The following is a 72,089-nucleotide window of genomic DNA, read 5'->3' on the forward strand; positions in this document are numbered from 1 at the left end:
ATAACTCTTTAATAGAGGATTATGTTATCGAAGTCGTGTTTGATCTATTCATAATCATGTATTACGTGATTCAGTCATGACATGCTACATGCAAAGTAGTAAGATGTAATTGCACGTGATCACATTATAAGTCAAAATAGATGAGGATTGTATTGTTGAATTAATCAATTAGTAGTTAGGTTTCTCTCATATTTTCTCTTCTATAAATACGACAAGGCTCATTGTAAATAAAATATGTTTTGGCAATGTAGTTTATGTGCACTTCAAAAGTTTGATTTTAGATGTAAATCATATTGCAATCAATAAAAGAGACAAGTTGCATTCAAATTTTGTGATGGATCAAGTTATTGTGTGACAACATTATCTGAAATTTGTTGAAGTCTTGTAGGTTAAAAGTCATCGTAGGCCTTGATCTACTTACTTTGATTAGAGACAATGTTATGTTTTCATAGTTGATCTTGTAGTCTTTGTGCTGCTTATTACATACGAAGCTAGTGTCATTTGTTCATGCTAAGAGTTATCTTGTAGTCTTTGTGCCACTTCTACCTTTTATGTTTGTGCTTAGATGTAATATGTGTAGTCTTTGAGCTGCACATATATCCCATCTTTGTTTTTGAATTTGTATAAGAAGTCATCGAAAGTCATTGAGCTTTTATGAGTTTTCTATATACTTTGTTGGATTACACTTGAAGTCTACTATAAGAGATAATCTATCCTAAAAGAAGAGGATACAATGAAGGAAGAACACCTATTTTGGGAAAAGAAACTATGGTAAATGTAATGCCCTATTGATTAGCTTAGTGTACATATTCTTAGATCTTAGTTAAGTGCTAGTTATTTTTAGTAGCAATAAATCGGGGAAGTGGGAAGTCTTTGAGCTTTCATGAGCTTCTTGTTTAGTTACTCTGTTGGATTACACTTGAAAGTCTATTGAAGAGGAACATTTATGCTGAAAGAAGAGGATGCGATGAGGGAATAATACCTATTATGAAGAAAGAGGACATTGTGAATGTAAAACCTTATTGATTATCTTAGTGTATATAGATTTTAGAAGTGTTAGTTGTTTTCAGTAGAAATAAACAAGGGGCCTCCCCTTATAAATAATAATTGAAATTCTTTGAGCTTTTATGAGCTTCTTGATTACTTACATTGTTGGATTGCACATAGAATTCTATCGTAAGAGAAGAAAATATATCCTAAATGGAGAGAATATGTGAAGGAAGAACCCCCATGTTTAAGGAAAAAATAACGGTGAACGTAACACTATCGATTAGTTTAGAGCACATATTCTTAGATCTTAGTCAAGTGTTAGTTGTTTCTTGGAGCAATTAACAATGGGGCTCTTTCCTTATAAATAAGAGAGATTGCATCTCACGTGTTGTGGTTGAGATTATTATTTTGCAATTGATAAAAAATTGTCAGTTGTGAAATATTCACCCAACAATTTTTCATGGCAACAATGAGATATGATTTATATTTAAAAAGCCCCATGCTTTTGTTTCAAGTATACATGTACCCTTGTCATTGCAATTTCCTTTCTTGTAGTTTGATAAGCTTTCACCATGGACATGCAAAATGATTGCCAAAAACCTTGGGGAATGCTTTTGGTTTGTTACATTTTACACCACACACAAACCCTCTTCCTCAAGGCTCACAACATAACTTTTCCAAATTATATAGTGATGGAAAATTACATCTAAATGAACACATCAAGGCTTTCTAAATTTCATGTGGAGTCCTTGGAGTTGAACAAAAAGACGTCTCCACAAGATTATTCATTTAGACCCTACAAGGTATTATTGATGATTGTTTTACAACCTTGCATCACAAAACATCACTAGTTAGAATTCACTCAAATTCAAGTTTGAAGAGTGATTCAAGCTAGCTAAAGATGCATATGCCTAGTTGGCACAAATGACACAAATAAAGGACATGCATGGAATCACCTCTAAGTTCAACAAATTGGAAAACATGATTCCTACTATTGCCAAGCCTATATTGAATAACCTGAAATACCCTACATCAATGCTCAAGTGCCTCGTTTAAGTTTTGCATTGAGAAGAGCAACCCTAGATAATTGTGTAGATGTACAAACTCTAGCAAAAAAGAATGAAGATGATTTGATCTTGCCTAGGACAATAAGAATAGAGTCAATCAGTTTTAAGAAATCATGCTTGGAACCATCCTTAATCAACAAAATAGATCTTATGGTGCAAAGATTGGCTAATGAGTTGCTTGTCCTCAAAAGGAAAATATCTTAAGTTGTACTTTCTTCCTCTTGAAAGGATGTTCCAAGGAAGCCATGTTTAAATGCAACTCATAAGGAATGAAAACAAGCTTCTCTCACCACCTAAGTGTTGTTCTTGAGGTACCATAAACAAATGCAACAATGAAACATAATGAATCTGAATCAAGTGATCTTGCTAACATCTTTTAGGAAAGGAAGTAAACATAATTGTCCGCTCTCATATTTGGTCAGCACATATTATCAAGAATTTTTTGAACAAACAAAAAAGGTCGTGGAAGATTCATGGGGAATCTCTAGGTGATGAGACCACTTTGCCAAGGTGCATGTAAATGAAGATAACCGTGTCTTCATATGTGAAAAGATGGCCATGCAAGAAGCTATCAATCAAGTAGAAAACAATGTATTTGTATTTCAAGGTCATGAACTTGAACATATTATGTATGAAGAAAATACCCAAGAACTTGATGAAGACCTTTTCATGAACAACATAAAGGAGTTTTGTTCAAGTCTCCATGATAATTCTCTCAAATCTAAAGTTTGTGACAACTTGTTGAAGCAAGCAATGCAATCATTTCTTTCTCTTGGATTGCATGAGGTTGTGTTTGAGGTTGCAATTGGTAAGAAGAAAGGTTATGGGTTTGTCCTTTCAAGGTGATATCCAATAAGATATATAGCTTGCTTGGAAGTTAATGGATCATCAAAGGTCATAGTTGTACTTGAGCATAAGAATACAATTGAAAGTATGCATTTGTAGTTAGTAAATGCCAATTTATTTTTCTTGATTTGTTTTGGAGCATTAGTGCATAAAAATCATTTGAGGTAGCAAGTGAATTTCTTCATTTCTTTTAAAAAGTTGTGTATCAAGTCATGGTACAAGTGTTCATGCTTCATTTGTACGTAGTTGTCAATGATCATGTAAGGTATTGCAAGTCGTTGAAAAAAGGCATAAACTTTGGTGAGCCTGTTAATGGATTCATTTGAGAAAGTCTCCATTGTTGTATAGTCTAGGATAGGTTAGTTTTCCCCATCCAATAAGTGAATTTTCACAAAGTCAAGTCTTACCTCAATAGGTTGTTTTAGTCAGTTGCATCATCCTTGTTATCTTTGTGTCTCTTTGATTGCTTGACTTGTAGCCCAATGGATGAATAAAACATTTAGAGATCTAGATTTTACTCCCTTCATTGTTTCAAATAATGGAGATAAGAATTTCCCTAACTAGAACCAATTGTCCTTGATTTTATCTTTGGCAAAGTCATAGAATAATTGCCCTTGATTTTATCTTTGGCAAAATCAAAGAATAACCCTTAACAATTTGCAACCCCCTTTTAAGGTACATTTTTTGAGATACAATTCATGTATTCTCAAGTGTTTTGATTGTCAAGTTTTTTTAGATAAAAGGTCTAAGTCCTTGGTTTTCATTTTTTATAAGTTTTGGAAGTTAAGTTTTTAAGTTTTCTTGCAACTTTGGTATTTTTATGTTGGTTACAAGGCAAGCACATAGTTTTGAATTGCACTTGCAATGTGGGTCCATAGTTTTGAACTGGAAAGTTTGCATCTTATCACGTAGTTAAAACTTTTTCCTTGATTAGATGTTGTTGGAACTCTTTTCCCAATTCCATGCACTCAAAATTTTTTCCTTGATAGTATGTCATCAATTTTTTGCCCCCGATTCCATGCAGTCAAAACTTTTTCTACCACCAACATCTTGTCATGTAGCCAAAAATTTCTATTTTGGCTGTAAGTTTGTACATGCAAGCAAAACTTTTAGTATCAATTGCATCTTGACATGTAGTTAGAAATTTTAGTCCCATTTGTTACTTGATATGTAGTCCTAAATTTTAGTCCCAATTGCATCTTGTCATCATACTTCATTTCAAGAAAAACTCGTATTGATTGCAACATAGTTTTTGCACTATTTACACATAGTTAGAGCTTAAAGTATTGATTGCAAAATAACTTCCTCTTTACCCGTACTTATAATAAGGACTATAAGACCCAATTACAACAATAAATTTATATTTTCTTCTTGTACATTTGCAAATTAGTTCCCAAGACCCAAATTACAACTCGTCCATTTTGAAGCTTTTCCCACCCCTTTGTTGTGTCTTATTGAGATTTTTCTCTGCTATCTCATAGTTTGTGTGTAATTCTTGTCCGGCTATAAAAACCTTTAGAATCTATTACTATAACTCTATTTCAGATGCAATCATTTATGCATCAAGACTTAAAGAATCTAAATAGGCAATTCCATAGCAACATGAATACCTCTTTGACATAGGATGATGTTATTGAAGTCATGTATCTAGACACTTAGTTTATCATAATCACACATGATCTAATATAGTCTTTTCATATTACAAGCAAAGTTGCAAGATATAATTGCATGTGATCACATTACAAGTTGAAATATATTGTGACCATAATTTTGAATAAGTCAATAGTTAGTTAGGGTTCTCTAACCTTTTTCTCATAACCTCTCTTCTATAAATATGAGAGGGTTCATTGTCAATAGACATTCTTTAATTTTGGAAATGCAACACAACTCTTCCAATCTTTGTGCACTCTAAAAAAATAATTTTAGATATAAATCATATTGCAATCAATAAATGATCTCATTTAAAGAAATGAGTTGAAACACAATATCTGGTGAGAATCAAATACTTGTGATATCAATGTTCAATTTCTAGAAAACTTGCAAAAACTCAAAAGAGTTGTATGCAAACCAAAAGCCATCATATTATTCGAAAATGTAAGGATATATACAATGATGGAACATCAAAAGTCACCATACCCAAGAATTCAAAATGTATATGTGGCTATAATAAAAACAACAATATTTAACTAAAACTATTCAAAACTAGGTGTTTAATTACCCCAACTTTTTGGGGTCATAACTTTTGACCTAGAGCTCAGAATTCAGAACCGTTTACACTATTGGAAAGAAGAACTAAAAATTTAATTTCAGTCCCTAAAACAATGAGCCTTTGGCTGCCCAATTTTAGGGGTCGATGAAAGTTTTGACTTGAAATTTTGAGCAGAAGACCTCTGAAAAAGTCAATTAAAAAGACCTAGAAAAACTTTTTAAAAATATGAACAAAATAGTTTCAAACATATGATCTTCAGTATAATCTGGATCATTCCTCCCCCCTTAAGAGGAAATGGGCCCCATTGCATCAATCTTCTGCAATAGATGAGGGAATTGTGCTCCAATCTATTCCTTGGTTAACCACTTGCCTTGATGAGAGAATTGACCAGCTTGAACCACCCTATATAAAGGAATTTTCTGATTTCTCAAAGATTTTAGCATGACTTCAGTGACATGATCACACTGTAATGGAGTAGTAGTGAATGGATTCAATTTGGTAGCACGAATATGTTCAAGAGCTTGAGAGATGTCCAATAATGGAGGAAAATAAGGTCACAACAATTCCACATTAAAAACTGGATGTAATCCCAAAAAAATTGGCAAATCAAGTTCAACAACATTCTCGCCAACTTGTTTCTTAATGGTATATGAGCCATACCGAATAGGACGAAGCTTTCTATTAGGTCCTTAGAGGCACTCCTTCTGAAGGTGCAACCATACCTTTTCACCAATCTAGAAATGATGGGGAGTTTTATGTTGATCATGTCTTTCCTTATACTTCTTATTGCTCTACTCTAAAATATCATGAACTTGTTGCTATAACTGTTTGGTCTTTTCAATAAATTTTTCTGCTTTATTTGCCTCCTTTTTAGTATTTAGTGGTTGACTAGATTGCAAGATGGGTAGCACTACATCTATAGGTGCCAATGGTTGATACCCAAGACAAACCTCAAATGGACTATGTCGTATAGTAGTGTGGAGTGCACAGTTGTAGCTATGTTGCACATAAGGCAAACTCTCATCCCATGTACGTGGGTGTTTGGAGTGGTACATTCAAAGGATTTGGATAATCATTCTATTGACTACCTCTGTTTGGCCATCTATTTGAGGATGGAATGTTGTAGACTTTGTTAACTTTGTGTCCATTCTAGCCCATAGTGAAGACCAAAAATTACTGAGGAACCTGCTATCCCTGTCAAAAATAATACCTTTTGGCAACCCAAAACGAACCTAAACATGTTAGAAAAATAGTTTGGCGGTCTCCTTTACTAGAATCATTTTTTTTTATAGGCCACCATGATAGCCATTTTAGAAAATCTATCTACCACCACATATATACAATCATTTCCCCTTCTGCTACTTGGAAGCCTAGACATAAAATCCATTGAAACAGAATGCCATGGTTTATTAGGGATAGGTAATGGTAGATAAAGGCCCAATTTACGATTTGTGGGCTTTGCAATTGCACATACAACACAAGATTATATATATATATATATATATAATGATATCATGTTTCATTTTTTGCCAATAGAAATACTTTTGGATAATTGCAGTAGTCTCACCAATACCAAAATGTCCTACCACCCAGCTATAGTGTCCTTCCCATATCAATTTCTCTCTTTCTTCACTGGGGACACATATGTGACCAATATGACAAAGTAACCCATCATGTATGTAAAATTCAGGAACGTGCTTCCCTTCTAAGATCACATTGTAAATGTCACAAAAATTAGGATCATTACCATATCGTTGAGCCCAAGTTTCTGTTTGATGGCCACAGAAATCCAACACCATTGTCAAGCCTATGATTGGAGGCCTACTCAAACAATTTGCTACTTTATTACTACTTCCCTTTTTATGATGAATCTTGAGGCGAAATTGCTACAAATAAGTTGACCACTTCTGATGCCTATCATTCTGCAACTTCCCTTATGTTTGTAAGAATTGCAGAGGTTTATGATCTGTATGTATCATAGTTTCCTTTCCCAAAATATAGTGCTTCCACTTTTCATAGGCCTAGAAAATGGCATAGAACTCCTTGTCATAGGTGGGTTACCTTTGAACTATATCAGAAAATGTCTCACTATGATATGCAACGGGTGCCCATGTTGCATGAGTGCAGTGCCAAGAGCATAATCTAATGTGTCTGTTTCTACTTCAAATGATTGTTACAATTCTGGAAGGACCAATACTAGAGCTGAACATAGTCTTAGTTTTAATTCCTCAAATGCTTTCTTTTTTTCCCCTGTCCACCAAAATTTTGCTTGTGCTCCACCCTTGAGTGACTGATTAAGAGGCCATGATAAATGTGAAAAACCAAACACAAATCTGTGATAGAAGTTAGCTAGACCCAAGAAACTACTAAGTTTTATGAAATTTTTAGGAGGTGGCCAATACTTGATTATCTATATCTTTGTAGGATCCACATGAACACCCTCTCTATCAATGATGCACCCTAAGTACTAAATGCTTTGCATACCAAAATATAACTTTTCTATGTTGGCACATAGTTTATGTTTCTGTAAACTCAAAAGCACTTGTTCAACATGTTGCAAATGTTTAGACCAAGTTTTGCTAAAAATGAGGATATCATCCAAATAAAAAACTACAAAAGAATTAATGAATGGTCTAATCACATCATTCATCAACCTCATAAATGTAGTAGGAGCATTCGTGAGGCCAAAAGGCATAACCAACCATTCAAACAAACCTTCCTTAGATTTGAATGAAGTCTTCCATACATCTGCTAGATCAATTGGTACTTGGTGATATCCAGATTTCAAGTCAATTTTTGTAAAGAACATAGCCCTCCTAAGTTGATCCAAAATATCATCAATTCAAGAAATTGGATATCTATTTTTCACGGCAATTTTGTTAAGTGCCTTGTAATCAATACAAAGTCTTCGTGTCCCATCTTTCTTTCTTGCCAAAATAATAGGACTGCCACAAGCTGAAGCACTTGGCCTAGTGTGTCCATTTTCAATGAGTTCTTGAATATGTCTCTTAATTTCATCATTTTCCAAAACTAACCTCCTATATACCGGCTCGTGTGGTAATGGTGTTCCTAGAACTAAATCAATAAAGTGCTTGACTTGACAATGTGTTGGGACCCCTGCTGATGATTTAAACACAGTATGGAATTCTTTCAAAATTTTATCCATCTCTTTTTGTTGGTCTATTGTTGTGGCCACCTTAGTGTGTGTTTTAAGAACAACTGACTTTGTTTTCTTAGAAATAATCATGAGGAGAACTAAAGCTATAGTTTGAACAATTGAATGTTTACATTGTTTAGCACTAATTAAAGAAGCAACTTAAGTTGGGCATACCTTTGGTATTCAATATCTCTTTTCGCCAAGCTTGATTGTGACATTGCATGGTCTAGATTCATACACCACATGCCTTTGATACATGTATGGCTGCCCCAGAAAAACATCACATACATCTAAAGATGCCATATCACAAATTACTTCATCCTTGAATAGTTTGATTGAGTATGACAAGCGACACTGCTGATTTATCTTAATGTCTTTCCTTCATTAACCCATCCCATAGAGTATGGTTGTCAGTGTCTTGTCATTTTAAAAATTAATCTCTTGGTCATCTCCATAGAAATTAAGTTCTTTTGGCTACCATTATCAACAATAAAATGTAGAGGCTTCCCATCAACCCAAATCTATGAATGGAACAATCTCTCTTCATCTTCATGTGAAACTACTTTTGTAGTTGCAACTATGGCAAACGAGTTTGCTTCTATCATCGAGTCATTCTCTTGTTTGCCAGAAGTTCCTATTGGTGTGGATTTAGGCTCAACTTCATTTCCACGTATTTTTGTCATCAAGTTCTTAATGCTCCGACACTCCTTTGTGTTATGGGTTGGGCTCTTATGTATCTCACACCACATGCCTGTATTTGTTTGTCTTTTTAGTAGTCCACTAGGTATTCTAGGGTGGATTTGAGGGAGGGTACTTCCCTACTAGTTTTCCTCAAAATTTATTACTACCTTCACCCCTTGGTTTATTATTTGAAAAGTAATATCTTTTTCCTTTCTGTTTGATATTTTCTTCAATTTTTGTAGTGTATTTGAAAGTAGTTGCCAATGTTTCAATATTTAGGAATTCCATTTTATTTTGAATATATCTATGAAGCCCACTACGATATTTCAAAATTTGATGCTTCTCTGAATCTTTTATACCAAGTTTTGCAGAGAGTGCATGGAATGTATCGGTGTAATCTTGTACAGATTGGTCCCTCTTTTGTCGAAGAAACTGTCATTCTATATATTTCTATTCGTATATATCTTCAAGCAAGTATGCTTCTTTTATGTATTCCACAAATTCTCCCCAATGGGGTTTGTTATTAGAGAGTATTCCCAACCCTTCTCCTGCTTCACTTTCTTTGTTCAACATTTTTGTTTCCCATGCTAGTTTGGCATGAGTTTCAGCTTACAAGAGGGTAAATTTTATTTTTTTCGCATCAAGTATTGATCTAACTTCAATAAACAATTATCAATAACATCAACATCAACTTTTACTTCAAAATTTGGGATACTAAAATTTACCTATACTTAAAAAGCGGTGTTTCCATGGAACGGTGCTACTAAACTGGACAATTGTTGGGTCTTCAAAATTTCTTAAAACTTACTCATCATCTTTTCTCGTTGCCTAGCCAAAGCCTCTTCCACCATTTTCTTCATAGAGTCTGTTGAATTATCTGACATCTTTGGTTTTGTGTGCCACAAAGGAAGGTTTATAAACAAATCTCGCGTGACTAATCCTAATCTTTGATAGGAAGTTCTTGTATTAGTTGGCATACAAGAGCATTCCCGCTCTGATACCACTAATTTGATTTTAAGAAATGGGCTGAAACACAATATCTGGTGAGCTTGCGATATCAATGTTCAATTCCTGGAAAACTTGCAAAAACTCGAAAGAGTTGTATGCAAACCAAAAGCCATCATATTATTAAAAAATGTAAGAATATATGTGGCTATAATAAAAATAACAATATTTAACTAATACTATTCAGAACTAGGTGTTTAATTACCCCAACTTGTTGGGGTTATAACTTTTGACCTAGAGCTCAGAATTCAGCTCTTCTTACACCATTGGAAAGAAGAACTAAAACTAAATTTTAGTCCCTAAAACAATGAGCCTTTGGCTACCCTTTTTAAGGGACAAATGAAAGTTTCAACTTGAAATTTTGAGTAGAAGACCTCCGAAAAAGCCAATTAAAAAGACCTAGATTTTTTTTTTAAAAATATGAACAAAATAGTTTCAAACATATGATCTTCTATATAATATGGATCAATAAAAGAGGGAAGTTTCTTTCAAACTTATGCTAGAACAAGTAATAATGTGACAACATTATCTAGAATTGATTTTTCGCCTCGTGGTGTTATCTTACAAGTGTTTTAAACCCAATTTCATAGTGTTTGAGCTACTTCATATGTTTAGAGTTAGTGTTATGCTTTCAACTTAATCTTACAGTCTTTTTGTTACTTATTATGTTTGAAGCTAGCATCATTTTCTCAAGGTAAGAGTTAACTTGTAGTCTTTGTGTTGCTTTTACCTTTTATGTTTATTCATTTAAGGTTTAATATGTGTTGTATTCTTTGATTAACACATATATTCCTTCTTTATTTATAAATTCATATAATAAGTCATGGAAAGTCTTTGAGCTTTCACAAGCTTCTTAACTTTGCTAAGTTGTACTTGAAAAGCCTAATGTAATAGAAGAAAATCTATCCTGAAAAAGAGGATATGATAATGGGAAACCATCTATTCTGAAGAAAGAGAATGCAACAGACATAGCATCCTATTGGTTAGCTTAGTCTACATGTTCTTTTATCCTAGTCAAGTGTTAGTTATTTTTAGTAGCAATAAACACAAGGATTTTTCCCTTATAAATTAAAAAAGTTTGTGTCTTATGTGTTGTGGTTGAAAATATTTATTTAAAATTGATCCAAAAACTATTAATTATAAAATATTCACCCAAAAAAACCATTTAGTTGCATTCCTCCACAATTATCTCTAAAAAATGTTATTATAAAACACAACCATTACATCCCCAATAAGATAGCACAATACTTTTAGTAATCAAATATCTACATTGTAATACCTCTTCTCAAGTAACAATAGCTAACTTCCATAATTCTTGCATCTCTCAATCATCAAAAGAAAATTAAAAAAAGTGTAGCTCCTAAAATAACTTGAAAAGTAATGACAATTCCTACAACTTATTTCAAAGGTTTACTCTCTTAAAAATGGAACATTTTTTTAGTCCATGAGAGAAAAATATCACTACTATGACATAAATAAGATCTCTATTGGAAACTCATTCAATCCCCAAACATTATACAAAGTGATAGAAAACAATAAATAGAACTTATCAAAATTAAAAGGTTGGTAAGTTATTCATGACTAGATGTAAAGTTGATAAAAGAGATTTACTAAAAAGGGTCATCCAAGACCCAAAAAAGTGGTTTATCATTGATCATCCTAAGTCACATAAAGTAACTAATATCAAAGATCCCACATAATATAAGTAGATTTTTGATTCAATAATGTTTCAAACAATTCATAGTGTTAGCATTATGCATTCAATGTTGTCAATATGCTTTGACCATTAATATAAACATGATGAAAAGGAGCACAAAATAAATATAAGGACATCTAAGATGCAAGTTTGATTTGTATGAAAAATTATTTGAATTCTAATTGGAAAGAAATAATATTTGAAGTCTAATATGTAGGAAAGAATATTTAAGTTTGATATACTAGAACAAGTATTTACAACATAAGTTCTCACAATTGTTCTGACCATTTGTAATGGTACAAGATAATATGTAGTTTATCCAAAAAGATGGAAGAATGGGATACCAAAATATACATAGTTTTTTTTTGAAGGCCTTATAGGATAATGCTCTACATTTATCCACATAATTTTTTGGTCTTATGATGTTAGTATTGTAATGCATGACCTATGAATGTTGCACTATCATTTATTGAATTCCACACTTGTTCAGAGGAAGAAGTTGTGTTGTGCTTTTTTCTAATAGAAAGGATGAAAATCATAAATAGCTTGCATAGGCTCAAAAAATCTCCAAGTGTATGATTTGGTGGACATATTTCCAATGCTTGGGTTGGTTTTTGTTTGAATATTTTATGTTGGTTTGTTCCACAAGTAAATTTGTGTTATTTTGAGTGTGATATTGTTGTCTATGCTGGTCTCTGGCCAACTTAGTCAAATTTGATGAGTTGATTAATAACTTTTTGGTATGGAAATGCATTGAAGGAAGTGATGTGTAAGGCTTTGCATGACATCATATGGATTAGAGAATATTTTTGGGGTGATCTACTAGCATGCTTTAATGCTTTTCTACATGTTTCTCTTAAGACGACCTCTTCAATGGTTGTGATAAAATAATTTATGGATGACATATTATGAAGGTTTTGTGCACACTTTATCTCTTGGGTGACCAAATTAATTATTTGTGCTCATGGTGATTGATTTTGTAAAAATATTGTTTATCTTTCTATGGCTGAACTAGTTAATTATTTGATCATACACATCTACTTCAGTGGCTCATGTGTTCTTCGAGGATATTGTTCAATTTCATAGGATCTCTTCTAGACTCATTTTGAATAGATATCCATTATTTATTTCAACACTTTGGGCATCTCTTTAGCATTCTTTGGGCACACAACTCAATTTTAGTCCATCTTATCACCTAGAGATAGATCGACAGACAAAGTGGGGAACTAGGTTCTTGAGGACATGCTCCACATGTATGTGATGAAATGACTGGTGAAGTGGGAGGACTATTTGTGATGGGTGGGTTTTTCTTATAACAATGGGTACCATAGTTCTCTTAGCATGTCACCTTTTCAGGCATTGTATGTTAGACTATGTCATACCCCTTTAAGTTGGGATCATTTGGAGGACTAAGTAGTTTTGGGTACTAAGATGCTTAAGGATATGGAGTAATAGGTTGTTTGTAGTAGAGAGCATTTAGTTACTACACAAGATTGATAGAAGAAGTACGTAGATGCCCATAGGATAGAGCGCCACTTTTTTGTTGGTAATAGGGTGTTTTTGAGTGTTCATCCATGGAATAACCCCATCCATTGTGGGAAAGGCTTTAAGTTAGCCTACATTTTTTGGGACCTTTTGAGATCCTAGACAAGATTGGTCATGTTTCATATTGCCTAGCTTTTCCACCTAGCCTACTACACATCCATGATGTTTTTCATGTTTCTATTTTGAGATAGCATATTCTAGATGTGGCCCATGTAATTGATTGGGATGCTTTATAGATAGATGATGAGAAAATTCCTTTAGAACCCATCCACATCCTTCAACATCAGAGGTTGATCCTTAGAGGTGGAGATATAGAGCAGGTAAGGGTTTAATAGGACTAGAATGATGCAACTTCAACCACTTGGGAGGATGCCACATGGTTGAGAGAGTTGTACCCTTATCATTTTGTAGGCTTCCAGGAGTAAGCCTATGCCTAGTGGGGAAGGATGTAGTGCCTCCTTTGTTTGTGTTCTCTTCCATATTTGCTTATTTTGATTTGAGAAATAAATTGATGGTTTTATGTATATTTGCATTTGAGATGCTTCAATAAATTTACATTATTTTGGTTTCCCATATCATAAAAAGTTAGATTCTGTACTATTTAGTTTGATCATATTTGCATTTGCTAGTTATGTGACTTGATGCTTAATGATGATGTCTAGTTACTTTGTATTTAGATATGGATTATTGTTCATGATTACCTAATGAATATTATTGGATTCATTTTTGGTGTGATTGTGCTACAAATTTTTATCTTGTTCTTATAGTAGACTTATGCAATGTTGGAAATGAGTTATTTAAATAGATTATTTAAATGAAGTTAATTAGATGCTTTATTACACGATTACATGTACTGGTTGTTTCAATTATTATATATTGTGCATCTACACTTGATTTTTTTGTTTACTACATAGGACTTATATCCCCAACAATGGCACATGGAGTTAGTGATTTGGTTTTTCATACCAAACCAATATCATCCGTGTATGGATGACATAGATGTCTTAATGATATAATTAACCCTCTAGTAATTGATAAATCCAAATTCATAATGCATTTCATACTTAGATCATGTCTTGGCATTTAGGATTTCGCAATTGTCATAGAAAATGTTATTTTAATGCGAGTTTAATTTATTGGAAATTTTTATATTGATTTAATTTATTTTAATTATTGACTAATTTGTAGTAATTGAATTCCAAGCAACTAGAATTTCCTGTTCTATTTGTGAATATGGGCCAATTAGTTATTAAGTCATTTTAATAACCAAATGTATAAGTCACTTTGGAGAAGTCCTTATATTGGCAAATTAAAACTTTATTGTTCACTTTGTACTTGCCATTTCATGTTTCTAGAGCACAATTGTTGAAACACTCTTGTGGCAAATTCTTCTTTTTCTCATTGGGTGAGATTGGCTTGGTGGATCATTGCAAGGTCGATCTAATTGGATTCATAGTGGGGAAATATTGGCTTGCCAAGTGTTTCATCGCATTCAACAAATTTGTTATTTTTTTCATTACATTTCATGTTTTCTTCTTTTGGCTATGAGGCAAGGCCTTCTCATTTTATTGTTTTCACTCCATTTTAGATTTCATTTTTAATTTTTATTTGATTGGAGGATGAGAACTAGTGTTCCCCTTCATTTCCATTGTTTAATTCAACTTGGTTGGATGGGGGAAATTGTTTCTATATTTTGAGGGTTTTAATTGATTCTTTTGAAATGTTATTCTGTTGAAATTTGCATATGAGCTAGTAGCTAAAATTTTATTTGATATTTGGATGTTTTATCCCATTTGTGAACTAGGTTTTCAATTTCATCAAATTTCAAGAACTTTGATTTTCGAGCGATTTTTTATGTTGCCTCATTTTGTATGTCACTCAAAATTTATGAGTGTTTCTTGGCACATGTTTTGGTTTTGAATTTGTGTTGAATCCATAATTATGATAATATGCCCAGTTGAGTGTATTTTGTACTTGATGTGTAACACCCTGCCAGTATAGTTATTCAAGTTGTTCAAGATGTAATAGATAAGTATAGTTGTTCAAGTTTGTTTTAAGTTGACTAGTTGTTATTGAGTGGCATTCCAATATACCTAGGGCTCCCAATGTAGAAACTCAAGCTCTGATACCAGATGCAACACCTCACTAGGGAACCCAAGATAAATTAACCTATAATGTCATTAAGTTTGCTAAAAAAAAATTATATATAAAAAGATTAGAACAAACAAGAGATAACATATCATATGCAATTACTCATATACATACATAAGCAATACAATAACAATTACATCTCTCAAGGGTTCCATATCATTGAATCACACACATAAGTTTTATAAAGATGAAATCTGATAAGTAAACAAAGACCATGTCATAGAATAACCATGGGTATGAAATCACATGAAATAATATACAAGTACATAAGATGTCACATGACATAACTAGAATGTATAATCATCCTATGTACAAGTCAAATGGTATGAAATGCTAAAATAATATACACCATGATAAGATACAACATCTCATAGCAAATCAAATAATTAAAGTACAATATACCATAATATGACCATGAGCACAATCACAAGATCAAAAGAATAAAATAACTGCAAAAGGTACATCCAGTTGTCGGATCTCAATGATATAAGAAACACTACCACCCAACCTTGCAAAACCTAAACAACCCACTTCCACTGTGTTGAGGAGATAATCTCAAGTCCCATATTGATAGCAATCCAAAAATCATAACAAGAATCTAGGTCAAGGAATCCTCATAGCAATCTATCTTAAAGGTACCAAGTATACAAGTAACATCTATCCCCAGAGGCAAAAAAGACACATGGGAAACCTAATATGCATATTGGAAAGTGTCATCACATGAGTAAACTCTAAGGTTACCCTAGTAGTCTCATTGGACTCTAGTCCCCTAGTGATTCTATGCAGCACCAGTATTCTTTCTTACAAAGAAGGCATACTAATGAGGCAAGGTCACAACCAAGCATCCTCTCTACTCCCATCCTAGCCTTTATTAACACTTGAGGCATGGGTGAGGTAACATAATGAATCTGGTTAATTCATTTAAACCCCATTAATGAAATACTGTCACTTTATAATACAACTTACAATGGGTTACCCAGGCAACCTCTTCAGGGCTTTGACCTCCATTGCAAGCCACTTCCCTGACGTAAGTAAGGCAAAATAACTAGGGCCAAAGGCTCACCCAGCTATCCAAACCACCCTGCAAGAGTTAACACAATAGAAACAAACACAAAGAACATCAACCAAAGGAGGAAGAAGAGTGAAATGTTTTTATTGATTCATCAAAATATCTTCATACATGTGTAGTTGTAAGGTCTTCTATGTTACATCCAAATACAAGTACATTCACATTCAAAGATCCAACAATAAATTCACACTTTCCAGTTCTATTATGCGATCCCCTTCCCAAAAAAATTCCTAACTCTAAGTTTAAACACTTTATATATACTTGTCAAAATGGCTTACAGATCTTTCTAGAACATTACATAAGAGGAAGGCTGACCCAACAATGGTCTAGACACATTCCAAGAAAAGATCTTAACATAAATGTTGTGATCAAAATAAATCTCGCAAGTTGGCTTGCAGAAATCACGTCCAAATACTGACACTCGGTATAAGCAAGAAAACTCGGCACATGAAGGAATTGCTACAGTAACTCGACACATGAAGGAATTGCTACAGTAACTCGGCACATGAAGGAATTGTTATAGTAACTTGACACAAGAAGGAATTGCTATAGTAACTCGGCACATGAAGGAATTTCTATAATAACTCAGCACGTGAAGGAATTGCTATAGTAACTTGGCATCAACTTGCAGAATGAACAAAAATGAGCAGGATAACAAGGCAACCCAGGATGCTCCTGCATTAGACAACTGGGGTTTAAAGAAATGATTCTCCTGAATCATTGAGATGTCACAATCTGAGTTGAATCCAACTCAAATTGAGAAATCTATGAAGCATCTTCAATAGGCCTATTTTTGCACTTCACCAAATATTCATAGTAATCTTTTCCTCTTGTGCTCTTGCCAACTCTCTAATCCAATATCTGTTCAACTTCTTCAATCTACTTCTTAGGATAATCTTCTGATACAACAACTTCATCATCTGACTCATGATACTTATACAAATCAAAAATATTAAATATAGGAGATATATCCATGTTAATAGGTAACTCAACTTGATAACCATTACCATGATCAAACTTCTTCAAGATCTTACAAGGTCCAAATTTCTTCATCTTCAGCTTACTATATGTTCCAATAGGAAATCTTCCTTTCTTGAAATGAACCATCACCTCATTACCAACTTCAAAATCATGATGTCTTCTAGACTTATTAGCATTCTCCTTATACTTTTGATTACTTTGTTCCAACCTCAACTTCACTTCTTTATGCAAAGATTCCATAAAATCAGCAAATTCTTCTCTTGCAGCGCTTCTCTTTTCTTCAACAACAACATTTCTCAAATCTGATACTCCTCTAGGCTTCATTCCAGTAACAATCTCAAAAGGTGTCTTCCCTATACTCCTACTCATAGAATTATTATATGCAAATTCAGCTTGTGCCGATACCATCCCCCAATTACTTGGCTTATTCCCAACTAAACATCTCAGCAAATTACCCAAGCTTCTATTCACAAGCTCTATCTATCCATCTATTTGTGGATGGAATGTAGAACTAAACTTCAATTCAGTACCCATCTTCTTCCACAAAGTCTTCCAAAAATAACCAACAAATTTATTGTCTCTGTCAGAAATAATGCTTCTTGGTAATCCATGCAATCTTACAATCTCTTTAAAGAAAAGTTCAAGAACATGCTCAGCATCTGATGTCTTCCTACATGGTATGAAATGAGCCATCTTAGAAAATCTATCCACTACAACAAAACATGGAATCATACCCCTTCACTGTCTTAGGTAATCTAAGAACAAAATCCATACTAATGTCACTCCAAGGTTTCTCAGGAATAGTAATAGGTGTATACAAATTAGTATTTTGACTTACTCCTTTTGCAATTTGAAAAACTCCACAACTCTTTACAAATTTCTGAACATCCTTATACATTTGTGGCCAATAATAGTTCTCTTTCAACAAACTCCATGTCTTATCAATTCCAAAATGTCTAGCCAATCCACCACTATGCTTTTCCTTAATCAGATTTAACCTCATAGAACTTCTAGGACTACACAATTGAATGTCTTTGAAAAATATACCTTCTTGAATGAAATACTCATCATGCTTACTTATGTGATCTGTCAGATTTGGTGCTCTGCACTCTGTCCATGCCTCGGAAAATTCAGGATCATCATCATACAACTGTTTCATTTCATCAAAACCAAGAACTTCAACCTTCATTTTAGTCAACAAAGAATGTCTTCTACTTCATGCATCAACAACTTTTTTAGTAACTCCACTCTTATGCTTAATAACAAATGTGAAACTCTACAAGTACTCAACCCACTTCGTATGTCTCTGATTAAATTTATGTTGACTTCCCAAGTATTGTAAAGTTTTATGATTAGTATACAACACAAACTCCTTAGGAATCAAATAATGTCTCCACTTTTCAATGCTTGAATAATAGCATAAAACTCTTGATCATACACATAATACTTCCTTTTAGCACCATTCAACTTCTCACTAAAGAAAGCAATAGGTTTACCTTCTTGACCTAATATAGCTCCTATTGCATTACCACTTGCATCACATTCAACTTGAAATACTTTGTTGAAATCAAGCAAAGCCAATATAGGTAATTCAAAAACCTTTTGTTTCAAAGTTTCAAAACTCTTATCAACTCCATGTGTCCACTTGAATTCTTTTTTATCTCCCCTCATTGTCTTAGTCATAACATTACAAACATCACTGAAATTCTTTATAAACTTTCTGTAAAAAAATAGCCAAACTATGAAATGATCTTACCTCACCCACATCCTTAGGTGTGGGCCATTCCAAAATAGCTTTAACCTTCTTAGGATCCATCTTCAATCCATCAGCTGGAAGCACAAATCCCAAATACACAATCTCCTCTTGCATAAAAGAACACTTTTTTAGATTAATCAACAACTTTTCCTCTTTCAACCTCTGCAATATTTGTCTAATATGCTCAAGATGTTCTTCCTTAGTCTTACTTAATATCATAATATCATCCAAATAAACAATCACAGACTTACCCAAAAATCTTTTTAGAACTTCATTCATTAACCTCATGAAAGTACTAGGTGCATTAGTCAAACCAAAAGGCATAACCAAACATTCATACAAACCATCTTTTGTCTTGAAAGCAGTCTTCCATTCATCACCTTCTCTAATTTTGATCTGATGATAGCCACTTTTCAAATCAATCTTGGTAAAATACTTTGCTCCACTCAAACAATCCATTATGTCATCCATCCTCTGCAGAGGAAACCTATATTTCAATATGATTTTGTTAATAGCTCTGGAATCAGTACACATTCTCCATTCTCCATTCTTTTTAGGTGCTAATACAACAAGTACAACACATGGGCTCAAGCTTTCTCTGATCAAACCTTTTTGCAACAACTCATGCACTTGTCTATTAAGTTCTTTATTCTCTGTAGGTGTCAATCTATATGGTGCTTTGTTCGACAAACTAGCTCCAGGAATTAGATCCATACAATGAATTATACTTCTCATTGGAGGCAAACCATCAGGAATATCCTCAACAACAATATCCTTATACTCATTCAACAATTTTGTAATTTCTATTGGTACTCAACTATCACTATCTATTGTCACTCAATCATTACCAGCTTTTGCTGCTCGGTCATTACTACCAACACTTGGTCCTCTAGGAACTATGGCAAAACAAACTTGATTCTTCTTCACTTTCTTTTCAAATTATTTCTCATTAACCATGCAAACTTTTATTGTAGTACAACTGACCTCATCTAGACTTTCAATCAAAGGAAACAATATTTGTTTCTTCCCATTCACCCAAAGAGTATATGCATTCAATCTTCCATCATCCATAGTATATCTATTATATTGCCAAGGTCTACCCAACAGAATATAACAACAATCCATAGGCATAATATCACACAAAACTTCATCAAAGTAATGTCCAATTTTGAACTTCACAAGGCATTGTTCACTTATCAATATCTTATGCTCATCTTTGATCCATGAAACATGATAGGGTTTAGAATGATTTAGCCTTTGCAATTGTAACTTTGTAACTAGCTCTTCTAATGCCAAATTTGTAGAACTTCCACTATCAATGATCACTTTGCAACATTTTCTAGCCATCTTACATCTTGTCTTGAAATACTTCTCCTTAAAATAGGTTCCTCATCACTTCCCTTATTACATAAGGTTCTTCTCACCATTAGATTTTCTCCAGCCTCAGGTCCACTTGGTGAACCCTCATCATCTCCTTGAATCACAACATTTCTATTACCTTACCCACTTTTAGAGGATATACATTCAAAAGATCTATGTCCCTCTTTACCACATCTGAAACAATTACCATGAAATCCACCTCTAGAATAATAATTACCTCTTCCTCGATAAGAATTAGTAGCTCCTTGGTAAGAATTACCACTTTTCCATTCGGTCTAACCTTTGTCATCATTCTTCCATTCAGATTTGCCTTTATCTTGCACAAAATTGTTAGATCTGCCACCTTCACCATAAGATGTACCTCTGTCTCTCTATAATCTACCACCTCTACCTCTTTGTCTTTATTCATGCTTCTTTGCTAAGATCTCCTTAGCTTTCAAGTCATATTGATATGCTTCTGCAACACTTTCCAACTTCACAAAACTTATTTCATCTTGAATTCCAAATCTCAATCCATTTATGTACCTTGAAATTTTCTCAACATCATCATCCACATGTCTAGATCTGATATCCAACCTATAAAATTCCTCGATATACTCTTTCACAATCATGTCCTTTTGTTTCAAATTTCGCATCTTTCTGAACAAGCTAACTTGGTAATTAGTAGGAAGGAATTTGTTCTTTACCTTGTTCACCGTCTTTGGCCAAGTTTTGATCTTCTCCTTTCCTCTCCTTTGTCTATCAGTTTTCAAGTGCTCCCACAATAGTGATGCATCACCTTTCAACCTAGTGATTGCAATTTTCACCTTTCTATTATCAGGAGTGTTTTCACACTCAAATAACTTCTCCATATCAGAGATCCAATCCAACACAACATTGGTATCCAATTTTCCATCATAAGGAACAACTTCTATAGCAAACTTTGAATTTTCCCTAGATAACACTCACAACAATCTTTCCTCATCTTGATCTTCTTCAGGTTCTAGATTATGGTTTGGTGCTACTGCTTCATCATCACTTACATCATCAAGATGTGCTCCTCTCCTCTAGGCTATCTCCACAACATCTAATCTAGTTGCAATTTGTCTCAATTAATCTAATATAGCATTATCAACATTATTTCCTCTACCACAAACCATCTTTACAGATCAAGTTCCTACAAGATCATAATCCTCTACAAGTTATAGGTCAAATCTGCAGATCTACCAACCTACAACCAAATCTAAATCAGGGTTCTACACGATCCAATCTCCACAAGGATGGACCTCAAGCTCTGATACCAATTGAGGCAAGTAAGGTAGAATAACTAGGGCCAAAGGCTCACCCAGCTATCCAAACCACCTTGCAAGAGTTAACACAACATAAGCAAACACAAAGAGCAACGACCAAAGGGGGAAGAAGAGTGAAATGCTTTTATTGATTCATCAAAATATCTTCATACATGCCCAGCTGTAAGGCCTTTTGGGTTACAACCAAATACAAATACATTCACATTCAAAGATCCAACATAAAATTCACACTTTCCAATTCTACTCTGCAATCCCCCCTCCCAAAAACTTTCCTAACCTTAAGTCTATACACTTTATATATGCTTTCCAAAATGGCTTACAAATCATTCTAGAGCTTTGCACAAGAGGAAGGCCGACCTAACAATGGTCTGCACACATCCTAAGAAAAGATCTTAACATAAAAGTTATGATTGAAATAAATCCCACAAGTCGGCCTGTAGAATTCACATCCAAATGCTGACACTCAGCATAAGTAGGAAAACTCGACACATGAAGGAATTGCTACAGTAACTCAACACATCAAGGAATTGCTACAGTTTCTCAACACATGAAGGAATTGCTACAGTAACTCGGCACATGAAGGAATTGCTATAGTAACTCGGCACATGAAGGAATTGCTACAATAACTCGGCACATGAAGGAATTGCTACAGTAACTTGACACATGAAAGAATTTCTACAGTAACATGGCACCAACTTGCAGAATGAACAAAAATTAGATGTCCCAACATACACATAGATAACCTACCCTAAGCTCATAAAAAGTATATATCATAAAATTACAATACTCACCTCAGTCCTATACAAGCAACTAGAAAACACCAATAGACAACTAATCAAAACCTCATAGGTTACACCAAGAAAATCATAATACATAAGCTTACAAAAAAGAACTCGATCTCATCACAAAAACATGTGAATGTAGCACATTGGTTGGAAAGGAAATAATCGTGACAAAACATCACATAACAACATCATAAAACCATCACTTCCCAAGCCTTTGGTAAACAATCCTATTTGGCTGAACTACTAGGTTTCCCCAAAACCCCATCACAAGATAAAACACAAAACCTCAATAGGTATATAAAATAGGTGTAGTTAATCAACCATTTTAGTTTTCGTTATGAAATAAAGTTCAAGTTTTCATTTTCAAAGTTTTCCCAATTGATAAAGTTTTCCAAGTTTAGATCGATCAAAAAGCCCTTCCCGATTTCAATAGTTTAAAAGAATCCTATTTCAAAAATAAAAACTACACTTTTATTTAATTCACGATAATAGTCATTATTATTTATTTATTTAAAAATAATGATAGTGATAATAAAAATGACGATTTTAAAAATTGGTATAAAAGAAAGAACCCCTTTTTTTAAAAAAAATATAAAACAAATACATTTTTTTTTTGTAAACAAATCTAATTAATATAAAACTAAATTTAATATTAAAAAAATCAAAATTAAAATTAAATGGCATTTAATATTTTAAATTTAAAAAATTAATTAAAAAAATACACCTTAATATAATATTTTAAAATCCCTTGGGATTTGAGTGTTGTTGCAATAGCTCTGGTGACGCAGCAACAGAGACTATTGTGTGTTACCTTAGAGGCTCACCACCAGGCTCAAAGCTGTTGTGAGTTAGAAGGAAAGGGGGGTGGTGGTCCCTGCCCACCATAAATTATTTTATAATTTAAAAAAATTAAAAATATCTCCATTAAAATATAAAGATTACTAGAGTATTTTTTTTACTATGGTAATTTTTATATAAATATTTTTTTAAAAAACTTTTTCCACCCTAGACTAATAGGGAAATTATTTGTAACCAGTCAAATTTATAAAACAAAAAACTTTTCTCGATTTCCAAACCCTACCCATAAACTAATTTTCATCAATTCTAATATTTTCAATGAGAGTTTCAATTTCATTTCTCTTAGATGATTCAATAACGAAGACTGATTATTTCTTAAAGAAGGGTTTCAATTTAAAAAATAAAAAATATTTTTCATTAACAAAAATCCATTAACAGGTACAAAGAAGACAAAGATATATCAAGAGGTTTACTACAATGAATTCTATATGATAAATTCAGTTTAAAGGTATGGAATTCTTAAAGGAGAATCTAAAATTAGCTATCACAAGGGCCCCCTTAAGGAATGGTTGATTGTTACTCAAGTTTGATTACACTACCACATTCATAGTACATCAAGTCATTCCATCTTATAGGTTGTTACATGCATATTATAAGGTATTCTACATATTATTTGACAATCTGCTCCCAAAATTGCAATCATATATTTTTAGTTATATCCAATTTTGGATTGAGTATTAAGTAATACATAGTTAATTGTTGTGATAGATCATGCCAAAATTTGTTTCAATTATTACTAAGTATTAAATTATTAGACAATATTTACAAATTATCTTCACTACACTATCATCTTTCCACAGCAAGTCAAATTGTAATATTGCTATCAGGATTTAACTGTGTGATTTTTGAGTCAAACTCATTGACCCATATTTGATGAGTAGTGATTCAACATGAATCCATCTCCCATGAGAATTAATGGAACATTTAGCACTCATTAGATCTAGGTGATGTGAATTTGACTCAAAAATCACACAGTTAAATCCTGATAGCAATATCACAATATAATGAATATTTTTTATTTAATTTAAGCCAATATGTTTATATGTGGGAACTTTGTTCTTGGATTTTACAATTTTCTATCAAAAAATTGTCAACCTTAACAATTTTTGTATTTTACGGTGGATTTTCCTATACACAACAATTTTTAGAAATTTATAAAAAATAATCTTTAATCTTGTCATAGAAGCTTTCTAATTCTCAATAGACTTTCAACAAATAAAAAAAAACATAGAAATTGTTAGTTGCATATAAGTTCACATAAATTATTGCTCTTATTTTAAAAATTCATCCACATTTGACCTAAAATCTTTCTTTACATGAATTTGCCTCCATTAAAACCAATGCTTCTAAATTGTTGGTTAATGTGAGCATTGGGCCTCTGCATGTATTCATCTCTATGGAAACAATCAATAATGGATGTGATTAAGGTAGCTCTTACTCTTTATGCTAAAGAAGGCTAAAAGCCCTTTCTAAGCACCAATCCCCTTTCTTTTGGGTTGCATTATTCTTAGTTCACCATCAAATACAAGTTTGAATTTGAAATTATTTCCTTTCTATTTGATTGCAATAAGTTTTCATTTTGAATTGTTGCTTTGTTGTTTGATTACAATTGTGCTCAAATTTACCAAATTCTAAGAGATGTATTTTAATGGTAGTTTTAAACTGTAAGGACAAAATTAAAGATTTGGGTTCTTTCAATTTCTTCATATGTCCACTATCCATAGAAATATATTTATAGAGTATTTTGAGCTCTTAGAAGAGTAATGTTAGCTACAGATCATATATGCTAAATTTTTTCATCGAGAGGGACCCTTGGTGTAGGTTGTTAATGGACTGCTTTCTCTCACTGTCATGATTGTTATTAAGCTTATCAAATAAAATTATATGATTACACCCTTTTAAATTTTGAGTTCAAGGAAAAACAAGTTTGATTTTAATTGAAATAACACAAATGAATACAATTTGCAATGCAAGATAAATTTTAATAGTATTTGTGACAATGATACAAATTTATTTCCATGTTTGTTCATTAGAAAAAATTAAATCCCTCACCTTCCATTCTTTTGTATATACTGTCAAACTTTCTGTATATAGTAGTTGTAATGCATCTATATTTCTCAAGTTAAATACTTTAATTATTTATTTATCTATTTTGTAAACAAGTTGTGTTTCTTCTTATGACATAAACAAATTGAAAAAGAAACTAAGAAAATGTGTTTGTGGAATTTGCATGCCCATGAAATATGATTCAATTTTTTAATTTTTGATCTAATAGGTATTATATTTTAATTCAAATATTTTTTGATTACTTATGACATATTTTAAATAAAGGTTGAATGTGTTCTTAAGATTATGGGAAATATTTGTTCAAAATTAGAAAGCACATGAGTATTAGAAAAAATAAATCTGAGATGAAATGATTTTTTTTCTATCTTAATTTTTTTATATTTCTTTTTCACTTTATGCATGACATATTTTCAATTAAAGTTTTGATTAAGTAAAAATAGGTTTTACGGACTCGAAACCTTTTTACATCAAGTCATTCTAGAAATAGATAGAGCAATTAGAAGTAAACATGAGACAAACCTCCAAAAAGAACACAAAAGAGGTCATTGAAAGAACTGCTGAAAGAAAAAGCAAAGAGACAGCACAAAAACTGCAAAAAGACAGCAGAAAAGATAGTAAAGAACTAGCTAAGTAGCCTTGATTAGGTCCAGTTCTTGATCTGCTAGGATTTGCATGTTTTCCGCCACTGCCTTCACCTCATCCTTCTTGCCCATGTCTTCAATCTTCTTTGAGTGAGTCGTAGTGCATTTGTTGGGACCTTGGCTATAAGTCGCCTTAGGGAAATCCTGGCCTTTGTCCATTTCTAGTTTCTTCAGCAAAGTACACACATTGTCAGCCATTTGCTTTATCTGTTTCTCAAGGTTACTCATCTTGGCTTCCATCATGGTAACCTTGCCTTGGTTCGCATTGAAGTTTTTGTCAATAGCTCTGTTCTTGGCCTCCAATTGCGAGATCTTCTGCATTAAATTTTTGACATCTTCAGCACTCCCAACCACCTCCATTAGCCTGTCAATATGTTGGCTGAGAGTATGCTCACCACATGCAATTCTACTGGCATGTGCAACAACCTTCCTTAAGTTTTGCATGTCCCTACCAAGTGTCTGTATTTGACTTTTCATTATCCCAATTTCTTTCAGAATAGCTCCCAAGTTACCATACAACCCTTTCACAGACCTAGGAGTAGCTTCATACTTGTCAACATAATCATCATGTATCCCCTGCTCCTGAGAATCCTCATCACCTGACTCCCCTTTATCTCCTAAATCCTTCTCAAGGCATCTTGAAGGATATATTTTCTTCTGCAGTCATCAAGCAAGGGTCTCATCATCCGAAGGGGAAGAAGCCCTCACCCTAGATATTCCTTAACCCTCTTACCTTTAATCTCAATTAAAGTTAAATGTGTTCTTCACAAACAATTGTTTCAAATTAGAAAGCATGTGGTTATTATAAACAAAACTAAGATCTTCATATCTTAAATTTTTTATTTCTTTGTTGTTTTAGCCATTACGAATAAATGTTGAATGTGTTTTAAGATTAATTTGGGAAACATTTATTTTAAATTAGAAAGAACATGATTATTAGAAAAATCTAAAAAAAAATATTAAAAAAAAATATATATATATATCAACAAATATATTTAAGAAATATTAAAAAAATGAAAGTGATTTAGAAAAAAAAGAAGTTAATAATTTTTTATAATTTATAATAGAAATAGATCTTCAAAATAAAGCCAACTTTTAGAGAAAATCTAATGACAAAAGTTTCAATGTTTTTAGCATTTGAAAATACCAATAATGTATCATTCATTATTAGTAGACTCCTAACCTTTTATCATATTTTTCTTATACTCTCAAAATGATATCTTTATTAAACTGTAGATATTAATTTGTAAAGTTGATAGTTTTAGTGACCTTTTTTTTTTTTTTTTTTCTTATTTATCATATTTGTGTTTTCTAAATAAAGAATTTAATAATTTATTTATATTTATGAAAATCAGATATCTTGAAATTTCACAATTCTCAACTTATTTTATCAACAAGAAAGTTAAGATAGACATTTGTTTGTTTTCTTCTTACTCGAACTTGAAAAGACTCACTAATAATCAATTTTTTTAAAAGTACAAGATCAAACCCCTTTCTACAAATCCAAATACTATTGGCTGTACAAAATCGTGCAATTAAACGATTGACTATATGATTTCAAAATTTTCTTCAATGAATTTTTTATTCTTCTTACACATACCTTCTATCAAGTTTTACAATTCGATATTGTTTGGATGACTTTAGCTCTAAACCAATCCCCCCATTCTAATTTTTGACCAAAACTATAAAGAGTCAAACAATTCCCCAAAAAATTAAATGATAATCATATATTTTGATTGTATGAATTATTAAATATGTGGTGATACAAATTTATATATTTTCAAAAGGAAACTATTGCTCTATTTTTTATTATGACCCAACCTTCACAATATAACATATAAAATATATAATATATCATAAAAATATTATATTTATAATAGTTATGATTTACTATTATAGATTATCTATATTTATTAAAAAAAAGTCTTTCATTCTAGGTCACGACTGCTATTACCTTATATATGTTCTATATAAATAAAATAAGTAAAGAGATATCCTTCTCGAGGAGCCTAAATTTTTCTTTATCATTCATAATTCCTTATCATGTTTCTTGGAAGGGAAACAAGGGTTAGGGTTTATAAAGATTTTTCCTAACAAATTGTGTTCTTCATTTGTAGCATTTTTTTGTAGAGGAGGGGAGTATAAGGAGAACAAATATGCCAGCTTGAGCTTGTTCCATGGTTAATCATACTTGAGCTAGAGTAGTATAGGGATGGGTGACCTCCTGAGAAGTCCCGATGCTTCACCTCTATGAACACCACCCTAGATCCAATGAGTGCTAAGTGTTCTATTTATTCTTACGAGAGACGAGTTCGTGTGAACCACTACTCATGAAACATGTGTTAATAAGTTTGACTCAAAAGCTACACATTTAAATCATGATAGCAATATCACAATTTGACTTGCTATGGAAAATATCTCCTACTTATTGATTGATGAACTTAAAGGGTTTTTTAATGTATGGTTCATAAGGCATAACACTTGGTGAATGTTTTGCAAATGAGGTTGCAAGTAAAGTGAGTTTAACCATAGTTAAGCACGTTTGAGATAGAGTAATATTGGGATGGATGACCTCCTGGGAAGTCCTTGTACTTCACCTGAGGGGGTATCACCTAGATCTAATGAGTGCTAAGTGTTTCATTCATTCTTATGAGAGATGGGTTCATGTGAACCACTACTCATTAAGCACAGGTCAATAAATTTGAGTCAAAAACTACACAATTGATCGTGATAACAATATCACAATTTATCTTACTCTAAAAAAAAAAAAATCTCCTACTTATCAAATTCCAAATGCTTTGATGGTTTTCCTTGCTCATCCAAACTCCTATATTGAAATAGACAAGGAGGATGATAATAATAATAATTATTGTTAGTCCCTGCCTTATTTATAAGGCAGGGAACTAATGTTTTCGGTTGCCCCTCACATTTAATTTTCAAAATCAAGTTTGGTGAATTTCTAAAGTTCAAAACAAATTTATTTTTAAATCATTTTTTAATCATTAATTCATTTTTCTTGACTGGCTACTTTCTATTTTGCTAGGTTAAATTAAAATTTTGAACTTAGAAAATAGAAAAAATTATCCTAGCTTCATTCTGGAAGCTTCTCAGATGGGTCACATCATGGAAAAGCTTGAGCCTTTATGCTTCTTTAATGGCAGAGTTGATCCTCTGTTTTTGCACTTTAATCCTCTTCCCCATCTTATACCAGAAGACCAAATGGATAGAAGAATACAAATGCTCAAGAACACACTCATCAATAATATCTTCTACATCAAAGGCAATATTCCTCACTCAAGCTAGCCAGTTTTTCACACCCTTAGTGTGCCCAATTACCTAATCTATAACCTCTGTAGGATTACATAATTGGCCGAGTTGCTTTTTCAACCACAGAAAGTCACATTTGAAATTGAAAAGTAGAGATGCCTCATTCAATGCTTTCGCAAGAGTGATCTTTGCAAGCTTTCCCATGACACCATTGACAGATTGTGCCTAGTTTTCAAGACTTACGATAACTATCTGCAAACTAAAGTCTCTTTCCTACCTTTACCTAGGAGGATGTTCAGGACTCACTGAATTTCCTCCTCTTGCCATGGATTATAGCCTCTACAACCACAATTTTTTTCTCTCCATAGACAACCATAGTCATTCAACTGTTAGATTGTGGGGTTTCATGAGTGGAGACCGAGCGAGATTTCTTATCTACTGATAGAGAACTTCCATTGCCGTCCTCATTTGATCTACTTTAATTGTCTCATTTTTCATCAGAACAGGGTGTAGAGCCAGAGGCCTCAGAGTCCTAATCAAGGCTTCTTCCTATTTCAAAAATAATTTATTCTAAAATCTAAAAGATACCATATATAATGCGTATAGTTAGTTCAAAAAAACTCTGCAGTTACGGAAAATAGAAAATTAAACTAACCAATTATAAACTAATACATATATTTGGAAGCTATGCCAGTCCTAAAATAATAAATGAAGGATTTGAATAAAACTAATTTAACTAACCAACTATAAACTAATACATATATCTGGAAGCTATGCCAGTCCAAAAATGATAAGCGAAGGATATGGATAAAACTAATTTGTGAGCCACCGACCTAGAAAAAGCTAAATTCATAGCAGTGTGGGCACTTACGTGGTGTATTTCATGTCACTTTCTAATCATCTGTGGTGGTTGTCCACATGTTATTTTGCCCAATCAAATTATTAAAAACAAAATGCTATCCAAATAATTGGCTTTTGATTTATTTATGGGTTGAATGATAGTAGAAGGATGTTGCCACATGATGACCTTCTGTGTACAAAATTGTGGCTGCTTAGATGTATTTAGTCTATTTGGTTGTAAAATAGCTTGTTAAAATATTTGATTGTCATTTGTGCATGTTATTGGCATTTGTGAAGCAGATCATAATTTGATAAGGAAATGGATTACAACATCACAAGTAATTCCTTATTGAATTAGACACTCTAGAATAAACATGAATATTCAAACAGTTAACAGGTATATATCTAAGTTAAAAGTTTCTTTTGGAGCTATTGATATGTTTTTGGAACGCATAGCCATGTATACTCCTATGGTTGGTGTTGTGGACTATAAAAGCCCTCTTCCCTTCCCTTTCCTTTCATATTTATTTTCTATTAAATTTGAAAATAAATACTAATAAAAAATTAATAATTTTTTAAAATTAAATTAAATTAATTTATTAATTTAATTTTGCATTTGATCAATTTTCAATTATATTAGCTTTTCAAATAATTTTTAAAAATAATTTCATTAGAAAATAGTATTTTATTAGTAATTTGATATGAGTTTAAATATCTAATCATTCTATAATATTATTTTTTTATTCTTTATTCTAATGTTCACACTTTATTTTAAGTTAAAAAAAGATTTTAATTAAAATGAAAATTATAAATGATAAAATCAAATTAAATAGCATTAAAAAAATTTCTTATAAACACTATCAAAATAATCTTAATCTTAATGTCACTTATATAATTGTATAAACTATTTAAAAAATAAAATAAAATTATATATATATTATTTAAATCAAATTTCTAAAAATTATTTTATCTTTTTTTTTTTTCCCATAAATTTTACTTTTACCTCTTTTTCTTTTCACACCTTTTACTCCTCAATGTTATGGAGATATGCTAGTAAAAATATTTTAGTGAAGCGCTTTAGATCTTTTATCATATTAGAGAACATAATGTGATTGGACAACACTCTCTAAAGTTTATGCTTAAAATAATAATATAACAATCTAAGTTTCTCTAGTAAAATATATGAAATTTTTGTCAAGTAAAACAAAATTAAAAGTGGTTTTAAGATGACGTATTGAATTCACTTCTTGCATTCTAAATTTAGATAGTGAAAAATCTTGTCTTTCCTCCTTATGCAACAATGTTAGACACTTACACGTCATACATTTACTTCTTATTCAAGAAGATTTTAATGAGATTTAACAAGACATTCAACCAAAATTTCATCCATCAAGAAATCCATCAAGATAATCATTAATAAAAATCAATTTCTTCTTATTTGTCAATGATGCTAACATGCTTATAACATTATCTATTTCATTCTTCTACCTCCTAATCCTTGCACAAGGCAGCTCTCCCAAGCTCTTGTTTTTATTTTATTAGTTCCTGCCAAGGCAAGAATACTTATGCATTCATGTCAATGCAAATATGACATTAAAACTAACCAATCAAATCAAAGAATTTAAAAGATTATATGAGATTTCAAATGTTTATATCTTTTTCTACTTTTTTATTATTTTATAAATCACATTTTTCATCCATTCTATTGGTCCTTACTATTTTTGGTGGGGGAGAAAATTAATTTTCTTCAACAAAAAATACAAATATTTTTTTAACAACTTTATCTTGCATTAATGAATGTATTAATTACAACTTTATCTTTTCCACATTTGTGACAAGTTGATAAGATTTTATTTTTTCAATCATTTTATCTTCCACCTCACACAACATGTCTAATCAATATTATCACAATCTATTAAATATTTTTAATTTCTTATTTTAAATATATTTATTATTAGTTTTACATTGATGTTTATTTTTGACTATTTGATATAACTTGTTCTTAAAACTTCATGTAATACATAAGTTCAAATTATATATATATATATATATATATATATATATATATATATATATATATATATATATATATATATATATATATATGTCTGTCTTTTTAAATATAATTTCAATATGTTATATCTTTGCATTCGAATTTCTAATTTTTTAAAAAAATTTCTTTTTTAATAAAAGTAGTTAAATTATTACTATTATAAAAATAAATTAAACAATATTATTTTTAATTATATTTTATAATAGTGTCTATAATATATATAATTGATAAGCGTTACAATTTATAAATTATATCATTTATTATTATTAATATTTTTTATTTAAACAATTTATTATTTAGTTTAAATACATTTAAAACTTATATATATATATATTTTAATATTAAATTAATAATTATATTTCATATAAAAAAAACATACTAAAGAAATAACCACAAAAAAGAAATAATTCAATTCTAAAAGATATATAAATTATTATTATGTTTATATAAACTATGTATTAAAATTAAATAGTTATATTTTATTTCTTATTTATTACATCATATTTATTCAACAACATCAAATTTATATGTATTACATCTATTTATTATTTACAAATGTACTTTCATCAATTGCTGGAACAGAAAAAGGCTATCTAGATGGAGGGACCCCTTGGTTGGACATCCTGGGTCAACAAATTTGAAGATGTTTACCCACAGGCCTAATCCTTTTTTTGGCTGCTCTTTCAGTTCTCTTGTACTCTGTTGCTTCTCGGTTGTATATGTATTTCGAGTAGTTGTTCTCTTTAATGGTTCTCTTTCATTGTTGCTCTCGTTCTAGCTAGTTGAGGCTCTGCCTTCCTCCTTTTTGATGTACTCTTTTGAACTCTTGATTTATAATATAAAAAAAAATCTACATATTAAATTATATATATATATATATATATATATATATATATATATATATATATATATATATATATATATATATATATATATATATATATATATATATATATATATATATATATATATATATATATATATATATATATATATATAATTTTATAATAAAAAACTACTTAATTTTATGAAAAATTTAGAAATACAAAACATTAAATAGTAAACCTTTTCTAATTGTGTAAAATTAAACAAATAGTTTTACTTGTAAAATATTTTTATATTTCAATACATTTCATTTTTTCTTATAGAAATGTGAGTTTTAATATAAAAATTAAATTCTTAGTTTCATTAATTAAAATATAATATATTTTAATTTTTTATTATAACCATGATTTTATTTTGACTATTTGTTTTATTAAGAAAAAAAAAAAATTTAATTCTCTCTCTCTCTCACACACACACACAAGTTATGTTGTTATCACTCTATCTTACTATTTTATCTATCTTCCTCTTCCTCCTCTATATTATCTATCTTTTTTTTTTCCCTTCTACATTTATGTTTATGTTGTTATTGTTGTATACTACTATTTATCTTTATCTATATCTCTATCCTAGTTTTTGTCTAGTGCTAATGATTAAAAATAGTGTGAGTTCCATTTGATAATCAAGATGAGAATAATACACGGTTGGGGGAGTTATTCCAACTACTTATGGTTCTCTAGTAGCATATATGGTATGCTTAAACATATAATGTTATACTCCAAATGCTTCATCACTTTTTCAAGTTCTATAATTCAAATATTGGTATGGATATCGTTCTTCATTGCACATAATTTAAGTTGTCAATGTAGAAGGTGCAAATTTGTCTAAAGCATATGTATTGATCGTAGTATGGTATTAAGTACTTAGTGCCATATTGGGGACTTTAGCCTCTTATTCTTGGGCTTAAATGCCCAAAGATATAATAATATAACACGATAACTTAATAACAAAATATGAACCATCATATCAAATCACAAGTGCATTTCTAAGATGAGAATTTAACAACAAAATATGAGCAATCATATCAAAGCACAAGTGCATTTCTAAGCAAAAATTAATGCATTCACAATGTTAATTTAGATTCTCACTCATCTACACTTCTACAACCATTATGCGTTAGACAGGAACTATGACGCATTGCGTCTTTTGTTTTTATATAGAAACTATCCGTATCGAAAATTTACATTGCTTATTCTATTTCAAAATATGCAAACTTCCCATACTCAAAAAAATTATTTGATAGAGAGTAGGGCTTTCATTTCTATTTTATTTAAACATTTTAATTCTCACACATTAAAAAAAAAAATCTGCAAGAAACCCTAGCGAGACCATACCAAAGCAGAGCGGTCGATCTTGGAAGTGAAACGAGGGTTAGGGTTTATAAAAAAATTCTTAACAAAGTGTCTCCTTCATCTGCTGCAATTTCTGCAGAGAAGAGGGGAGTAGGAGGAGAACAAATATGCCTGCTGGACACGGAGTTCGCGCCCGAACCCGCGATCTGTTTGCAAGGCCTTTCAGGAGGCATGGCTATGCGCCTCTGGGCACGTATCTGAGGACATATAAGATAGGGCAGTATGTGGACATCAAAGTAAATGGCAGCATCCACAAGGGCATGCCCCACAAGTTCTACCATGGCCGTACTGGAGTCGTATGGAACATCACCAAAAGAGCTATTGGTGTTGTAATGAACAAACAGGTAGGTGATACATCTTCCTCACGCGTGTTTCTTCTTCTTTTGCATTTTGGTATTTTTTATGTGTTTGTCTGCAATCTATGCTTGTACACTATTGCTTTACTGAAAGAGTGGGGGCAAAATCTGAGGATAGACCTTCCATATTTAGCCGATCACACAAATGCCAAAGAAGCATTCCTGTAATTTTAGCTATTTGATCATGTTTCAACTGATCCACCAAGGGTACGGTCTTTCCTCAAGTGTCTGCAAATGATATTCACGTATTTCAGGAAAAGGGTGATAAAATTATACAAATCTGAAACAAAACAGTAATGACATCCAAACTGTTTACGCATAATATGAAATCGTAGAGAGCAAGGTTTTGTGAAAATAGAGGATCCCGATCCTTACTGTCCTCTGTTGCTCAGGACTTGCATTTGTAAGAGACCAAGCCAAAGTACCAATGGATATGGGTTGTGCCATAGCTGAATCGGTACAACTTAAAGGAATACCACACATGTCTAGTTGATGATGAAGCATCCCTCCAACTACTCCAGGAAAATGCATGTCATTAATATTCCTCACTGGTGGACTATGATTAATGCGATATTTCTGAGGTAGCATCTGTTCAAACAAGCACAGGTTAGGAGAACTTATGATACATGTATACTAGATGAAGTAAGATAGTTAAGAACCAAGATTGATGTACCATTATTCCAAAATACAGATAAAGTATTTTTGCCCGTTGAGGTATAAGTGGTATTTTCTGCTGCTTCTGTTTCTGCTTTTGTATGGGTGTAGCTACAGCCTGCATAACGATAGATCGTTGTCCTTGTTGTGGCTGAATCAGAAGAACATAAAAATTTAGAATAGGTGCATTTCCTGGCCTCGTACCAGAGACAAGCTGCTGTTGATAACCAAATCCAGCAGGCTGCAACAAAATTGGTCTCACACCGTGAATTTCTAGCCATCACAATTGTGGATGAGGAACTTGCGAAAATTTGGAACGGTTTCTAGGCATAACATGCTAAAAATGACATTTTGTTAAAATATAAGAAAATAAAGATACTAATAAAAGCTGATGAATGTTGAGCTTTTATTTCAGGTCGCTGAGCAAAGGCTGATGCACATCCTTTCCTTTAATACAAGCACATTCAGAGAATGGTATTATTTACAAAGAATCAGAATGAACTTTGAAGTAATTGGCATAGATTATAAGCATCAGCACCCAATCTATCATTAAATATATATAAAAATGTTTTATTTACTTGAGTTGGGATGATGCACAGGTGGTCCCTGTCCATAAGAATGTTGCTTGGCTTAGGCAAGGACGTCCAGTAGGGTAAATAGGAAGACAGATTGGCATAGCTTGTGCCACACCAACTGGATTTTGCATTTGAGAACTGAGCCTGCATTAACAATCAAGAGAGGCCAAATTAATATGGCATGCCCACTAACAGACCGCTAATAATTTCAACAAACCAAATAGACATTCTGAATCAATAATTGCTAAAGTTATAGTTCATTATTATGCTTCTAAGTTACCGATTAGAGTGGTTTCACGGGAGCTATGGAATCAATACAGATGCTAAAATCTCTTCGAATTGAACAGGGTTTGATTCTTTGACCCTTGATATGTATTTTTCGTTCCTAATGAATCTAGCTGTTTTTATCCTAGATGTGTGCCTATTTTGATTTCAAAAGATCAAAACCTTACACATTTTTTGCATTACATTTTGTTAACTATTTCTGTGCTTTTTTGCATTTTCTTCCTCTGCACAAAAATGATGGGTTGGATGGCAGTGTGGCTTGCAGGGCTTGGACTGATAATGCCAAAACCAGACTGCTAAAAACAATTTCTTCATCCTGGTTAACAGCATTCCTCCATGTTGATTGCTGAAAAATAATAGATGCCTCTAGGCTAGATGGATTTGAGAAGAGTGAAATGGGTAGCAAGAGGCATGAGACACTGGTATAGTTTGCACATTTTAACAAAGCAAATTTTATGAATTAAAGATTAGAATTCTTAAAACTTTAGATTATAAACATTTTTAGAGTTTGGATTCCTTTTTGCGGTTTCAATATATATATTTTTCGCTTAGTTTTAGTTTCAGTGTTTATTAACATAATAATCTAAGTTTCCAGTAATGTGTAATGACCCCTTTTAGGTCATTCCTTATTTACCCTTTTTTTATTTATTCGTATGCTTTTTCAATATATTTTTCCTGATTATCATCACCAACATTTGCATTCAATATATATATATATATATATATATATATATATATATATATATATATATATATATTTTAATTCTAAGAGTCACGTCTTTTCAATAATATAATTATATTATAATAATATAATAATATAAATTATTTATTTATATTAAATTTAATATAAAATATATTATATTAATATTTGTATTATAATATATATTAATTTAATAATATATCAACTATATTATTAGATTATAATACTTTATTAATATAGTACGTTGCTACATATAATTATATCAAATTATTATTATTATAGTATGATATGTATAATATTATTATATGATTATAATGTAATATTACTTTATAAAATATTATTATTTTAATATCATTATTAATATTACTTTATATAAAATATTTATTTATTATTTAAATTATACACGGTTAAAGTTCACATATTATTGAAATCTAAAGTTAAATTATTTAAATGGGGACATCACAGTCCTCCCCTTTCTAATTTTCTTGTCCTTAAGCAATTGATCCGATCCTCATAGTCTAGATTCATCCTCTTTCATGCATATGTATTAAACACATGCAAAGTTCACATATTAGTAACCAATGAAGGAACGAATGGATGAAGACACAAAGTAGACACATTAATGCATGAAGATGCGATGCAAACATGATGTAGACACATGAATGTAGGAAGACACGAAGAAGACACGAAGCAAACACATTGATGCATGAAGACACAATGTAGACACATAGTATACATGTTAGAATCTAGATTACAAATTGAAATAAGAAAATAAAATAAAAAATAAGAAAATGTTTTACCACTTTGATTGTGAATGTTGTGTTGCTTTCACCTATCTTGAAATCAAAAGTTAGATTGGAAATGCATATTTTCTATAGCTAGTACTATAATAGGGGGTATAATTCCATAGTGGATGGCAGATTTACTTCGGCTCTGAGTTTGGACACGCTCAGCTTGGGGCTCCCTGAAACCTTAGTCCATATTGGGATTCATTTTGCCCCAACGCAACCGATTTACTCCTCCCCTTGTGTAAACTCCCTACCCACTAGGAACATGCTTAATTTTGAAGTGGATGGAAGATTTATTGCGGCTTTGAGTGTGGACACGCTCAGCTTGGGGCTCCCTCAGATTTTAAAATCCATATTGGGATTCTATTGCCCCAACACGACCGATTTACTCCTCCCCCTATGCACACTCCATACCCACTATGAATCATGCTTAATTTTGACGTGGATGGAAGATTTACAGCGGCTCTGAGTTTGGACACGCTCAGCTTGGGGCTCCCTCAGATTTTTAATCTATATTGGGATTTTCTTGCCCCAACGCGACCGATTTACTCCTCACCTTGTGCACACTCCCTATCCACTACACACTAATACAAGTGATCTTATGGATTTATTTGCAATTTATTAATTGTATTAATTATTATTATATTATACTCAAGCTATGCTTCTTTTTATCCTAAGATAAAGTGTAGTAATTTATCATAGGCTTCTCAAAATCTAGGTCTGAATAGGAAGTAATTATTCTTCCAATATATCCAATAATATGAAGAATAGCTTTCAAAATATTCTTTATCTTTAGGAAAAAATAATTATTTTATTATGAATTATGTATATATATATATATATATATATATATTTTCCCCATTATCTATCATATCAATTATTTATTTTAATTCATATATCATATTACATTTAATTTACCACCCCTCTACATATGTAATAAAAATCACATTTATAACATAAAAAATATACTTGCGCTTCTTACTTGGCGGGTCCCTCTCACACCCTAGGCATTTGATATTGAACGTGGCTATCCTCCTTGGTCGTATTGCAAGGTGATGCTATTTGTTTGAACCATTGCTGCAGTCAGCATATGGCCATATAATTAAATTTAAATATCTTTGGTAGCAATACCATTTATCCTCAATTCGCTCATTGCATCTGTCCTGTGCATTAGAATTCTGCACTTTTGGCTGAAGGCACAAATCACAATCCTCCAACACCTGCTCACAAGGCCATGCAATTCCCACATGCTCTCATTACTTAGAGCATTCAAATCAAGCTGCAATTCATCATTGTCTTCCATCGCCATAGCACTATGCTTCTTCACAAAGTCAACTACCACTTCAGGAATATCCCCCAGTCAATCCATAAACATATGTGCAACTGAATTTTGCCATTCTGGTAGGTGAATTCAGGGGAATATATCAAAGGCTTTTCTTTCCTTGTAAAAACTTGGAGATTTTTGGGTGCTATTAATGGACATCTTTTCCCTGATTGGTCAGCTGATCACAACCAAAACTAATGGAACAAATTTTGCATAATTTTGCGCCTTCATTGTTCATGATGTTTATAATCTCGGACTTTTTATTTATTGTTGTTCTTCATGCTATCTATTCATCTGTTTTGTTCTTTTCTCTCTGATTGGTTCCCATATCTTACGTGGTAAAAATATCCGAGAAATGGTCCAATGCTAAGGAGACATGTTTGTTAATTTTCCATTATATCGATTACATATTGATTGTCTGATGTTGTTGACTTATTAGGTTTCTACTTTTGTTTTCTTCAGGTTGAGAGGCTTTTACTACGTATGTGAAGAAATTTGCATACCCATACCTATTATAGCATAATCTTCACAAAAGAAGTTACAGTTTTCAAGGCAGAGGAATCAAATTTTGTATTAGAACATTAATACACATTCGATACTGATGCTAACCAATGATTGAAGTGCAAAAAATGGCTTGTGAATTGAGACTGAAATTATATATATCCAGCACTCGATAATGGAAGGGTAGTAGCATAGGCTGCAACATTGCTTTTACGCAATTCGCACACTTCCATATTTAACTGAAATTTCTCTTTGTTTTATTTATTTGTATGCTTTTTCAATATATTCTTCTTGATGATCATCACCAACATTTGCATTATATATATATATATATATATATATATATATATATATATATATATATATATATATATATATATATATATATATATATATATATATATATATATATTTTAATTCTAAGAGTCACGTCTTTTCAATATAATAATTATATTAATTATTTATTTATATTAAATTTAATATTTATATTAATATCACAAAATATATTATATTAATATTTGTATTATAATATATATTAATTTAATAATATATCAACTATATTATTAGATTATAATACGTTATTAATATAGTACATTGCTACATATAATTATATCAAATTAAATAATAATAATATGATATGTATAATATTATTATATGATTATAATGTAATATTACTTTATAAAATATTATTATTTTAATATCATTATTAATATTACTTTATATAAAATATTTATTTATTATTTAAATTATACGCTAAAATGGGGGCATTACATAATGCCAACATTACTAATCACTAATCACAGTAATCAGTAATCACTATCAGTCATGTGATAAAAAATCATTAAAGAATTCCTCATCATTAGGAAGTTGTAGATTAGAAGCACAATTAGTGCCACTAGCATCAGTAGTCTCAGCTGTAGCCTTAGGATCAGCTTCAACATCGTTATGTATCTCATTATAATGTTCACCAATACCGTCATCAATTGCTAGTGAATCAAAGTGGGCTTCCAACTCTGGTTCAACATCCCATTGTTTTGCCTTCCTTTTTCTTGTAGATGTTCTCTTTGTGAGTTGTGAGCCTCAAGTTGGAATGCACAAAGACCAAGTTATCTGCCTTCTTGGAGTTTAGTGGGCTGCGTTTTATTGGGTGGATAAAGGAGTATTTACTCCAATTTCTCTCAGATGATGATGAACTAGCAACCTATCAAGATTTACAAATTTGAAATTATAGAGTGAAGAGTTTTGAATATTTATGAACAAGAAATTACATATTAGAATCTTAAGATTAAATAACTTACCTGTGATAAGATTTTGATAGCAACGGGCTGCAAGAGTTGGTACTTTTGTCCATGGAAGTACCACCATTTATGAGCATCAACATTGCTCTTGTCTTCAAGAGCATTAGGACCACAATCATCGATGCTCGCAAAACTCATAAATTTAGACCTCATTGCTGATCTTAGGTGCTCTGGAAAGAGTCTTCGGAGGGCTGTCTTGTACCCTTAAGAAACTTCAGGATCTCTGTATGGAGCAACTCTAGTGCTGTTCTCCTTGAGGACATTGTGGCTATAGAACTTGGGGGTCAATGCAAAGGCAAGTAGATGCAAAGGGGTAGTCATTTTATTCCATCTCTCCCATGATTACTTTTAGCTCCTTGAAGAACTTTTCATTAAGGTCTTGCTCTTTCTTATTTATGATGGCTCGAATATCTTCAATCATGGAGTCAATGCCATCATATACCTCATCCAAGAAAGGGCTATCCATGTCAGTGTATCGGATCATGCTCAATATAGGTTGAGGTGAACTTCAGAAGGTACTCAACACAATCCTACCAAGAGTCATGTAATATCCTTTCCTTAATGATAGTTGCCCTTTCACTATTAGTTTGCCTCCATACACTCCAGTTAGCATTGGTTACCATTCTAGACAATGCCTCCTTCACTTTGATAAGGTGTCTCAAAACAATAGTGTTGGAGGTAAAGCGGGTCTCAACAACCTATTTTAAGGTCAAAACAATAGTAGATTAAAAATTTAAAATCAACTAATCTATTTTATTTAAAAACATAAAAAATTTACTAAACTAATGCGACTAGATTTCTAAACATGTATAAATTTTAAACAATTGAACTTAGCTTCAAGACCAATTTTGAGAATTGTCTAAATATGGCTTGTGTCATATGGCGGTTTGTGACAAACATTTGGATATCTTGTGCCTCTTCATACAATTTTTTAATCCACTCAACTTTAGTGCCATTTTTTTGCAGCATTAGGTTGAGTGAGTGCACAGCACAAGGCGTCCAAAAAATTTGTTCGTATCACTCTTCAACCAATAAGCTGGCAGTCCTACAATTTTTTGCATTGTCGATTACTACTTGAACAACATTTTGAGGGCCAACTTACTCAATGAGTTGGATGAGAATGTTTGCAATGAAAGGACCGCCCTTTACCTGATCTTCACAATCCACAACTCTAAAAAAAATTGCACCTCTTGTAGACACTACAATAACGTTTTACTAGAGGGCGGTTCTTTGCATCTTTCCATCCATCTGATACTATTGTGACACCTGTTTCAGCCCATGAATCCTTGATGGGCAGCAGCATGACAGCGTCTACACGAGCCACCTCATCATCAAGTAAAGTGGTGCATATCTTCTCATAACCAGGGCTCTTGAATCCCTTTGGAGCCTCATTAACTGCTCTCACCATGTATTGCCAATATGGTGAGCAAACAACATTAAATGATAATCCATTTGCATATACACATCTCGCTATGGTTTGATCGACAATATCTCTAGCTTCATTTTGAAATGATGCTTCCAATGGTCCCTTTGCTTTCTTACTTACAAGCTGTTGTTGAGAACGTAAGAATGGATGACCTTTAGCCGGTGGTTCATTGGTAATAGAAGTTGAAGATAGAGATGACATTTTCCCTTTCTTTGAAGGCCTAACACTTTGCAATAGATGAGAAGCACTTGCCCTCCCAGCAGCTTCATCTGCTTGCTTTTGTTCTTGAATGTATTTGTTGACAGTATGGTTTGGAAGGAGGCTTTTAGGTGGCCTTCCATTTACTCTTGGTTTCCTTGTACAAAATTTAATGCCTAAATCCATACACAACCTCTTCCACCTGGCATTGGTCGAATTATTTCCACGTACTTCCATAATGGGGAGCATCTATCGATTTTGAAGTGGGGGGTTTTCGGTGCCAAAACCACTTGCAGCCATTATGTACTTCCATGTACTTCCACAGTGGGGAGCGTCTGCCGATTTTGAAGTGGGGGTTTTCGGTGCCAAAACCACTTGCAGCCATTATATAAATCTGCAAAGAACACACAACCATTATGAATTTGAAATGAATGCTTGACATTGTAATACTTGCAATGTGACTATAATTTTAACCTTAAACAGGACTAGAAATCGTTTCCATTTGCATTCAGAATATTATTTTAATTCAGAGAAATGTCTATTAATATAGTGATGGTGCTTTAAATGAAAAAAAATGGTTACTCTTTGCTATGATCTAAAATAGAAGCATTAAGTTTTAACTATTATTAATTAACTTCTGTTATGTAACAACAAAAAAATCTGCAAAAAAATGAAAAAAAATGTGCTGTTAACTGTATTTACATACAGGTATATCACATACAGTATATTTGTGGCTGTGTATATGCTCCAAGTCTACATTTTTGTTCCTTGTATTTACGCCTGCAGCTGTGTATAGTGTAAATGCCCTTCAATCTTCCCGTCTCGAAAGAGGAATGTCAGGTCACAAATGTCTCTGTCGTTCCTTGCATCTGCGGCTGTGTATAGTTTTACCATTTTAAATTGTTAACTTAGCCGAATCAATGTCAGTCATTGCTTTAGGGTTATGTTGGCTGATATGGCAAACAAAATAAATTAAAAAACTCAAAAAAAATCCGTTGAAGTCAAAAATTGTCTTTAATTTGCTTGACTGCTGTCAAAGTTGTTCTGGGTGCGAATGGACAACAAATTTCATTGGCAATTGTCACAAATTCATCCAAGGTCCCGCGGGTCAAATTTTGAGCAAATACATAAGACTGTTGGTGAATTTATAGCGATTTCGAATCGCATACAACTTGGCATCGAATCAACTAGCGATTTTGCCTGGGAAGCAGCAAGTATGGCAACTTAGATAATAATTTATTACATTATATCATGCAGAAACTTTTGCATAGATGATTGACTTACCATACAAGGATGAATCTTCTCTTTTTAAGAGTTGTTGTCTGAAACTATTGACCCCATCTTCAGACTCTCACATAGAAGAATGCCAACAGAAAAAGCTCCCAGTACTTTATATTGTAAATATACTCTTTTGAAAGCCAGTACAAGACTGAGTAACCAGTACAATAATTCATACTAATACTTTCACAGAAGGCTGGATGCTCTGCTTTCCATAGCAGAGCGATTGCTAATAGATCCTAGATGTAGTTGCAGCATTTATAATATTATGATTTATCGTTATGTTGGCAAACTTAAATTTTCTTTGCACCTTGAGAGTCCTATGAACATGAGGTTTTACTGTCTTGAATCCTCCTAACCTGGTCCTTTTGCTCTCAAGTTGTATCAGTTTCACCTGCCTTAAATCTGCTTATCATGGTCTTTTTGGGACCTCAAGTTATTTGAGTTTTCTCCTTGGACTTTCTTACACTTCTTGGATTGTTAATTACATTTATTTTATTTACAGCATACTCAACTGTTGTCATAGCCATTGATTGGCAAGTAAGTTCATAATAGTATAATACTATGGTTTATTTAGAACTGATTCGCTTAATCCTTGTTTTGTAAATTTGGTCCTTTAATTTTATCAGTCTTATTTTTCTGATAAAATATGGAATGTATATCACATATTTACTTCAAAGTTTTTGGAGCTTGTTGCCTTTCGCTTTTTTTCTTGCTAACAACATATCTTAAATTAATGTACAGGTGGGTAATAGGATTATCAAGAAGAGAATACATGTACGAATTGAGCATGTCCAACCATCGCGATGTCAAGAAGATTTTAAGTTGAGGGTACAGAAAAATGATGAATTGAAGGCAGAGGCAAAAAAACTTGGCAAGATTATTAGCACTAAGAGGCAACCTGAGGGACCTAAACCGGGATTTATCGTTGAGTGTGCTACTTTGGAGACTGTCACACCCATTCCCTATGATGTTGTTAATGACTTGAAGGGTGGATATTGATTTTGTAAAACTAATTGTTCGGGGATGATTATTTTTATAGGCCAGATGAATTTTTGTAGATCGTATGTGAAATTTTTATGGAGGAATTCAGTTTTCTTTACATGCATTGTTTACTATGTTTTGATAAAAACAAATGATATATTTATATTCTATAGGAAGTGCAAGGTGCTGGATAAAGCTAGACATGAATATCAGTGTCTGTAGATGTTGAACATGATTTATTGTGCTACATTGCTACATAATTACGGATAATCTTATGCTTTGAACTAGAGATAATAACCTAATCTACATTGCTACATAATTACAAATATCTCGCTTTGGTCTTTTGGCATGTTCTGAGCTATTTTATGGAGGTGGTGGTTGGGCTTATGCCTAGAGTAAATGCAAAGAGTTTGAAAGAGGCTCGAGTCTTCATAGTTGTTTTTCTTTGGCTTTAGTTTTCTTAAGAATTGTGTAAGTGGCTATGGAATATCTGAGAAGGTTTTTTTGGTAATTTTCTTGTTGCAGTTATCTCTGTCTTTTTTCTTGTTCACAGTAAACGGCCAATGTTTCCGTAATTGAATCTTTAGACTTGTCACAAAAATTCAATATGGAACTCTTTTCCTTGTCTTGTGAACTTAATTACACAATAGAAGTTCAAGATTTATATAGAATATCATATCTTGAATTTTGTAACTCCCTGTTCTTTCCTGTTTGAAATTACAATGGTGATGTCATAGGAAAAAGTGCCGCTCAGGTTATCAATCTTTGGACTCTTACTATCTTTAAACCATGAACCAAGCTGAGTGTTCGAATCAGAACTGTTAGGTGATCTTTTTGCAAATGCCTCAACTTCGGACCTAGGTGTAAAAGAATTTTGAATACTTTTGATATCTACATTATTTTTACAATTAGAAGTTTCTACGCACTTGGGTTGCTCAGAACCGCCCGATGACAATGTGAAACAAGAAGTGGTCAACTGAGGTACTATCTACTTAAGATGCACAGCTTGAAAGAGAAATCTTGGAGGATGTATTGTCATCTGCATTGTGTGAAGGACAGAGGGAAGTATCTTGGTGATTCCAGCATCTAAAAGATGTTCGGACTCTCTTGCAAAAAGCCTTTCTGCAGCTGCCAATAAATGAATGTGTATCAAATTCAGTGAAATGTCAACTTCTGATATGCATGCTTTGACAGCACATGCGCCAAATGAGTGAGATACCATTACTTGCACAACCCATTGGCAATGATATGTCATCCCTTAACCCTCGTTCTTTTGTTGTTTTTGAAACAGTTTGTCTGTGGTAGGAAGAGTAGTTGAATTTATAAAGTTTTCCTGTCCACTTGGTGAAGATTTAGTATGATCAGAAGCATTAAGGAACACACCCATCTGTAGCAGGAAGAACTTCCACAAAGGCAGCCTCTGAAGTGTTGGAACTTCCTTTTGCTGAACAAAAGTTCAGTAACTCTAGCATTGTGGGAAATAAAGATAATAAACTTTTTGTTGCCGTTTTTCTCCAGGTGCCAATGAATGAATGTGTATCAAATTCAGTGAAATTTGAACTTCTGGTATGCATGCTTTACATCACACGTGTCAAATGAGTGAGATACAAAATATCCATTACTTGCATGACACATTGGCAATGATATGTCACCCCTCAATGCTTGGTCTTTTGTTGTTTTTGAAACAGTTCATCTGTGGCAGGAAGGCTAGTTGAATTTATAGACTTTTCCTGTTACTTGTTAAAAATTTAGGATCATCAAAAGCATTAAGGAACAGGTCCATCTTTAGCAGGAAAAATTTCCACAAAGGCAGCCTCTGAAGTCTGTAACTGTTGGAACTTTCATTTTCTGAACAAAAGTTCGTTAACCCTAACATTGTGGGAAATGAAGATAATATTTTTGTTGCCTTTTCTTTGTCCCTAGGCCAAGATCCTAAACCAAGGCTTGCAGGTATTGAGAAGTCATCCTGTAAAGAAGGTAGAACTGTTAACATGATTGCTATAGCAGTCTCACACTGCCCTCATGTCATGCCCCAAGAGTCATGGTGAGGATGCTGAGCCAGAATAGTCCCTGAAGAAGTAACAAAATCCTTGTGTGCAGGGTAGTTGGTATCAATACAACAGGAACGTTGTCCAATTCTTAAACCTCAATAGTGTGCAATTAGAGACAAGAAATTACAGAATCCTTGTTTGCAGGGCCGTTGGTATCGAACTTTACAAAAGGAATGCTGTCCAATTCTTCAACCTCGTTTGTATGCAAGTAGAGACTGATGAAGCTTTGGAGTGTGCATTGTCTACAAGCATTCTGGAGTGCTGGAAAAGAAGATGTAATAGCTGTATTAGAGTATACTATATAGTCAATTTAATTGCATCCGAAGTAAGTTTTGAAATTGATGCTTCTTGAAAAGTAGGTTATGTATTATTTTGAACATGTGATTGGCCTTTTCTCTGAGCACTCGTAGGAAGCAGTTGCCCTTGTAACCCCATATCCTTTACTATTTTCTGCTCTGTAAGTTCTAAACTATTATTCCCTGTTCGTGAATCAACAAATAATGACTGGTTATTGTCTTAATTAATTTGCATGAAGCATATCCAGTAGAGGGTATATAATTCTAGCACCGGATGCCACCCCGTTTCAATAAATAAAGCTTCCTATTCATGAGCAAGTGAAGGTGTGGGGCTACATTAATTGATTTTCCTTTTGCTGTAAGTGAGAATTTGCTTAATGATTTAGATTTAGCTGAAATACTAGAACTACATGCAAAAGGCAATGCATAAGCTTCTGCCTGGGATTTCTTTAGATATACCCAAAAGTGAACAAATCACCACCTAGTTATAAATCGATTGAACTCTAAACATTTTCTTTGATTGGTTAGATATCACATCAAGAAATGAGGTATAATTAATTCCCAATGAAGGATTGCCGAGTGCAATCTGAAATGTCAATTCAAAAGTATACCATTATTGTTCCATTATTTTCAGAAATTCAAGTATAATTTGTCCCTGTTATAGGCTTAGTTCATTGAATGTTGACACTTGATAATGCTTTAACATGGTCGTGTATTTTTTTCTTGATACATTTTGGACTCCTCCAAATAAGGTCTTTTACTGTGTCTTGCAAAAATTCAAATCCTCCGTAATAGTCTGCCTTCAACTAAGTTGAAACAAACTTTATGGCACTGCTGCTATAACTACAGTTGTCTTCATGTCAGTTGTAAATTAAATTTTCTAACCATCAGCATGCTCAAAACCTGAGGATTGACGTAGTGACTCGAAAAGTTTCCCCACTAAGAAAGTTCTCTTGAATCTGTCAGCACAAGAGTGTTGGAAACGTTATGCATTGTTAGCTAAAGATGGGAACAAAGCAGGATCAGTAGACAGAGAAGAGTCTGCGTGGCTATAGCGGGCTACTCTAGCAGGATTAGGATCCTTTTGGATTGGATGCTAGATCTGTAATAAGGGCAACATCCAGATGCAGCAGAAGCATTATCCAGATGAGAGTCATAATCAGCTTGTGATGCATCATCAGAGGAAGAATCCAGATTTGCAGAAGAGCAACATCTAGATGTGCAACAAGAACAACATCTAGATTTGCAATAGAAGCATCATCTAGATGGAAGTCATAACCAGGCTGTGATGTATAATCGGAGGATGAATTAGAATTTAGAACAGTGAAATGTTCATCATTAACATCCTTCCACAAAGTGGCAGTGCTTTTATGTTGTAGGAGAGAACAATATGTTGCCAAGTGGTCTGTAGAAAAACACAGACAACATTGAAATGGGAACCCTTATGATACACTGATTGAGTTGTTAACCTACACACCAGCATGAGGACTAAATCTTGAGGAAGAGGTGTGGAGATATCAATGTCAACCAAAACGTGTGGAAGGGTATAAAGACCTGTGTTGTGGTTATTGTATCATCCACCTTTTCAAAAAATGGCCAATAGAGTTGCTGATGGCTTCAAAACAAAAATTCTTCCTGAAATTAAGGGAAATATTGGTAAGATGAACCTGCATTGAATGCACAGTGTGGTTCAGTTAGAGGTGTGGAGATATCAATATCAACCAAAATGTGTGGAAAGGTAGAAAAATCCATGGTGGCTATGAGGCCACCTTCGCAAAAATGGCCAATAGAGTTGCAAATGGCTTCAAAATAAAAATTCATTCTGAAATGAAGGGGAAGATTGGTAAGTCGAACCTGCAGGAATGCACACTGTGTGGTTCAGTTAGAGGATGCCTAGGGTTTGGTCAAAAGAGAGATTCTTGCAAGTCCACAACTTACTCATCACCAGATCTCATTTCCCAAAATAACAAAAAATAACAATAAAGAATCCCTTAATATAAGGGAAAAACTCAATGCTACAAAAGAAAAACATATCAAGTGACAAAAGGAACCTAGTTTTAGTGACATCGTCTCCTACCCCTGCTCCAGCCCCTTTTGTGTCTTGTTAAGCTTATATCCAACATTGCAGTTTGTGCAGTTATTGTTCAACTTGAGGAATCCTCAAAGTCCATTGTTGTAACTCTATTTTGTATGCTCTCGTCCATGCATCAGGAGTTGAAGACACCAAGCATGAGCTATCCTAGCAACATGAACTTTTTGATAGAGGACGATGTTATCAAAGTCACGTCTTTGATCTAGTGTTAATCATGCATTTTGTAATTTAGTCATGACATGTTACACGCAAAGCTGTAATAGGTAATTGCATGCGATCACATTACAAGTCAAAAATAGATTAGGACTGCAATGTTGAACTAGTCAATCATTAGTTAGGGTTCTTTCACCTTTTTCTCATAGCCTCTCTTCGATAAAAATGATAGGGCTCATTGTAAATAGATGATCTTTTGGCAATGCAACAAAATTTAGCTAGTTTGATTTTAGATGTAAATCATATTGCAATCAATAAAAGAGACACCAGAGACAATGTTATATTTTCATACACGATCTTGTAGTCTTTGTGCTCAGTATTATATATGAAGCTAGCATTATTTTTTCAAGCCAAGAATTAACTTGTAGTCTTTGTGCTGCTTCTACCTTTTATTTTTGTGTTGCATACACATCCCATCTTTGTTTTTGAATTCACATTAGAAGCCATTGAAAGTCATTGAACTTTTATGAGCTTTCTTTTTACTTCGTCGGATTTCACTTGAAATTCTACTATAAGAGAACATATATCCTCAAAGAAGAGGATACAATGAAGAATACCTATTTTGAAAAAAGAAAATATGGTAAATGTAATGCCCCATTGATTAGCTTAATGTTTATATTCTTAGATCTTAGTTAAGTGCTAGTTGTTTTTAGTAGCAATAAATGAGGTGGGGGGAGCGTATAAATAAGAATGGAAAGTCTTTGAGCTTTCATGAATTTCCTGTTTACTTTGTTAGATTACTCTTGAGAGTCAATTATAAGAGCATAACATCTATCTCGAAAGAAGAGGATACAATGAAGGAATAACACCTATTCTAAAGAAAGGCTATGGTGAATGTAAAACCCTATTGATTAACTTAGTGTAAATATATTTTAGTCAAGTGTTAGTTGTTTTTAGTAGTGAATAAGGGACTTTCCCTTATAAATAAGAATTGGAAGTCTGAGCTTTTATGAGCTTCCTGTTTACTTATTCAACTAGTTCTATTGTAAGAGAAGACAATTCATCCTAAATGGAGAGGATATTTGAAGGAAGAACATATATTTTTAAGAAAGAGAATATGGTGAATGTAAAGCCCCATCGATTAGCAGAGTGTACATATTCTTAGATCTTGGTTAAATGTTAGTTGTTTTTAGGAGCAATAAACAAGGGGATCCTTCCCTTATAAATAGGAGAGATTATGTCTCATGTGTTGTGGTTGATATTGTTGTTTTGTAGTTGATCCAAAACTTATCAATTGTAAAATATTCACCCTACGGTTTTTCATGACCACACATGAGATATGATTTGCATTTAAAATCCCCATACTTTTATTAAGTACACATGTACCCTTATCATTGCAATTACCTTTTTTCCTAGTATGCCAAGCTTACGCCAAGGACATGTAAAATGATTGCTTGAGGCCTTTGGAGAAATACTTTTGGTTTGTTACATTTTAAACCACACATACACCCTCTTCCATAAGGCTCACAAAATAACTTTCCCAAATTCTATTGTGATGATAGATTACGCCCAAATGAATACACCGAGGCTTTCTAAATTTCATGTGGAGTCCTTGGAGTTGAACAAAAAGACATTTCTAGGAGATTATTCATTTAAACGCTGGAAGGTACTGTTGCTGATTGGTTTTGCAACCTTGCATCCCAAACCATCACTAGTTGGGATTCACTCAAATTCAAGTTTGAAGAGCGATTCAAGCTAGTTGAAGACACACATGCCTTGTTCGCACACACGTGACACAAATGAATGACACACATGGAATCCCTGTTGAGTTGAATAAACTAGCAAACATATAAAAGTACAAAACTGTGTCACCTTTTAGGCTAACTTTTTAGGTTTGGTTGAATGGATTTTGGTTGAAACATGTTTGACCGTACACATGTGATGTTGACTATATGCTACACAATGTTGATGTGTCAGAGGCCATTTCGGAACCAAGGGGTTTCAACTATAGCAGGTTCAGTTGAAAATGCCAAAATCTATATAAACCCCAAAAAAACCCCTAAAGGGCTCATTTCAACTATAGTGGTTACAAGAATTGTGGAGCGGGAGTTGACAATTCAACTTGTTCAATTGGATTAGGTAAGTGGGTTTTTTTTGTTATTTTATGCATTTAATATTTTATTTTAATTTATATAATAGTTTTCAATACTATTTAGTTCTATAATATTTTTAAATGTATTTTTATTTTTAGTCTAGGAAAATATGTTTTTATTTTTATGATAGTCAATGTTAGAAATAATATTTTGAAAATGTATTAAAATGTATTTTTATTATAAAATGCATGCAAAAATGTTTTTATTTTTATTAGAAAAAGTGTTACAAAAATGTTTTTGATTAAGTAAAATAGGTTTTAATGGGCGCTTGAAACCAATAGTAAACAAAAGAAATCGACATTATGTCTTGAGCATGAAACAATTCAACAAGAAACAACTGGCCATAGAAGGCCACTAGAACTTGACAAAATAAAACACAGCCTCTAAAGGAACAGGCAAGCCTAGCAAACAAAAAAACAAAGGAAAAACAAAAAAGCCAGGAGAACCAATAAGGGCACTATATCTTTTACCAACTCTGTAGCCTTGAGCTCCAACATTTCCATGGTCTCTGCCTCTTCACTCATCAATTGTATGCCATCAGGAGAGTCATCCTTGTCCCTCTTCTTCTTGATTGATCTCGTTTTATTGCTCAGGCTCTCAACAAGGGGGTTGGCATCCTTTTTTGTTACCCTGTAATTCTCATTTTCCATGTCATCTTTCACCTTTGTGCTAACCTCCATAGGATAAAGCTATTTGATATTATCATTTAAGCCTTTGATAATATTGAGGCTCCAGTTAGCAGTGCTATGGAGAGAGTTCTCCATCTTTTCCATTCTTCTTTTCACCTTAGTAACTCTGATATCCAGTTTGTTGATTCTGTCAATCCCGTCTTCACCTTCCTTCCTTTCTAGACCTTGCAACCTCTTCTTTATCTCTTCTATTTCACAAAAAATCCTCTTGATAGATAGGAAGTTGTCCACCATGCTATTTTGGGCATTGTTGAGGAGATTCATCCCCACCTCCTTGGCATTGTCATTGAGAATCACCATGGCTGGATTAATAAGTTCGTCTAAATGAATTATACCATCATTTCCATCCAAGACCTTGGGTTGGATAGTTTCTCTCACAATGCCCATTTTCATAGTCCAAGTTTCAAATTTCGTCCACACTGTTTTCCTGCCCTTAGAGCCGAAAGTACAGGTGTTTTTTTTTCGTGCCATAATCCTCATTTCTCTCCTCCTGGGCGTGGAGAGGGGTCTCCTGTCCCTTACTAGAATCTTGATCAACGTCCATCTCATTGCCCCTTCTCCTCTTGGCTGGGCTTTCCACCTTCCTGCGAATTGGGACCTTGCTAGTACCCTCATCTTTTATATTATTCTCCTTCTCCGTTTCCATTCTCTCATCCTCTTCATTATAGTCCTCATCAAAATTAACCTCAGACTTAATAATTTTACCCGCTGAGCCTTTCCCAACCCTGATTATATTCTTTTTGGGTTCACTTTTCTTCTTGTTTTTACCCAAATCCTTTATAATCTTGGCCACTTGCTCTTCATCATCCGAATGAAGCCCAACACTATCCTCAGTGTCAAACAAGAGATAGGAGCTCTCCGTGTCCTGCAAGGACTCCATTTTATGGGCTATAGATCTGCCATGGGTTTGAGCCTTAAAGTGCTCATAAATCAATAACAACAAGCCTTTATGGAAAGCCAGGTTAGCATATGATTTCTTCTTATATCCCATGATATTCTTATTTACAGAGAAGAAGAGGTAGTAGGGGATGGAGATCTTAGAGCCATACCTAAAGTGGTTAAGGATGACAAAGTAATGGGTATGAAATCTATCAACCTTGTGTCTAGCGTAATGCAAGAGATGATTGCCCTAAAAATGAACCTCCATAGTTTTTTAATTGAAGCTGGTTCATAGCATGCTCCTGTCCTCACCAAATCTTTCATCTCCTTGGCATTCTTGGCAAAGTCTTTAAAAACATTGAGGGATTGACACTTTCTTATCCCTAAAGAATTTTATGCCCTCGGAAGGGGAGTCAGCGACCTCCGTAATAACACCTTCGTTAACCTGGAAATCAATTTTCTCAATCTTAACTTTCCCTTCTCTCCAAGATGTGACCATAAGTTTAGTAACCTTAGGGTTCCAACCCTGCAATTTCTCAATGTAATTTGAAATGCCACTTTCCCTCAACTTCTCCCAAACCTTTGACCTCCTTTTACATTTTGTTGCTTCATCCTTCGGCTCTCTGCGATGCCTTTCACCCACCATAGTGTTGTTAGGTGTAGGGAAAATACTCTGCAAACTCCAAGAGTGAAGAACAAAATTCTGGTAAATCTCACCAAAACAAAACTTTCTTTTGTCCTCAAGAATACAAGAGCAATTAAGGTTACAAAACACCCATAAAGCTTGCCAAAAAGCCTTCAAATTAAGTTCACTCGTGTTCGGCCCGTGCTTAACTTTCATTAAGTTATATGTGAAACTAACAACGTTACCTTTCATCATTACTCTTTATACTTCCCGTCCTCCCTTGGATTCTTTCAATCTCAATCATTCTTTTATTTGTCGTCGAGATCTTGTCACCATTAATCCACCTATATGACATGTCTCTTTTGACTGCCTCGTTAGCCATCTAGTTAGCTATTGAATTTGCCTCTCTATATTCATGTGACACATAGACCCTCTCAAAAGTAACTAGGATTTGTTTGGTTTCTTCCACCAAATTCTTAATAGACTACGCAGGAGGATGCTCACCTTTGAGACATTTTACGATGTTATTAGAATCCCCCTCAAGCCAAATGCATTTCACATCAATTTCTTTTGCTAGCTTAGCTATATGAAGTGCAACATTCACCTCAACGAAGTGTTAGTTTGGTGCCCTAGAAGGAAGGTAACCATTGCTATGCCATAACCAAAGCTATTTCTAATCACCCCACCACTGTCAGCTTCACCCAGATTACCTTTTGCCGCCCCATCAAAATTTTCTTTGTGCCACCCCTCTGGGGGCAATGACCATTGGCATTCTTTTCTTCTTTTCTGTGTGTCATTTCTTCTTTTGGTGTTTCTTGCAAACAGGTTAGATCCTTTGCAAAAAAGATAATTTTTCATAAGGGCATTAAGAATTTTACTTGACACAATCTTGGTAGGAAGGTTGGCATCCTTGAAGATTCGATTATTGCATTCTTTCCATATTCCCCAACCAAAGTGGGGAAGAGCCCATTTGCTGATGGCATGAAGTTCAGAACCCTTCCAAGATTTGTTCCATTGCCTAAAGAAGTCTGTAGTTGAGGCAGGGGCACACCAGTGCAAACCAAAACCTTTACTGAAACTAGACCACACCTCTCTCATTAAAGTGCAATGAATAAACAAGTGGTCCATAGACTCAGCCTAGTTTTTGCATAGAACACATATGTTAGGAATATATGGTCCTTTTTTGTTGAGATTATCAATAGCTAGAACCCTATTCTAGAGGAAAATCCAAAAGAAGATGTTGATTTTGGGAATAAGGCCAGGGTACTAGGCATTCACCCATAAAGGTTTGGAATCCTGCTTCATCAGAGCTTGGTACCTAGAAGCAACCAAGTAAATGCCAATAGAAGTATTTTCCCACACTAACTGGTCTTGATCATCATTCAAAATCACTAAGTAGAGGATATTCATTAGAGGTTTTAGATCCTCAAAGATTAAAGAAAGGTCTCTCCATTCTTAGCCAAATATGTAGTCACTGACTTTACTACCAAACCTCTGAATGCAAGTATTAGCCCATCTGTCAAAAGAAGGAAAATTGAGGAGAGGCCTTGGAATAGCCAATTTTCTTGCTAGAAAAGAATGTCATTACCATTTCTCACTCTCCACTTCACCTTGCATTTAGGTATATATCTGGCTTTGAGAATGCCATTCCAAATATTTGAGCTATTAGGAATGGTGCCATCATTGAACAGGTATCTAATGGAAGGTCTCTGAAAGTATTTGTCTTCCATGATATCTTGCCAATCCCCTTTACTTGAAAAGATTCTCCAATTTTTTTTTTTCTTGAAGAGCTTTATTGGAAGGTCTTAGTTTTCTAATACCCAAACCCCCATAGAGTTTGGGGAAGCACACATTGTCCCAAGCAATGAGTGGAAATTTCTTGTGGTCTTTCGAACCAAACCATAGAAAATTCCTATGGATCTTCTCCATAAGGTCCGCAAACTTTCTGGGAATCCCGAAAAGACTCAACACATAGGTTGGAAGATTCTAAAGGGTGGATTTGACCAACTAAATTTTTCCTTCTTGGCTTAGGGTGATACCCTTCCAACCAACCAATTTCTTATTAAACCTATCAATAAGATTGATCCATAAATAATTAGGGGGTTTGAGGCCCATAGGGAGACCCAAATAGGTCGAGAGAAGGCTATCTATGCCACATCCCAGAATATCAACCATCTTCCTCTATCTCACAACCACAATATTGATGAAGAAGCTAGAGCTCTTGTTCCAATTGATAAGTTGCTTCGATCCCCTAGTGTAAGAGCTCAAAATCTTTTTGACCACCCTGGCTTCCCCAACCAAAGCTTCCCCCCATAACAGTGTCATCCACAAATTGCTGATGAGAGAAGATCAAGGGACCAAAAGAAGGTTTGATTCCTTCGAAAGCCTCTAAAATTCTGTTGGTTGAAATCATTCTTCCCAAACACTCAGCCAAAATGATAAAGAGAATGGGCAATAAGGGGTTACCTTGCCTTAACCCTCTTGAGGGTTTGAAGAACACCAATGGAGGACCATTGATCAAAACAACCAAAGAGGAAGTAGAAATCAACTAGTTTATAAGCTTGCAAACCTTAGAATCGAATCCAAGGGCTCTACGAACCTTGAAGAGAAAAGACCAGTCAATCCAACCATAAGCCTTGGACAGGTCAAGATTGAGGAGAAAGCCTTCTCTCTTGCCTTCTTCCAAAGAGTGGATGACTTCATGAATAGTCATGATAGAATCTAGGATATTCCTCCCCATAACAAAACTAGACTGCTAAGGAGCAATAATAATAGGGAGGATCTTGATAATCATATTAGCTAGGACTTTAGAAATAATCTTGTAGAAACATTTGTAGAGGCTGGTAGGTTTGAAAAGATCCATATAATCCGCCCCTGAAACTTTAGCACTAAGAATGTAGCATTTACATCCTTGAGCAGACTTTTAGCTCCAAAAAACTCTTGGACCGCTTTGATAACATCCCAGTGAACTACTTCTTGGAACACGTGAAAGAAGAAAGAAGGGAAACTATTCGGGCCTAGAGATTTGTCTACAGGAAGGGAGAAAACTACCTGCTCAATTTCCAAAGGGGAAGGAATACCCTTATAGAGTTGTGTTCTGGCTAGATCAAAGCTAGGATGTTAGAGATAATATCTTGCTGATCATCTTCCATGAGATTAAGATCTCTTGTCAAAAGATTAGAGAAGAAAGAGATGGCCTCTACCACAATATCTTTTTCTTGCTCCAAAAAATCTCCCTTTTTGATTCTCTACTAATTTTGTTATGGACTCTGTATTTCAAAGTAGAGATATGGAGGAATCTTGTGTATTGGCCCCCCTCTTTTAACCAGATAGCTTTTGATCTCTATTTCCAATAAGCCTCCTCTTGACCAATAATATTGTGAAGCTCATAAAGAATAAAATTTTCCTTCTCAAGCCTCTCCTCATTATAGCCCTCCTTCTGAATAACACCTTGAATAATGTTGAGGTCCTATGAGATCTTTGCTTTGGATTGGAAAATATTACCAAAGTCTGACTTATTCCACTTCTTGATATTGTTTTTGATATGTTTCAACTTTTTAGCCACCTTGAACATGACAATGTCCTCTATGTGAATGTTCCATCACTCCTAGATACAAAGAGAGATATCTGGGTGGGAAGTCCACATTCTTTCGAATATGAAGGAGAATTTAGATGGCAATGGGGTCTATAGTGAGAGAAATATGAGAGTGATCTGATCCAGTTCGTGCTAATAAACAAAAATTGTAGTTATTGGAATTCATCCATTCTAAAGATATTAAAGCCCTATCTAGCTGCACTTGGATGCATTCTCTATCGACTCTTCTATTAGACCAGGTGAAGAATCCTTCTTGAAGTTCAACATCTAGCAAAGCCAAATCATTGATGAAGTCTAAAAGGTTCTACCTACTATCCAGATCTAGAGCCAAACCCCCCTATTTCTCATAATCTCTTAAGTGGTATTAAACTCCTTCGTAATGATACAATTCCTCACTTGGTATCTAGATAAAATATTTCTAATATTTACCCAATAGTTCCTCCTACCAATCTTAGAAATGGGAGCATAAATATTTGAAAGATACCAGCTTTTATGATTTTTGATATTGAGTACTCGAATGAGAAGAATATTACCTTCACCATGTAAGACTTGGGGCTTGAAAATGTTAGAGTTGTAGAGGGTAAGAAGACCCTTCAAGGCCCCATCATAATTTGTAGTAAACCACTCCACACTTATACCAAAAGAGATTCTCTCCACAAACTCCTTTTTCATTTTGGCTTCTTGAATAGGCATAAAATCTGGTCTATGATCCCTAATCATATTTCTAATTGCCTCTTGTTTGTGTGCTCCATTTAGCCCATGCATATTCTAGGATATGACCTTCATCTCTTCTTTGCAAGGCATGCCTCTTGGATTGTCTTTTGACTCTCATCCGCTAGATTCCTTCTAGTTTCCTCCTTCCTATTCTAGCCATGACTGTTCCTTCTAGGGGTTTTAGGTTTTTCTCCAACATCAACTTTCATTCTACTTTTGATAGCAACTAGAGAAATCAGAGAAGGGTCTCTACCTTTCTTTCCAACTGTAGTCCACTCCCCCTATCACTCATCTGCACAACTCGCAAAAAGAGCCTCCATTCTAGTTAATTGGCCTAGTAATCAAGATCTAACCATTTCCATCACTCTTGAAACCTTCCCGGGGGATGTTACCTCCAAGTTGAGATTGATAATAGATTCCCTAGGGGATGGTCTACTCTTTTGAGTAGCATCCTCATGCCCCTCAAGAGCCTAGGAGTTAGGAACTTGAGATATAGCTTCTTCTACTATATGTTTAGTGCTTACAATCCCTAACTCCCCAGAAAAAAGATACACCTTGTAATTATGCTCTGTAGGATTAGAAATTTGAGGGATATCAATATCCTCAAATTATTTTTCATTAGAAACAACCTTAGTGCTTACCTCTTCTGTAGCTCACTACTGAGCTACCAAAGGCTTAAGCATATCAATTTCCATAATAGAGATTCCTCTAGATTCTACCCCTTGAACTACTATAGCTACCGAGTGCTAGGCTCCCACTTGGTCCTCCTATTGTTGCTTGGGCCCTCCTTCATTGTTCACAATTTCCTTCTGTCTCCATATCTTATCTCCCTCTTTGGTATTCTTTATTTTATCTTTGGAAATGCCCTTGGTCTTATTCTTACTCAATGATTGTTTCTTGGTTTTTTCCTCTAGAAATCTAGGGCATAACTTAGCCACATGGCCTACTTTCTGTTGAGATAATGGGTGTTGCACACATTGCATAATATTGTTATATTTTATTATTTTATTTTATTATGTAATGTTGCATCTAGATGGACGTGCAACATGTAAAGATTCTCATGGAATATTCTTGATGAGTTGTATTGTAACATTGTGAAAATATTTTATGTAATTATTTAATATTGGGGAAAAGAATTAAATGCCCAATATTAAATGTGGGGTCAGTTGGTTAGGTAGCACATAGTTTTAGCACATGGTTTATGTAATACCACTTAGTGGTTTTATGGGACTTGCTACTATATAAGCAGCCACAAGGGTAGTTGTTGTAGAGAAAAAGAAAGTGACAAGGAGAAGACAAAAGGCAAGAGTCGAGCGGGACAAGACTTGACAGGTTAGCCAAGGGAGCATTTGTGAAGGTTAAAAGCATGTCATGGGATGTGTGGATTCATGCTTGTTCACATAGTTTGCTCGGTTGTGGCTATGGCCATGAAGATTTCCATGGTTGTATGGCAATGGTATTTTTTGCTGAATAATACATGATGATGGATGCTTTTGGAGGCTAGGTTTTTCCCTCAATGAGGGTTTCCCAGGGTATATCTTGTGTCACAATTTTGTGGGTATGTTTTCTATTCTCTTGCATGTAGATTTTTAATTCCGTGTTTATTTTAGATCTATTATGGGTTATGTGGAAACGGTTATATTACTTGTTGCCAAGTTTCCTTACAAGTGGTATTAGAGCTATGGTTTTATTATTGTAACCCTAGATTGAATTCATGAGAATGCATGAGAGGATAAAAGAAAAGGGCAAGATATATGAATGATTTATTGCAGATCTAAGGGTTTTGGATTTGCTGTTATGATGGGATGTTAAAAGATTTGGGCATGTGAAATTGTTGGACAAAAATATTTTTTTCGGATGTTTCATTTAAATGAGGGTTTTGGGGGGTAGCTTGCAAAAATGACCTCTTGGGTAAAAATAGACCTCACCATTGGATCCGGGTCAACATTTGCATAAAATTTGATATATAATATGCCCTAGTTTGGTCATGTTCAGAGGAAATGAAAGAGTTTTTTAGTTTCAGCCCATGATGGCCGTCAAATTTAATTCCGTCGGAATTTTCGTCACTAAAAAAAATTAAAAATGAAAAATCGTATTGAAAATGGTAAAAAGACTGTCTTAGTATAATGGCCATAACTTTCTCTCAGAATATCGGATTTTAGAGTTCTTACAGGCGTTGGAAAGCTAATTCAGAGCACTACAAGATGGTGTAGGTTTGGTTCTATGATTTTAAAATTTTGTCAAGTTTTAAGAGCCCTAAAGTCAGATGTTGTTTATTTTGAGCACGGATTAGGGCATAACTTGGGCATACGGAGTCAGATTTTGGACTTCGAGTAGTCAACGGAAAGCTCTTGGAGAGCTCTACACATTGGTTTAGATTTGGTATAGGTTTGACATGATTTATTTGGTGATATATTGATCTGAACAGTTTATAGGTATATTTTGACTATGGTAACATTGTGAGTTTATGGCATTGGAAATTTAAGATTTGATGTCATTGTATAATCAGTTCATATTTCAGATTGGTCTCATGATGATATGGTTATCAGTGTTTGGTTTGGATATGCATGATGACTTGTTGGGTCTACAAGTTGTGTAGTGTTGTAAGTGGTCTATACTTACAGGTTGCATTTATAGCTTGGTTATGGGTTGTCTTTGCCCATTGATCTTTCATTATTAATGCATATTCAGATTGGTGGCTTGGATTTGGATTGTCTATGCCCTAAGTCACATGATTTTATCTTCATGTAGAAGGGAAGAGATGTTGTTACCAGGTACAGTCATGGTGGAGGATTGTGGTTGACTATTTTATCCTGACAGGTTGGACACTTTGAGAGCCAGATACTCGGTTCATGGATGTGATCATGGTGTCATGAATTTTGGCATGACATGATTGGTTATACAGGTACATCTTTGATTTTTATTAGCTTGGATTCAGTTATGGTGGTATATCTTCTTGGTTGAGGATCATGGTTTTTTAATTTCTTTTAAGGAGCTCATGATGTACACTCTGATTTCTTTGATAGTTTGATGCCTTGGTTGATTCTCATGGTTAGAGGATGGTTTTCATCATGATGTCATGGATAGCTTGGATACACAGTTTAGTGGGAGCTTGTGACAGTGATGAGGTGACAGTGCAAGATTAGTTCCTGGTTTGGTTTATATCTTCTTGTTTTGGAGAGGATGGATTTTATGATGCCATAGGTGACTTGGTACCACGGGTGAGTGGGAGTTGTTGGCATTGATATATTTATTGAGTGTTTGCAGATGTTGGAGGTTTGTCTTAGATCCTGTTGCTGCAGAAGCGTCTTTGACATTTGCATGGTGCACTTGTTATTTTCATGGTGTATGAAGATGGTTAGATCTTGAGGACTCATGGAGTTCTTGGTTATCTTCATGGTATGTGGAGATGGTTCTTCATGGTATGTGGAGATGGATTTTTCTTCATGGTGTGTGGAGATGGTTGCATCTTGAGGACTCACAGGTTTCTTGGCAAAGGTGTGGTTTATGCTTTTATTTGGCATGTTATCCTTGGTGTGAGGATGGTTTCATTATTATGTCATGGTATACTCTTGATACGCTTTTAGAGTTGTGACAAGTTATGGTGTGTTCATATAGAGCATGTTATCTCTGTAGTTGAGATGGTAAAATCATGTTGTCATGTTTATGTTCCTGAGGCCATGGTTGGAACTTTGACATTGATCTTGGTTTAGTTTCTTGGTATTGAGTACACTGATCATAAGCTGGATACTTCATGATATTGCTATGTTGCATTTGGAGTTGGCATGGATTGATTGGTTACAGGTGCTCATGGATACTTAGAGACAGTGGTGACGCTGATTTCTCTTGGATTAGAGAAGTATTTGTTGAGACGGTTGATGGTTTTAGCAGGAAGTCCGAGGGGCAGTCACCTGATATGGACTTGAGAGGAGATTGTTCTTAGATGAGTCTTGGTTGGAGACTTGGGTATCTTAATGAGCATTCTTATTCCCCACTCTTGGTCTACTCGGCAGTTTGCTACTTGAGAGGTATAGCCCATTATTTTGTCTCAGTTGCATTATATTTATGCTTGTCTTTCATGGATATGGATCTTGAGCTATGGTACATGAGTTAGTTCTGGAGGGTTCATTTGAGAGATGGTTTAGCATTGGTTATCTCCATGTGCATATGTTGTTATGCTGGTTGAGTTTGGGAGATGGTTTTATATTGGGCATTTTCCTTGGATTAGGAATGGTTATTCCTTGGTTTAGGAATGGGTTTATTGAGTTTGATCTTCTTGTGAGAGGCTTACATCCATGATTAGTTATATGGTATGGTTTGGGGGTTGTTGAGGCTTCTTGTTGGGGTTTTATGAAGGAGATCATACTTGCATAGTTTACATCTAGAGGTGTGTGTAGAAGGACATGATACAGGTTATGATTTGCATGGTTTCTCTGGTCTTGGTTATCTTCTTGGATGTTCAATTTTTCCTACATTGGATTTGAGATTGGTTAGAGATTGTGATCATTGGTTTGTGCTCATGTATGTCATGTGAGAGATGACATGGTTATTACTTTATCTCTTTCCTCTGTTGGTTGTGGAGAACTTGGAGACTATTGGAGACTTTTTATGAGAGTTATTCTTGCAGGATATTGGTTTATGTATTGTGGATGTCCTTGATACTACATGGATTCACTTCTTTGAGATGTGTTGAGTGGATTGGTTATAGATTTGACATTATCTTTTGCAGTGGGAGCTTCTTGGTATATATGTGGCAGGTATTGCTCTTGAGGCTTGTGATTGCAGGTTGCAGATTGGATATGTCGGTGATATGAGATTCACTTGTTATACGTTTGAGGTATAGGTAGTTGGATGGGTTTGGCACTTTGCTGTGGGTGCTATTTCAGCTATGGATATTTTGACTACTACGGATACATGTGATTACCTTTGGATCAGCTTTTTGTGCTTGAAATTTTAGTTGGTACAGGATTTTATGATCTTCTAATGCAACAGGTTAGGTGGTTTTTCTCTTTGGATGGCTTCTATGTATGTCCAGTGGGAGTGGCATAATAGGAGGTGAGATCATTCATGTTCGAGATGCTAGATACTTTGATTTTGTTGCGGGTGAACCCAAACAAGAGCTTGAACAAATAAAGAATCATTAAGGTCCAACTTTGTGGTCCATTTTTGCAGAGCAAGGGTGGATCGGCCAAAGAACCAAGACCCTATGCAGAGGATCCTTGCGATATATTCCAGATAAAAGAACTCAAAGGATAGGAAACCCTTAGCCATAGCCGTAATCTCAATATGATGATGTAGGAGCATCTTGGGTGTAAGAGCAATCTTGCATTACCCAAAAAATATTTCTTTTCGGTCTTTTCTATTTTAATAAGGACTAGTAGACAGGGTGGTTACTCTTTGTAGGAGCTTGCTATTTTTAGTAAGTTTGTCATACGAGCTCAGAATGCTCTCATTTTCTTCATGAAACCTCATTTTGGAGTTGTAAGCCTACCATAAAAATATCATTGCTCCAACTTAAGAATCAGAGAAGTTATTGCAAATTTTCAGTGGAAACATTTGTAGAAAAAATCTTTAGGCTCACCGTTGGAGGCATTAGAGTTCCTAGATAAGGTCTGAAAACTCGATAGAAGGGCACTTACGCTGTTCTAAGCCTATAGATCACAAGCTGGTGTTTCTGAAAAGTGATTATAATAGCCAATCAGAGTAGTGGTTGGAGAGTTATGGCCTTTCAAAGTTGGGTTACCAAAATTCCTAAAATAAATGTCAAAAATGTATTTGGACGACTCTATATGTATTGTTAGGGTGTGTTGGCCCTAGTTATTAAGTTTCAGCGCCTAGAACCTTCTCCGGCGGTATAAAATTGCCTATTTAAGAAAGGCCCGAACATTGTCTAGAATAGCTCTAGGTGATAGTTAATAGCTTGTCTTGTAGATTATTGTAATGAAGGTGCTCATGTGGGTTAGCATATTGTACTTGTGAATTTTGTAATTCCACAGTTGTAGCAGAAATAAGAAGTCCATATTTTGTTCTCACATTTGCTATTATTTTTTTGTTTTCTGTTATGGTTCATGGCATTAAGGGGAGCACCCTTCATCAAGTGGTATCAGAGCTAGAGTTCTTGAGTGTGTGGAAAAATTTCCAACTATGAGGTAGTTTGCACCAAGACCATGGTTTGGGCTAAGTGTGTAGATAGATCACCGATTGTGAGGTAGTTTGCACTAGGGTTTTAGAGGAAGCACAAAAAATGCCTCCATGAAGAGAGCATGGTGGAAGAGTCGAAGGTGTTACACCTATGGATTTTAGAACCCTCAAGAGGAAAATGCAAGCGATGCAAGAACAAATTCACAGAGGAATGAATCTTTCTGTAGGAGATGATGAAATTTAGGATGAAAGAGAAGGAGAAGGAAATGCAGACCCAGACGTAGTAGAGGAAGTCCTTAACCTAGAGGAGGCAAAGTTTTTTAGGGTCATTTCTAGTATTGAAAAAAGACCTAAGTTTGATGTTCCCACATTTTTGGGAAATCTCAACTCAAAGGAATTGATTGACTAGATCAATGAATTGGAAGAGTACTTTGAATATGAAGATATTGAAGATTTGAATAGGGTCAAGTTTGTGAAGGCCAAATTGAAAGGTCATATAAAGATTTGGTTGCAAGAGATCCAATTGGATCGAAATAAAAGAGGAAAGGAAAAAATCACTAGATTAAGAGACCATTCATCCTCATAGATTATGAGCTTGATCTATTGAAGAAATTGCAAGGGTTGAAGCAAGTAGGAAAATTTGTTCAAGAATATACTGAAGAGTTCTATCGAGTTCTCATTAGAATTGACCATATAGAAGCTGATAAGGAGAAAGTCACCTGTTATTTTAATGGATTATGGCCAAGCATTTAGGATGAGATGAGTCTTGTTCAAGTGACTAGTATTAAGGAGGCATACCAATTTTTCCTAAGGGTTGAGAAGAAACTAGGCAATAAGTTTGATAAACTAAGCAAGAAGTTTGATAACAAGAATATTGGAAGAGGTCATGGTGGAAGATTTGGCGGATGATCTTATGGAGGTCAAAATGATGATCAGAAGAACAAGGATTTGTCTGGAAGTAGTAGTCAGAACCAGAGGGGAAACAATTCCAATCATTTCCATGATCAAAATAATAGAGACCAGAGAGGAAGAGGTAGAGGACAAGGATCTGAAGAGGAGGCTTCAGTGGGAAATGTTTTCACTATAGAAAAGAAGGGCATAGAGCATTTGAATGTTCCCAGCACCAAGGAAGAACAAATCGAAGAACTGAAGGCCAAGCTAGAGTTTCACATGTTGATGAAGATGCTAGATCATCACATACTAAAGATGCCGAAAGTGGAGAAGTCCTATTTAATAGAAGAGTCCTACTAAGTGGTGAGAATCAACCTGATCAAAGAAGGAGCTTGTTTCACACAAGGTGTAGATGTGAAGATAAGTGTTGTGATGTGATCATTGATGGTGGAAGTACTGATAATATCGTGTCAGAAATAATAGTCATGAAGTTGAAGTTGAAGAGATAGAAACACCAGTGTCCATACCGTATTTCTTGGGTGCAAGATGACCACAAGGTCATGGTCAATGAGCAGTGCTGAGTGAAGTTCAAGATTGGAAGCTACCAAGATGAGGTACTATGTGATATCATACCTATGGACATATGTCATATATTTTTGGGTAGGCCATGGCAGTTTGATAGACATTCTATACATGATGAGTGAGCAAATACCTACACTCTAACCAAGGATGGACTAAAGAATAAGTTGAATCTGTTGAAGGATAAAGAAGAAAAGGTATGTAGTGCTGCCAGAATATGTTTTGTTGATGGAAAAAAGTTTCTCAAAGGTATGAAGCGTGAGCATATGTGTTTTGCTATAATTCCAAAAGATGGTAAAGAAGAAGTAGAGGAGGTGCCTAAAGAAGTTGCAAATATGTTGGGAGAGTTTTTTGATATTGTATCAAATAATGTACCTGATAGATTGAACCCAATGAAGAAGATTGGTCACTAGATGGATTTGGTTCCAAGAGCCAGTTTGCCAAACAAGATAGCGCATAGAATGACACCAACAAAAAGTAAAGAGTTGAACATACAAGTTCATGAGTTGTTGTAGAAGGGGTTGATTTGAGAGAGTCTAAGTCCATGTGTTGTACCAACAATATTAGCACCAAAGGAGAATGGAGAATGGAGGATGTTTACAGATTCTCACACTACCAACAAGATCACAATCAAGTATAGATTTCCATTGCCAAGGATGGATGATATTATGGGCTGTTTGAGTAGAGATGAGTATTTCACAAAGATAGATTTAAAGAGTGGGTACCATCAGATTTGTATTAGAGAAGGTGATGAGTGGAAGATTATTTTCAAGACAACGGAAGGATTGTATGAGTGGTTAGTCATGCCTTTTGGGCTAACCAATGCACCAAGAACTTTCATGAGGCTCATGAATGAGGTACTGAAGGAGCTTCTGGGTAAGTTTGTCATTGTTTACCTAGATGATATTTTGATCTTTAGTAAGACAATGAAGGAGCATTTGATCCATATAAAACTGTTTGATAAGTTGAGGAAAGAAAAGTTGTTGATAAACCTAAAGAAGTGTAGTTTTGTAAAGGAGTTAGTGCAGCTGAGATTTTTAGTCTCAGCAAAAGGTCTAAAAATGGACCTAGAGAAAGTGAAGGCTATCCTTCAATGGCCTACTCCAAGGAGTACGATAGAGGTAAGATCTTTTCATGGATTGACTAGTTTTTACAGAAAGTTTATAAGAGGTTTTAACAATATTTGTGGACCCTTGACTAAAACAATGAGAGGAGATAGGAAAGAATTTAACTAGACTGTAGGAGTAGATAAGAGTTTTAATTTGTTGAAATAGAAAGTTAATGAGTAGCTTGTTTTAGCACTTCCTGATTTAACAAGGTGTTTCAAGTAGACTGTGATGCTAGTGGTATTGCAATAAAGTTGTTATGAGCCAAAAGGTAGACCTGTTGCTTATTTTAGTGAGAAGTTGAATGATGCAAAAAGAAAATATTATGTTTATGATCATGAATTTTATGCTATAGTTCAAGCATTGAAAAAGTGGAGATACTATCTTCTTCCTAAGGAGTTTGTTTTGTATTTCGACCATCAAGCTTTGAAATATTTGAATAGTCAAGGAAAATTAAACCAAAGGCATTTGAAGTGGGTTGAGTTTTTTGCAGAGATACATTTTTTTTGAAACACAAGAGTGGGAAGTCTAATAGAGTTGTAGATGTTCTTAGTAGGAGACAAGTTTTGCTGACAGAAATGCAGATAGAGGTGGTTGGGTTCAAGGAACTCAGTACTTTGTATCCAAATGATCATGATTTTGGTAAAGCATGGAAGGCTTGTACAGAACTTGTTACACTTGACAAGACAAAGTGGTTGGATTTCATGATCTAGGATAGTATGTTATTTAAAGGAAGCCAATTGTGCATTCTTAGAAGTTCAATGAGAGAGACTCTCATCAAAGGAAAGCATAGTGGAGGATTGGCTGGATATTTTGGTAGAGATAAAACCATAGCTTTGGTTGCTGAGAGTTATTACTGCCCATAGTTGCAGCAAGATGTGAAGAAATTTGTAGAGAGTTGTAGAGTATGTCAGATGGCAAAAGGAATGAAGCAAAATACAGGGTTGTATCATCCATTACCTATACTAGAGAAACTGTGGGAGGATGTTAGTATGGATTTTGTTCTTGGATTACCAATGACACAATGATGACATGATTCTATTTTTTTGGTGGTTGATAGGTTTTCAAAAGATGACTCATTTTATTCCTTGCAAAAAGACTAGTGATGATATTCGTATGGAATTTTTTTTTTTTCAGGGAAGTGGTGAGACTACATGGTGTACCCAAGAGTATAGTTTCAGATCAAGATACCGAATTTGTTTGGTATATTTTTGGCGTACATTGTGGAAGAAGTTGAAGACAAATTTGAAGTTCAGTTCATCACATCATCCATAGGTTGATGGATAGATATAAGTTGTGAATCATAGTTTGGAAAATTTGCTGAGATGTTTGGTTGGAGACAAGCCAAAAGGATGGGATATGATTTTACCAAAGACATAATTTTCATATAATAATTCTATGAAGAAGAATACTGGCAAATCACAATTCTAGATTGTATATGAGAGTAGTCCCAAAAATGCTTCTGAATTGAGGCAGTTAGATAAAGGGGAGATAAGTAGTGCAAAAGCAAAAGAATTTGTTGAACATTTGAAGAACATCCATGAGGAGGCAAGGATGCACATTATAAAGACGAATACATAGTACAAGGATAAGGTAGATGTGAAAAGGAGGAATAAGGAATTTTAGGTTGGAGATTAAGTCATGGTTCATTTGAGAAAGGAGCATTTTTTAGTGGGTACATATAATAAGTTGAAGATGAAAAAGTATGGACCGTGCAAGATAGTAAAAATGCATGATTTTGGAAATTCTTATGAAGTTGAGTTGGTTGCTGACCTAAATATTTCACCAATATTTAATATTTTAGATTTGACAGAGTGTTATGAAGGAGGTGATGGAGATGAAGTTGTAGAAGCACATTGGAGTATTCCAGCAGCTAGTTTTTCTACAAAGGATATTGAGGAGATACTGGACAACCATGTTGGAAAAAGTACAAGGAAAAAAACTTATGAGGAATACCTGGTCAAATGCAAAGGGAGACCAGTAGAGGTTTCATCATGGCTAGCAAGGGAGCAGGTTAACCGTCTTGGTTTTCATCTAAACACTTGAGATGTGACAGGATCACTTCTCAAATTATCCCGGGTGTTTGATGTAGGAGCATCCTGGGTGTAAGAGCAATCTTGCATCACCCAAAAAATATTTCTTTTGAGTCTTTTCTATTTTAATAAGGACTAGTAGATAGTGTGGTTACTATTTATGGGAGCTTGCTATTTTTAGTGAGTTTTTCATAAGAGCTTGGAATTTTCTCATTTTCTTCATTAAGGTTCATTTTAGAGTTGTAAGCCTACCATAAAAATCTCATTTCTCTAGCTTAAGTATTGGAGAAGTTATTGTAGATTTTTGGTGGAAAAATTTGTAGAAAAATCTTCAGGTTCACCGTTGGAGGCCTTAGAGTGCTTGGATGAGGTTTGAAAACTCAATAAAAGAGCGCTTGCACTGTTCCAAGCCTATAGGTCAAGAGTTGATGTTTTCAAAAAGTGGTTATAATAGCCAATCAGAGTAACAGTTCGAGAGTTATTGCCTTTCAAAGTTGGGCCACCCAAAATTCCTAAAATAAATGTCAAAAATGTATTTGGCCGACTCTATATGTATCGTTAAAGTTTGTTGGACCTAGGTATTTGAGCATCTAGAACATTCTCGGGTGACATAAAATTTCCTATTTAAGAAAGGCTCGAACATTGTCTAGAACAACTCTGGGTGATAGTTTGTAGCTTGTCTTGTAGATTATTGTAATGAAGGTGCCCATGTGGGTTAGAATATTGTACTTGTGAATTCTAAAAGTCTGCATTTGAGGCACAAATACGAAGTCCATAATTTTTTCTTGCATTTGTTGTTATTGCTTTGTTTTCTATTATGGTTTATGGTATTAAGGGGAGGATCCTTCATCACATGACCTTTTAGGTCCCATTTGTTCCTAGCATAGGTCTACACAATATTGATATTCAACCTTGGTCCAATGAACTTCCCAACTAGAGAAGAGGCCATAGTAGCAATATTTGGCATACTAGCTCATTAGGAATCTCAATCACATATTGCCCTTTTTCATTATCCAAGATATCCTTTATCTTTGGGAAGCAACACTTACCTATAGGTTGGATACCAAAGAGAGAAGAACACCAAATAGTCAAATCTACATCAAGGACTTTTCGAGTAGAGTGCGAGCCCTACTAGTTTGACTAGATCTCAATGCATCCTTCCTAGGGTCCTTCCTTAGTTCACATGGGCCCTCATTCCCAAAGGCTGGCTTATTCACTTGGTCATCCTCCTCTTGGCAGGCTCCATATCCCTTCTCTACACCATCCTAGATAGACCCGCCTAAAGCAGGATTCAAATTTCTGATCTTGCCAATTCTTTCTCCCTCTCCACACGCCATGTTTTAGAAAACCTTAGGAAAAACTATATTAAAAAATTGAAAAAATGTTTGAAAAATTCAAAAAAATGTTTGAAAACCTGACAAACAATATTTGAAAACTTTAAAAAAATGACATAACATGACTTAGTGGGACCTTATAAGACATAACCTACAATGACCTAACATAACATACCATTGTTAGAAAGTAAAGTCCCTAAATATAATTGAGAGGCACATGGGGAGGGGGGTGAATCAATTATATTCTTTAAATAATCTTTATCAACACTTAAACAAATAACCAATAGATACAATAACCACAAGATGGTAACGATGCACTATGACACAAGATATGTTAACAAGGGAAACCCTTGATTAGGGAGGAAACCTCAGTGGGAATGATGCCGAAGAGATGATGTACTAATATGAAAATTTCATTGTGAAAGGATAGGATAAGAAATTGTTTAGAGTTAATCAAATACAATCAATATATATGAGTCCCTGTTAGGAGACTTTGTATCCCTAGTAGAAGATTCCAACCTTGTTAGGAGCTAATAAGAAGTCAGTTGAACCCCCTATCCAAATTGCTTCATAACTGTTCTTACTAAATAATTCAGGATAACATATCCATGGGTGAACTAATTCATATAACAACTCATGTTACCAATACAATTCATCTAAAGTTCTCAACATTTCATCAATATCATCCTTTACTATGATCTCATCAAGTTCGCATCCAAAGCTTGCATAATACAATGATCATACACATGATACTACGAGGAAAGCATCTTTCCTTTATGGTAAGTCCTAAAAATAATAATTGAGTTGACCTTGAGGCTTCCCAAATGTACAATGAATAATATAGGACCATCATAAGATATTAAAATCAAGTTCCACATGCTACAATACATATTACATCAATTACATAATACAATCGGCTTGATAGTGAATGTACGCCAAGTTACACTTCAACAACCTTCACAAAATAATCAACCAATTCTTTTACCTCAATCAAGTAGCCACAAACATGTTTCTAACCAAAATACAAGCCCATGGAGCAAGCTTTAACCTCGTTAAAAAGACACAACTCAAACATCAACATATATTTTCCTGTACACTTGCCTATGACCAATCTTTTACATAGCTGCTATTACTCACTTAGATATTCACAACTCTTTCCACACACTTAGACATATCTTAAAGACATATCCAAAAACATTCTACTAACCTCACTAAACATAACTCAACATCCTTGAACCATGCTAAACCAAACTCTCTCTGCAACTCTGATTGTTCCATCTAGAAAGCTAATATGTTGACATCAATGACAAACCAAGTCATGAATGCAACACATAAGCATTCAACCATCTCTCCAAATATGCTAAAAATCTCTCATTTAGGAATATCATTAGATTTCATCAATTTCCCTTTAGGCATTCACACTAACAACCATGATGTGATTTAACCTAATATGACCTATTAGGACCTCTAAAGATCTAACATGACCTAATATGACCCTTGAAGCCATATCAGGATATCTTAAGAACTAATATGCCTAACATGACCTCTTAAGACCCCTTAAGACCTAATATTCCTAACATGACCTAATGAGACCCCTTAAGCTATATTAAGACCCCTTAAGACATAACATGTATAAGTTATAACATGACCTATTACAACCCCTTTTGACCTAACATGACCTATTAGGACCTCTTATGATGTAACATGCCTAACTAACCTATTAGGGGCCCTTAAGTAATATTATGATTTCTTTTGACCTAACATGGCCTAATAAGACCCCTTAAGCCATATTAGAACCCCTTGAAAGACCAAAGATGCATAACA

The 72,089-nt window shown here is 34.0% G+C and overlaps 1 protein-coding gene across 1 annotated transcript; it reads left to right on the forward strand.

Annotated features, from left to right (window-relative positions):
* Positions 1 to 34,337: 34,337 nt before the first annotated feature.
* LOC149530987 (large ribosomal subunit protein eL21z/eL21y-like) lies at positions 34,338 to 45,052 on the forward strand. Its single transcript, XM_089809674.1, has 2 exons — positions 34,338 to 34,911; positions 44,695 to 45,052. Exons 1-2 carry the CDS (start codon positions 34,675 to 34,677, stop codon positions 44,950 to 44,952), a joined length of 495 nt encoding a protein of 164 aa, XP_089665800.1. The 5' UTR covers positions 34,338 to 34,674; the 3' UTR covers positions 44,953 to 45,052.
* The last annotated feature ends 27,037 nt before the right edge of the window (positions 45,053 to 72,089 follow it).

The sequence above is a fragment of the Cupressus sempervirens genome, chromosome 11 (genome assembly GCF_028749045.1).
Source record: "Cupressus sempervirens isolate cs-2001-9-10 chromosome 11, ASM2874904v1, whole genome shotgun sequence".
Lineage (NCBI taxonomy): Eukaryota > Viridiplantae > Streptophyta > Pinopsida > Cupressales > Cupressaceae > Cupressus > Cupressus sempervirens.

Excerpts from the sequence above, each read along its gene's own strand:
- LOC149530987 (XM_089809674.1), top strand. The coding sequence starts at position 34,675 with ATGCCTGCTGGACACGGAGTTCGCGCCCGAACCCGCGATCTGTTTGCA. Across the intron at positions 34,912-44,694 it reads GTGTTGTAATGAACAAACAG|GTGGGTAATAGGATTATCAA; the intron begins GTAGGTGATACA and ends ATTAATGTACAG.